The 72,089-nt window shown below is 48.3% G+C and overlaps 1 pseudogene; it reads left to right on the top strand.

Annotated features, from left to right (window-relative positions):
• Positions 1-41,182: 41,182 nt before the first annotated feature.
• Positions 41,183-42,018, top strand: LOC142588560 (uncharacterized; annotated as a pseudogene).
• Positions 42,019-72,089: the final 30,071 nt, after the last annotated feature.

The following is a 72,089-nucleotide window of genomic DNA, read 5'->3' as shown; positions in this document are numbered from 1 at the left end:
GCCAAGTATAATGAATGGCATGCAGGACAGAAGCTATCCCATGGGTATTTCTCTCGTCAAGACGGAGCCCGCACGTGGTTTGTAAATCGCGAGGGAATCTGGCCAAGCTGGGATGAGTTGCGCCGCCAGTTCCTCCATACGTTCGCGAGCAGCGAAAGGCGAGACCACGCGCAGCGTCTTCTCGAATCACGGATTCAAAAGCCCAATGAAACTGTGGCCATGTTCGCTGAGGACATGGCTCGTCTTTGTCGTCGTGCAGACCCCGATATGACTGAGGCAAAAAAACTCAGCCCCTTCAAGCGCGGTGTAAAGGAGCAGCTGTTTGCCGGTCTTGTGCGGAACCCGCCGACAAGCGTCGATGAATTTATTAAGGAATCGACAGCCATAGAGCGCGCGTTACACCTACGCAGCCACCAGTATGATCACCTGGCCAGCACTGGACCGGCAAGCGCCGCAGCAGTGACGGTCACAGACGACGGTTCCTTGCGTCGACTAATACGCGAAATTGTTCAGGAAGAAATTAAGAAGCTCACTGCCACGCCAAATGAATTCACAGCTGCGTCGGTGGCTTAAGTTGTGCGCCAAGAAATAAAGCAAGCGTTTGCAGGGTTTGCGGCCCCCGAGCCAAATCCCCAGACGTGGCAGCTCAGCTACGCAGATGTTGTCCGTCGACCGCCACCTCCGATGCCGACGCCGCAGTATCACCAGCAGTCAGCACCGACATCACCTTGGTACCATAGGGAACAACCGACGTGGACCACCGCTTCGCAGAACCGACATTTGGCACACAGCTGACTACAGGCACTTGTGCTTCCACTGTGGAGAAGTGGGCCACATCTGCCGTCATTGCCCTTATCGCGTCGAAGGGTACCAAGCGTTCCCGTCCCCGTCTTCTCGTCGTGCTTGTGACGGCAGTCGAGCGAACATCGACACAAATGCAACAAGCTGGCAAGCCGATTCACCCCGTTACCGGTCGCACTCCCCTTCTCCGGGACGTCGTATTCCAGCTGCAAGACGCAGTTCCACCGACGTGGCCCGAGGGCGATCTCCCAGCCCACGCCGGGGGAACTGAAGGCCGCGAACTCAGGGGGGAAGGATGCCACACGTCGAAGTGTCGAAAATCCCCCACTGCCGTCGAACAAGAAGCCGATACAGCCGGATAATTTGACGACAGACGACATTGTTAGCGCCGATGTTACTGTATCAATTGACGGCCACGATGTGACGGCGCTAGTAGACACTGGCGCGGACTTTTCAATCGTAACTGAAGAACTGGCGGACAGACTTCGCAAAGTGAAAATGGAATGGTCAGGGTCGCACATTAGAGGTGCTGGAGGCCAGCTACTGACACCGACTGGCAAGTGTACTGCCAGGGTCAACATAAGGGATTCTTCATTCGTCGCAAATTTTGTAATTTTCCCCGACTGCTGCAAAGATGTAATCTTAGGTATGGACTTCTTACGTGAGTACGGCGCCGTCATCAACCTACCAGAAGGTATACTAACCTTTCCTGGGGACGAAAGTGCTGAACTACAACGCAAGTCTTTGCGCATCATAGACGACGTGACCGTACCACCGTTATCTTGCCGTCTTGTTTCCATCAGGTGCGACAAAGAGTACGATGGGGAAGGTAATGCCGAGCAGATAATTGCGCCTTTGCTCACTGAAGGTATTGCCACGCCTTGTCAAAGTAATGCATGGGGAATAGAACTACTGCTGACAAATTTCAGCAAGCAACGACAACACACTGCAAAAGGAGCAGCAGTCGGTTACCTCGACAAGATTGCGGAATTCGGCGAATGCTTTTCACAACAAGGAGAGCAACATGCTGCGGCACCGTTACCTGCTCTTGACGTGAGCGCGAGCTTATCACAGCGGAAAGGCAGCGCCCTGTGGACCTGCTTCACCAGTTTCGTGATTGCTTCTCGTCGACATCCAGAGTTGGTCAGACACCACTGACGAAGCACCGGATTATCACGGAGGAGACAGCGAGACCAATCCGACAAAACCCGTACCGTGTAGCACCAAAAGAACGCGAAGTGATCATAGAGCAAGTGAAGAAAATGCGCGACGACGGCATTATCCAACGATCAAAAAGCCCGTGGGCATCGCCGGTAGTGATGGTGAAAAAGACGACAGTCTACGTTTTTGTATCGACTACCGTAAGCTGAACCGGGTGACAAAGATAGACGTCTACCCATTACCGTGTATCGACGATTCCCTCGACAGGCTGAGGCATGCCCGCTACTTCTCGTCGATGGACCTCAAAAGTGGCTACTGGCATATCGAGGTTGACGAGAGAGACAGAGAAAAGACTGCTTTCGTAATGCCTGATGGGCTTTACGAATTCAAGGTCCTGCCTTTCGGTTTATGCTCAGCTCCAGCAACTTTTCAGCGACTCATGAATATGATTCTGTCAGGCCTGAAGCGGCAGACATGCCTAGTATACCTCGACGACGTCATAGTTTTCTCGGAAACGTTCGAGGAACACCTCAGACGGTTGCTGGCGGTTTTACAGACGATCCGATCCACCGGCTTCACAATGAAAGCAGAAAAGTGTCACTTTGGTTTCGAGGAACTCCAGTTCTTAGGTCATGTTGTGAGTCATCAAGGCGTCCGCCCTGACCCCGACTAGACCACGGCCGTCGCAAAGTTTTTAACGCAACGGATAAGAAGGCAGTAAGGCGTTTCCTTGGTCCCTGCTCGTATTACTGAAGATTTATAGCCAATTTTTCACATATAGCTTCACCGTTAACGTGCCTTAGAAGAGAAGACGTTGCCTTCGTATAGGGCGAAGAGCAAGCAGCGTTTAATTATTTCCGACAGTGCCTGCAAACACGTCCTGCACTTGCTCACTTTGACGAGGACGCTCCTACCATGAGTCATACGGACGCTAGCAACGTAGGTATAGGCGCTGTGCTCATGCAATGGCAAGACTCAGCCAAGAAAGTCATTGCATACGCGAGCAGGGCACTCCCACGTGCTGAGTCTAATTAATCAACCACAGAAAAGGAATGCATTGCGGTGATGTGGGCCATTGTAAAATTTCGCCCGTATCTCTATGGTCGTTCCTTCTGTGTTGTCAGCGATCATCACTCACTTTGCTGGCTGACGAACTTGAGGGATCCGTCCGGTCGACTAGCGCGTTGGAGCCTAAGGCTTCAAAAATTAGATATGACAGTGGTGTACAAGTCCGGACGAAAGCACTCCAACGCCGACTGCCTTTCAAGGTCACCGATTGAGCGGGAAGTCAGAGAAGATGACGAAGACATGGCTTTTATAGGTGTTTTAGACACGGCCACGATTGATCGTCAGCAGCAGGAAGATAACGAACTGATTAAGCTTATTGAATTTTTAGAAGGCCGGATTACAAGCGCGCCCAAAGCATTTGCAAGGAGATTGCCATAATTCTGCTCCGTAATGATCTTCTTTACAAGAACTTCTCTGCAAGCGGAAGCAGCCGCCTACTTGTCGTCCCAACGTGCCTCCATGATGAGGTCTTGCAAGCTTGCCACGATGAACCGACATCTGGCCACCTCAGCTACACGCGAACACTGGCCCGAGTCAAAGAAAAATATTATGGGCCAAGGCTTGCCACCTTTGTGAAACATTACGTGCGCACGTGCCCCGATTGTCAGCGACGCTAGCCACCACGTACGAAACCAGCTGGGCTACTACAACCAGTCCAAGTGCCCACAACCCCATTTGCCCAAATTGGGATGGACCTTCTCGGACCATTGCCGACTTCCAATACCGGCAACAAGTGGGTAATAGTTGCCACCGATTACCTGACATGCTATGCAGAAACCAAGGCCCTTCGAAGTGGCACCGCAGTCGAAGCAGCGCGATTATTTATTGAAAATGTGGTTCTGAGGCACGGTGCACCAGCGGTGATAACGGACAGAGGGACTGCTTTTACGGCTACACTTCTAAAGACAGTGCTTAGCCTCAGCGGCACGGCTCACCGTAAGACCACAGCCTATCACCCGCAAATGAACGGCCTAACAGAACTCTTGAACAAGATTATCGCCGACATGCTAAGTATGCAGGTGGACGTGGAGCACGAAAATTCTTTTGACGTTCTACCGTACATCACATTCGCTTACAACACTGCTCAACAGGAAACAAAGCGAAAGACACCATTTAGCCTTCCTCATAACCGTGAAGTGACGACGATGCTCGACGCGATGTTGCCACATGACTGCGGTGATATAGGCACGGATGCTGAAGCTTTCGCTCAACGTGCTGAAGAAGCGAGACCACTCGCCCGCATCAGAATCGCCCGACAACAGGACTACGACGCTCGACGCTACAATCTACGGCGCCGCTACATCACATATCAACCAGGCGACAAAGTGTGGGTTTGGAGTCCCTTCAGTCGGCGAGGGCTTTCAGAAAAGCTACTCAGGCGGTACTTTGGTCCGTACAAGGTTTTACGACGCCTCAGCGACCTGAACTATGAGGTTATCCCTGACAGTCCTGCTTCCTCAAGGGCGAGGCAGCGTCCACGAGAAGTTGTGCACATTGCGCCCATGAAGCCCTGTTGTTCAGAATGAAGTGCCCACATCTCGTCTGACACATCTTCCTGCCGCTAGGTGAGCATCGGGACGATGCTCTTACTGGAGGGAGGCCAATGCCACATCCAGTACGGGGCATGTAGATGAAGACGAAGATGTCGCGCACTGCGGAAGAAGTCCCTGCGCGATCGTCTTTCAGTTGGCCTTGTTATGATTGGGGGTTCAATCCCATCGCTCGTGATCCGTTGTCAAGATTGGAGTCCGGCATGGATTAGAAGGTAGCTGGCCTATGCCGTTGTCCAACTTATCCACGCTAAGGACGTTGATGAAGAGAAGGACTGCTTCTCATCGAGAACGAGAAATATGGGTTTATTTACAGTATTTATATCAGTCTAACATGACTGCTTGAGAAAGTACATCAGTCTAACATGACTGCTTGAGAGAGAGTGTCCTGAACAGCCGCGAAACAGCCGTTTTTAAACGCTCGGTCCTGCCCAGATACCCAGGTGACGGAAACGGCCGTCCAAGCACCGTAGGCGAGTTGACCAGGCACCGTAGGGGAGACGAAGCACCGTAGGGAAGACGACCCGGCACCGTAGGGGCATTTATTCCCCGAACTGCAGCGCGCCCACCGGCCGCCCATTGTCTGGCGTCTTGGTCGGCGCGTGGGAAGGGGTGTCAGTAGACGTTCCCGCGGCTCAGTAACAATAGTTGGTCCGCCGAGCCCGTTTAGTTACAAAGGCGACTTCGTCAAACTTGGCTCCAGCGACGGAGAGTCGAGGACGCACGTATTGTTCACACACAGTCGACTTAGTCACGCCGTGGCTAGAGGTGTGCGGTGACGCTCCCGGAAAGTTGCCTCCACAGTCGCAACTGGTTGGCAAAACTTGCACTGCAGCTGGCCGTTCTTAACAGTCTGCAAGTAAAGTGTCCTGCCCTTTTTATCAGTTCCTGCTGCTTGTGAATCGTGGCAATATTCTATTCACGAGCATTGTAGCTCATTTGAATACTAATTCTGTGATTACATCCTCCCAACACGGATTTCGTAAGAGGTTTTCTTGAACTACACAGTTGTTAGAATTCACAAATGATATTGCTTCTGCTTTGGATAAACGGCTTTCAGTTGAATGTATCTTCCTTGATTTCAGAAAGGCTTTTGACACGGTACCCCAATCATTGCTCATAGAAAAAATGCGTGAATATAAAATTTACCCGATGGTTGTCTCATGGGTTAAAGAATATTTTACCCTGCGCCGTCAGGTCGTGGTTGTAAATGGGGTTCAGTCGCGCCCGCAAGAAGTCACATACGGTGTACCCCAGAGCTCCGTCTTGGGGCCTTTATCTTTTTTATTGTATATAAATGATATTGGCGAAGGTCCGACATCGCAGCTAAGCCTGTTTGCAGATGACTGCGTGTTATATAGGGTGACTAGCAGCATGGATGATGTCAGTATGATTCAGCAAGACCTTAATCTAATTAGTGATAGGTGCACTAAGTGGCGCATGCAGATAAACCTAACCAAACAGTCAACATGGCATTCACTCGAAAGAAGAACTCTAAAAATGTCTCTTACACCTTGAATAACAATTTAATAGCTAAAATAACACAGTTTAAATACCTGGGCGTTTGGTACACCCCCTAATTATTATGGCAGAAACAGGTTAACTATGTAACCGCTAAGGCAGGGAAAATGCTAGGTTTTCTTCGTAGGAACTCCAGAGCATTCAGCACGTCTACACGAGAGCTGCCATACAAAACGTACGTAAGGTCCGTCCTTAAGCACAGCTGTGTAGTGTGGGACTCTCCGACGGCACGTGACATTGATAAACTTGAGAGAGTACAGAATCTAGGTGTGCGGTACGTGTCAGGTCGATACAAAGTTAATTTCAGCGTTACGAGTGCTAAGGAAGAGTTTAAATGGGATATCTTGGAGGTGCAACGCCGAAGGCTGCGACCGAAGCTTTTCCATGCCATTATACTACGGTACAATTGGTATAGAAAGGGACAAATATATAATGCCGCCTCATTACCGATCACAACGCGTGGACCATGCGCTAACGGTACGAGAAGTTCCATGCAAGACAGAACTGCATAAGAATTCATTTTTTCCCAGAACTATGCAAGAATGGAATAGGTTACCTGCCGGTGCCGTCAACGTCGTATCAAATGATGTATTTTTTGTCCTGTTGAAGTGACTCAACTACCCGTTTCTTTTACCTTTTGGTTAAATTGCCCATGTATAACTTATCGTGTTTTGAAACTTCTGTAACTTTTGTATAACTTTTGTTGTTCCATTTTTCCTCCCACATCGGGTAAAAAAAACTTGTTATGAACGTTTTTATGAACCTTCCCCCACTGTAATGCCTTTTGGCGCCTGTGGGTACTCAATAAATAAATAAACAAATTAATTATTTGGCTATTAGCGTTCTATGCGACTACGCCGTGAATATCTTTGTCCCTTTATGTGGCTTGCTTTACCGCTCCGGACACGCAGTGTTTTTTTTTTTTGGGTGCGCTGGTTTACTCAGTGTGGACGCGGATGGTAGCAATTTGTTCGTGAGAGGTCGCGGGCATCGGTTGTCTTCATCGAGAAGAATAGCAATGGTGCGCGCTTTGGAACCATTTTTTATGCGTAGGAATAGTGTCCAGCCGGTAACTATCCGAAATTATTGTTGACTGGTACAACATTGCGCAGCTACACAGCTCTCGACGATTACCACCAGTGCACATAGAAAGGAGCTTGATAATGCAACCGTTTGAAGCAGTGATATGACTGGCACATTGCGCATGCCCACGTTTAGTCTCAATTTTATTGTGTGCGCTGTTACCGCCAAGCTAAATCTACCGCTAAGTAGGTTGAGCTTACCATTGAGGTGAATACGTCATTGGGGGCCTCGATAATGAAGTTGGACTACAATGAACACACGGATGGAACGTCCTGTTGTGTGTACTTATGTTGTTTGCGCCTTTAAATAATTAAATTGATAAGTGCCCAGACAACGCACTGACGTCGTCAGTACGTCCCCGCAAGGACATTGCAACGTCCCGAGGACATGCTCTAGTGTTCCTTGCAGAGGTCTTGATGTCCGGCCTCGTGACGTCCTCAGAACATCCTCAGGTAGTCCACAAGGATTTTTCGATGTTGTTTCGAGGACTTATTATCAGCATTCTCACACTAGGCTTGTTTGAATGCTGAATTTTCACGTTCAATAACCTCGTTTAGCTTTTAACAGAACAGAACACTAAGGCATGCTTATGGGCCACATATAGTTTTTTTTTATTTTTATTTATTTATTTCGGACAAGAATACATAGTGTCCGCGGGGAGAGGCTAAAGGAGACTAAGATGTCTCCTGACGTCCAGAAGTCGATCATTAATGAATGGAATGCCTTGGTAGCCACAGCTTGCTGGTTAATATACAATGCTAATTTTTATATATTAAACAGCCAATGCCGACAGGGCATTACGTGACAAAAGTAGCACAAACTCTTGCCTTGATCAGCTAGTTTTCAGCACATATACACAGTAAGGTTTGGTGCTGCTTAATTGCCTGACGTGTGGTTGTAAATTGAATCGGCCACTTCATCTATCGCCCGAAACTCCATGTTGAACGTGGCATGAGCACAGTGCCCAGATAATGTCAATTCTGCCTTTTGAATCATGGATGAAATTCGGGCTGCACGAAAATGTAATTTTTTGCACCAACGAAAATGAATCTACCTGGTTATAAAAAGTATCTGTAGCAGGCAATGCACTCGGGTAATGGTCATGGCACCTGTTAAACCAAACACAAATATAACCAGTTTCCCAATGACTAGACTTTATTATGAAAGACTGTGGTGGCACTTGCCAAAGCCAACATTTCTTCAACGAAGTGGCGTTTCCTGACTAGAATATTATGAGTGACTGTACTGGTCCTTGCCAGGCCAGCAATATTTCTTGAACAAAGTGATTCCTCTTGAAATTGGGCTCTGTACTTGAACTTTGAAGCATTTAATCAAAGAAATCTGACTGCACATCCAGTGAGCCTAGAAGAAAATCATATACTGTGATGATGAGCACTAATGACAATGGTTCTCCAAGAACATAAATATTGCAAGTACAGCAAAGTGCAACTTCTCCAACAGGCCGCCCATGCAGCTATGTGGGGTGCCAGAGAGCATCCAAATTGTCATACGGGGATCAAACCCATAAGCACGAAAACACTCGCCTTTAAATGTTAAGTATTCATGTAGGATAATAATGTTTTGAGTATTTTTCACGATAGTCTAAATACAAAACTCGCCTTCAGATGTGGCAGCCTCGGCCTGCTGTTTTCGCAGATTTTCGCCAGAGTGGCGCAGCCACACCTTTATTACACTCTCGACATCACTTCTTTTTGATGTACGAAAATTTGCATTACAGACCCTGAAAGATGCATTGGAGATTACTTATGCAACATTGTATATATACAAGCTCAAAGCAAAAATTAACAGTATCCAGAAATAACAAGAAATTACATATTAGCCATCTTAGCTTATCCAAGTACAATTGTACTTGGCCAGCTGGTTTAACACTCCTCAGCTTGACATTTACGAAGTATGTAAACCCATGCAAGTTTAACTTTGGAAAGCGAGAAAGGAAATGGTTCGACCAAGTTTCTTTTTACTGACAATATAAACATTCAGGCACCCAATCCCTTACTTGTGATTGTGTCAGCCACTTGCAATGCAGAAAAACTATTCTTTCCTTTTTTGCTAGACCAACTGTACTGCACAGCCACTTCTTGGCTTAGCAAAATTCCCAAAATGCGCCGTGTTGCGGGTCCTATGCTGCTGCCGCCAATACCATGAAATTTCTGCATCTGTAAAACATGGGTAGAGAGGGGGGGGGGTGCTTGTTGGTGAATCATCAGGAATACTTTTGACGTAGCGCTAAATGTAACATGGACACTAGGAGGCACATAAAAATATAACACACAGCGCTACTAGCAATAACCTATTCTCAAAACCAGTCCGCTTATATCCAAAAAAAAAGTTGGGACTTAGCGCTCGTCCTGTCTGCTTCCAGTCTCTGGCCGTGTCACTTCGTGCTACAATCCAAGATCATGCCGCTTATATACTATCAGTGCCAAGCAGACATAGATCACGTGGAAGCACTCAGACATGCACTATGAAAGTCGCACTATCGAACCATATTCATGACCCACGATAACCTGCCAGGAGAAATTGTCACCGCTTATGCAGGAACTTCTTGGAATACAACGCTATTGATACCTTGCCAATGCAAAATTCTCTATGTACGTCAATATTCTCAGCCTCAGCGATCAATCTGGCCAACAATCATCATGTTTTCGCCATCATTGTTGCTCGATATAAAGAAGACATCCCCTTATTGATTCTTGAGGCAGAGAATATCGCCGTACTTGGTGAATTTTGCATTAACAAGCCATCAATAGTGTTATCTCCCAAGGAGTTAGCTTTCTTGCGTAAGCAATGAGAATTTCGATAGTGCGACTTTCATAGCGCATGTCTCAGTACTTCCACGGGATTTATGTCTGTTTGACGCTGATGATATAGACCGTTTTTTCATGGGCGCCACCATGGATGGATGGATGGCAGGATGGATGGATGTTATGAGCGTCCCCTTTGGAACGGGGCGGTGGGTTGCGCTACCAAGCTCTTCCTGTTATACTGCCTAATGTCCTATCTAGGTTAAACAATTAAAAAAAGAAAAAAGAAACACTATGAACTACCACGCCCAAATTTTCTTATTTTCTTTCTTATTATTTTCTTTTCGTTTCTCTACTCTTCTCCCAACAATCCTCCAATCGCCTCTTACTAATGCCTGTTGCGGACATGTTTATTTTTTCACTGCTCCCCCTGAACCCAAGGGCTTCAAGGAGGCCAGTGGTGCCTAAATCGACCGCTGGGTAGACGTCTTCACATTCTAATAAAATATGGAAGGATGGATGGATGTTATGAGCGTCCCCTTTGGAACGAGGCGGTGGGTTGCGCCACCAAGTTCTTCCTGTTATACTGCCTAATGTCCTATCTAGGTTAAACAACGGGCCGGACGGCAACCATCGGAATAGGCCAGACTCGATCGGATACGATCGACGTGCCGAACAAAGGAACACCGCAAGGGGTGATAATCTCCCCGATTCTCTTCAACGTCGCGATGCTAGCGCTGACCAAAGAGCTGCGGAAGATCCCCGACCTAGGTTACGCCCTGTACGCAGACGACATCACGCTCTGGGCCACCAAGGGCTCCCTAGCGCGAAAAGAGGCGACCCTTCAAGAGGCCGCGACGGCCGTAGATAGATTTGCAGCAGCGAGCGGGATGCGTTGCGCGCCCGAGAAGTCCGAGGTGATCCGGGTGCACGGAGGAGGAATCTACAAGTCCCCCGGCCCTATTGACCTCTGTCTTCAGGGCCAGAAGATCACGGAAGGTAATAAGACTAGGATTCTAGGTTTTGGGATCCAGAGCAACCTGAAAGCCTCCCACAGCATCCAAACCCTAAGGTCTCGCGGATTATAAAACGAATTACAAGAAGCCGCAAGGGCATGCGAGAAGAGGACACGCGTCACCTCATCCAGGCTCTGGTAATCAGCAGAATAACGTATAGCATGCTGTATCGCTATCACTCGCTAAACAAACGCGACCAAGAACAAGTCGATGCCATCATCAGAGGCGCGTACAAAACGGCCCTGGGTCTCCCTGTCACTACCTCAAACGAGAAGTTAGCGGCCCTCGGGATCCACAACACCTTCGCTGAGCTGTCGGACGCGGTTATGGCTTCGCAAAATGCCAGACTACAGAACACGGCGGTGGGCAGAGCCATCCTCCACCGGACCGGAACGGCTACGGAGCTCCGTGCCCTCGATGGGAAACGATCACTCCCGCCTGAGGTCAGAGGCAAGATCAAGGCAAACCCGATACCGAAGCACATGAGTCATGAACTCCATGAAGGACGACACAAGGCTCGCGTCGACAGGCAGCGTCGACAATTCAAGGGGGACCCGTACGTAACGTACGTGGACGTGGCGGCGTACCCTGTAGGGGGCCTCTTCGCGGTAGCCGCCGTGAACGGGAGAGACAACTGCTTCACCCTCGCGGCCTCCGTAAGGGCAGAGACCCAAGCTGCGGCTGAGACCATAGCCGCGGCGCTGGTAATAAAGCAAGAAGACAGGGTAGGCAGGGAAGTCCATCTCGTTACCGACTCGCAACAGGCCTGCCGTAACTTTACCAACGGACGAACACCGCTGCTGGCGGCTCAGATTCTAGGCCCAAGGCTGGAAGAATACCATCAGATCACGTGGACGCCAGGCCACGCAGGTTTGGAGGGGAACGAAAGGGTGAACGCCCTAGCTCGAGCGCTAATCAACCGAGCGGAGCAAGACCAATCGTCTCATCAATCCCCACCATTTACCTTCATGCCCCTGCCGTCCAATTAGTGCGACCGACTCGAGATCCAGCGACTCAACCGCAGGATTTATCCTCCGCCTCAAAGAAAGCTCAGCACTGAAGATTCCGTAGCTCTTCGACTTATTCAGACCAACACATTTCCAAACCTATACAGATACAGTAAAATGCTCCCACATACATATCGCGGCATCTGCCCTTGGTGCGGCGAAACACGCGCTACACTCTTTCACATATCGTGAGGGTGCGGGGGCAAACCTCAACACTTAAAGACGCCTAGCACGTCATTTGAGCGGTGGGAGGGTGGGAGGTACATTTGACAGGCGGTACCCTGGCGGGACAATTAAGAAGCTCTCGTCCAGCAAGTACGTAGAGCAGCCATGGTCTGTGGACTCCTGGAATGAGGACACCAGCCACTCGACCTCAAGGGCAACCACCTCGATGGTCCGAATAAATGTTTTCTCTCTCTCTCCTCGATGTTGACCCTCCGCAGTGCGTCACCACCGCGGTGCAAAGCGCACCTTTCTGGTTCCGGGCCACCCCGGGGCAAGGTGATCGAGGACGCTATAAGTTTGTATAGGTGTTCTGTGGCTGGGCTCTATGGGGCTTTTGCATTGCCCAGGGGGCGCTGCAAAAATGGTGCTAAAAAGCGCCTTCTGTCCTCAACTGGGCAGTACAAAGTCTGCTTCGGAAAGCACGTTTACATTATGGAACCACCACTTTCGGTTTTGCTGTACCATGGCTTGCAGCGAATATCGGGCGCCGAAGATTTTTTCATGGGTGGCACGCTGCGTAACGGCAAGAAATTATGCAACGCTGAATACGTGTACGCCGTTCAAAAAATAAGCGACGAAGTTTCAGAGCGGTGTCAATCGCAAGTGAAGCGAGTCGCGTACGAAGTTGAATTTCAGGTAAGGTTTGCACGCTGCTAGATTCAGGCGCACAAACGCGAGGAAATGCTTGCTATAAATTAATTCACAGCAGCGATTAGCAGACATCATGTGTACGGAACTGCTCGAGCGCCCGACAGTACGCGCCGCGACGGCAACGTTCTTTCAGCATGGTGCGATGTACGAACTGCGCATGCTCGAGCGCACGATGGTACGCGCCGCGACGGCAGCGGTCTTTCGACATGCCGCGAAACGGCGGGCCTCCTCACGACCTACTGTATAAGGGGAGACCTGCGCGTGCGGCGCTGCGCCAGCGCCGCTGATTTGCTTTTGCTTGTGTCGCTTTTTTTAGTTTTCCAAACCGCCGCCGCGAACAGTGGCGCTAGTGCTCACCCCCACCTAAAGCCCCTTGATAATTTGAAAGTAGCGACACTCTCCTCCTCACGGCGCTTTCCTCCTCGATTCTCCTCGCCCGCCGGCTGCGCACGGCACGCTATTCCTCCTGGGCTCCCGCGGACGGGCCGCAGGATTCTATGGAGGCGTGTTATGTTGGGCCAGTTGCGCGCCCCAGCGGGGTTGAAAATTTTGAGAGATTCTAATAACAGCATCGATAATGCTGGAGGCAACGTTTATGAGGAGGTTGGTTTTTTCTTAAAGCCATATGAACGGGGTATACTGATTTAAAGGGAGCTTTGAGGCGAGTTCTATACTCCAGACAATTTTTCTGCCACATGATCAGATGCTTTACTTCGTGCGTCTGGTCTAGTATTGCTTGTGACACATCCCTTTGTGTGTGGCTTATTAAGCGAAAGCCTTAGACCTCTGTTTCAAGGTCACATTGTGAGCTACAGAAAATATCACGTGACCGAAGAAAGGCGGGAAGCGAACCAAAGCATGTGCAGCCGCGTATAAGAGATGATAAATGATTACCAAAGTAATGATTGATTACTGATTGGATTGTTGTTCATGCACCCTAATCCACCCCAATCGGTCTTAATACCCTTTCATCAACACTTCACCTTAATCCGCCTTAATTCTCCTCCACGCACCTAAATCTTTATTCATGCATCTTAATCCTTCGTAATGCACTCTAATCCACCTTAATCTTCTTTAATACACTCTAATCAACCTAATCCTCCCTAATCCACCTTATGTCAACCACTAATGATTCATTAATTAACTTGGGTAATCATTCTCTCATACAGGGGGGGACATGCTTTGGGTCCCCTTTGGCCTTCCTTGGGTCACGTGATACGTCCAGTTTAGAACGCGACCTTGAAACATAAAGATCTAAAGGCTTTCGCCTTAAAACTTAAAAGAAAGCTCAATTTTGACTAGTGAACGCTCATCACCTACAATACTACGGGGATACTTGCCACTAATTTTTTCAGGGCGCAAAGCAGAATCAATAATACTGCGCTTCCGACTGAATAACAACAGTTAGCGACGTGCGAAGTAATGGAGCCACCCCAGAATATTAAGCATACTGAGGACAACCGCAACAAAAACGCTGGTGAGCAGGCCGGAAGAATGATAAAAAAATGCTGCATTATGGGATGCTTTGCTACGAGCTATAAGAAAGACTCCTTAGCTCGCAAACAACGCTGTTCTTTGTCAGAACAAAGTTGCTTCGGCCAATGTCATGCAGCCACTGCTTCCTACGCAAGCCGTTACGCTTTCGTTGTGGTATTATAAAAACGGCATAACCATCTTCAGGCTTCTTGCTGCAGTTATATGCGCAACAGCCCGGCATAGCGCTAGCACATAAGCCAGAAACACTGCGCACAACGTTCGCTACGCCGAGCTAAAGCACCGAGCCAGCCGTGCTCAGGAGGAAAATGGCGCGAACGAAAAAGAAAAACACAAGCAAAACCCAAGAACCACGCGTTTCCAAGGGCAACGGCAGGGAGACCAATCGTCGTGCAGAAAAACGGGGGCAAAACTGGTTCCCGTGGGGGGGACACGCAAGGGGCGAGGAGGAGGCGAGGAGGTCGCGCGGCGGCGGCAGAGTTCAAAGAGTGGCGGTACTTTCAAATTATCAAGGGACTTTACCCCCACCTACCCCAACCCCGTGGCCGGCCGCACGCACGGGCAGCAAGCATTTTCAGCGAGAGCACGGAAGGACGTACGCAAACGCACGCGCGCGAAACAATCGATTAGCTGAGTGCTTGGCGATCTGTTGGTGTCGCTAGATCTTGATTACCAGATTCTATTTCAGTGACGCTGTGATTCTCAGCCCCGTGGGCGCCGGCTTTCGCGTTTGCGGCTTCTTCATGCACGATGGTTTACTTCTGCATATCGTTGTGAAAGTCAAGCGGCCGAGCTTCAAGAGGAATTTCATTTCATGAGTTCCCCGTGACCGATATTAGAAACCAATGGTTATAGTTATGCTTTATGAGCCTATGATTATTCTTACGGTTTAGCTTATGGTTATGCTTTATGATTTAGCCTATGGATACGCTTGCGGTTTAACTTATGGATATGCTTATGGTTTAAGTTAGGGATATGGCTTACGGTTTAGCTTATGCTTTATGATTTAGCCTATGGTTTCACTTATGGATATGCTTTGGTAAGCTTATGGTTATGCTATACGTGTGCCTTGTGTAGTGATGCAAATTGCTTATGAATGATATATACCATAAGTTATGCAGGATTATTAATCTTTATTCATCGTTGTTGGGCACGTTGTCTTGCGATTTCTGTACAGCAATAAACACAGCTCTCTGTATCGGTAGTGTCACTCTCTTCTCCTTCCATGTTGAATGCGCATGCCTGTTCTCTGGCAAGCGGTTATATAGTCGGCCTCCGCGATAAACACGCGCTTGCGGCGAATGTCAAACGACGACGCATAGCGCGCGGCAGTGGCCACCTGCGCCGACTCCGAACACGCTTACGGAGCCAATTCCGACATACGCCGGCTCGCGCGAAGCGTGGTGTCGACTAACGTAGCGAAGCTTTTCGTTTCAAAAGCCCAACTCCAGAAAAGTGCTTAAAGTGTAGTGACTATCTGTGTGATGGCACAATAAAGCGCCCTTGGAATTTTTCAAGCTAGACTTTCGTTATCATTTGGTAAAGTGGCGTAAATAAATACGTCAATAACAGCACATTTTTACGATTGTGGCGGCAAGGCTGTACCATGTATTGAACTGTTATTTTGCTGTCGACAGGCTGTCCGGTTGCGCACGCACTCAAGGCTACCGATCCGGCTATCAGGGAACACGCATCGACAAGTGTTGGCTGCCTGGTTCACCGATTCTTGCATCAAGATACCAAAGGACCAACATCGGCTTCGTTCCCTGTCGCCCTACGTCGCTCCCATCGCCTTGGTCACCTGATCTCGGCAGCCCAATCAAGTCTGACTACCGTCTACAAAAGGACTGCCCTCGCTGACTCCCATCGCAGTCGGCGGCAAGGCTGTACCATGTATTGAACTGTTATTTTGCTGTCGACAGGTGAGTTCAAACGACCACCTACCCACGTTCGTTTTTCTATTTTGCTCTCTGCCGCCGACTGCACCACAATGCCTGATTGTACTGCTTGTGCTGAGCCATTGCCGCGAGACGATAAGTTTCTGACGTGCTCTGTTTGTAATGAAGCTTTCCACCTGGGTAAAAACTGCTCGACGGTCACTGAATCAACCTTTTCGAAAATGTCTGCAGCAAAACGGGGATCTTGGGTATGCCTTGCATGCAAGACGCAAGCCGTCAAGCAACCTGCAATGGGCAATAAATCGGATGAAGTACTAGAACAGCAACTTTTGACTGTAAACGATAAACTGGACCGGCTGACGACTACAGTCGAAATGTTGGCTAGTCGAGTGGAAGAACTACTGACCTTCAAAGCTATCGGAGAAAAAACTGCAGAAACTGTTCTGCTGATACAGGGGTCGCTCGATTCCCTTGCTGTTAAATATGAATCGGTGTCATCCACTGTAACTGCGAACCAGATAGCAGTCGGCGAGCTTGGCACGCAAGTAGATACACTCTCCTCTAAGATTGTTGCCCAGGCTGAGCTGCTTGAGAAGGTTGGCTCTGAACTTAGCGAATTAGAGCAATACAGCCGGCGCTGCAATTTTGAGATTCATGGCCTGCAATATAACGCCAACGAGGATTTGCCTTCCTTCTTGTCAGGACTGGCGGCGAAGCTAAAGATTTCCGATTTCAAACTGGCCGATGTTTCTGCCGTTCACAGACTTCCCGCACGCAGCAATGCCATTCCTGTAGTCCTTGTGCAAATGCACACTGTTTCAGCCAAACAGCAATGGCTCTCTGCACGAGGAATTCTGCGTGAACTTGCTCAAGATAGTACCTTTCCGCGGCTTTACTTCAACGATAATCTTTCGCGTGCCCAACGGGAGCTGTATCGGCTGGCAAGGCAGAAGGGCAAAGAAACAAAATTTAAATTCGTTTGGACCAAAAACGGCAGGATACTGGCTAAGAGGGATGAAGATGCACCTATTCTGTATATCAATAAGGCATCTGATCTCGAGAGTATTGCATGAACATGAACAAAGTTGCCTTCAAGACATGTACTAATCTAAACGAGGTTCTTAGTTTCTTTCCAAATCCTAATTGTTGCGCCTTCCGTGCTGTTCACGTCAACATTCGCAGTATTAGAAAACATTGGGACCATTTTCAGGCCTTAATTACTCCTTTGAACTCCTATTTCGATGTGATCGTGCTTACCGAGATTAACATTCCGTCCGACTGCATCAATCAGTATCAGATTATTGGATACCAAGTTTTTTCATACACTAGGCCAATTAAAAGGGGAGGAGGCGTGGCAGTTTTCATCCGGGACACATGGGCGACAACTGAGCTGACTTTCTCGTTTTCCCAAGCTGAAATTGTGGCAGTGCGTCTTTGCGCACCTTCCTTGTCACTAATTCTGCTTGCGGTTTATCGCCCACCGTGTTGCAACGGTCGTATATTCCTGGATGAACTTGATGTTGCCCTGGCCTCGATGTCGTCAATGGACCATGTTTGCCTAATTGGGGATGTCAACATAGATACGCTACGCCCTTCAGCAACGACAGTTGGCAATTATTTGGACGTCATTTCCAAATGGGGCTTGCAAAACACGATCTGTGAACCTACACGCGAAGAATTCCTTGCTGGTCATCTTGTCACATCTTGCATAGATCATATAAATATACGTGCACATAACTTAAGTGTCAAATCTGCCGTTATAACAACGAAACTCGCTGATCATTACATGGTCTGCTGCTCTCTAACAGATGACACTACCAACTTGGTCGCTCCAAACGAAATCAAACAAATCTCAATTGTTGACCCCTTGGCTTTCGAAAAATTTGTAATAAATCACGACTGGCATAACTTTTTGATGACTGTTCCTCCAGGCGACGCCTATCACAACTTTGTAACACTGTTCACCGATTTCCGGCTTGCAGCTACACGGGTCTGTAAAATAAAACAACGTAAATTGGACAAAAAATGGATGTCGACAGAAATACTCGCGGCAATACAGGCAAAAGACTTGTTATGGGTTCAAACAAAGAGAAGTCCTAATTGTACTGTTTTGCGGCTTCGGTTCAAAGAGCTTCGAAATAAGGTCAATGCTATGATACGTCTTGCAAAACGTAATAACTTACGAGCGAAATTCACGGACGCTCGTTGTGACAGCAGGAAAACATGGTCCCTAATTAACAATCTTAGAGGTGGTGATATAAACGCTAATCGCCATGTTGATCTGATGTCTCGTTTTTCTTCAAATGGTACTGCCACCGCTAATGATTTTAACTCGTTTTTTTCAAAGGTGTCTGGTGTAGCGAGACCTCATCCAGATATTTGCACATTGCAGACTAGTATTTCAGAATCCGCCCTTCTTCCCATGTTTTCGGAACATGACCTCAAATCAATCCTTTTCAGTCTAAAACCAAATAAGTCTCCAGGAATTGATGGCATTTCAATATTAGAGCTGCGCAGAACTTTCGAAGCAATAAAAGATGTGCTACTACTCATTTTAAACAATATTACCACTGGTATCATTCCCGATAATCTGAAAAATGCGCTGGTCATTCCTCTTTTTAAAAGTGGCGCACGTAACAATATCGAAAACTACCGGCCTATTTCAATCCTTTCATGCATTGGGCAGATATTGGAAAGACATCTGCTCACGACAATGAGCAGCTTTTTAAGCAATCGTGGCGTGTTATCTCCTAGCCAGTATGGTTTTGTGAAGAATCGGGGTACGCAGTTGCTGCTTGAAGATTTTTCCGATACACTAAACTCTGCGTTTGAACACAATCAGATTGCTTGTGCATTGTTTCTAGACGTCCGCAAAGCGTTTGACAGCGTCTGCCATAGTATACTGCTAACCAAACTTTCTTTGCTAGGCTTTCGGGGTGCGTTTTTGCGGCTTCTGAAAGACTTCTTATCTCATAGGCACCAACTTGTGTCTATTGGAAAATTTCGTAGCAACCTGACCAAAATTAAAGCTGGCGTCCCCCAAGGTTCAATTTTAAGTCCGTTATTATTTAATTTATATTTTAACGATTTGTCTAATGTTGTGAACGTCAAATTATATCAGTATGCTGATGACACTGTCCTTGTTTCACACGCTCGAAGTTACACTGACGCCATCTCTTCTTTACAAATGGCAACAACAAAAGTGATGGACTGGTTTCAGAATAATGTAGTCCATATCAATGCGTCCAAAACTCAACTAATCTGTTTCCACAACCCTGTCAAGCAAGTTACCCTATCGTCCCCATTATATTTGCACACATCACATTGCAATCACTGTTCGTGTGCCCCAGTGCAATACGCTTGTTCAATTAAATACCTTGGCGTGTTTTTTGACAGTGATTTATCCTGGAACTCTCATTTCGCATATATTTGTCAAAAACTTCGCGCAGTGTCTTGTGTTTTGTATAATATAAAATTTTACATGCCATTCTCTGTCCGAAAGCTTGTAGCACATGCCTTATGCTACAGTGTGATCCGGTACGGGATATCTACATATGGTCATGGCGCTCAACATTTGGTAAACCGGGTCAACTCCGTCCTTCGTGGCATTCTGAAGCATGTTGCTTATGATGTCTCCCCCAAATCTGATGTGTTCAAAACTTTGTCCTTACCTGATTTCAATTCTTTGCTGCTAGAAACTGTTGTCTTAAAGCATTTTTGGATAAGTCAGTATAAAATTCCTTATGTGCCTGTTCGTTCCCTGAGACCAAAGAATCCTTACGTTACACCCCGCTGTAAGACGAGATATGGTCGAAGACTCCGTAACTATTATGTCCCAGCAATGTTTAATTTACTCCCTCAAAGCATACAAGATGTGAAAACGAAATATGGTCTTAGAAAGGCTCTTAGACACTTTAATGCGTGATGGGAAGCCTGTCATTTGTGTTTTTTTTTTCTCACTGTTGTCTAATGTGTTTCTGATGGCTCTGTCGCTGTCTGCCAGGCACTGCCGTTCAAGCCCACTGTGGCTTTGGCAGGCCCGATTTCTTCCACTGTAATGATTCTCAAGTCATCAATAAAGTATTATTATTATTATTATTAATTAAAACCACTCACGTTCTGTCGCGCTCTCAGCGGCACGTCACTTCAGTGAACGTGCCGAATGCAGCAAAGGAACGCGTGGGCCCTGCAAAGCGGTACGTAGTGCGTTCATTGCGTCCGGCTCGGGACTAGCGAAACCTACGGGAGAATGAAGTGCGGGCGCGCTCAGACCTCGGCTAGCGCGGAAAGTGCGCAGCAGACCTTATTGGCACCACAGCACTAACCAACATTTTAGTAGACAACGAGGGAAAAGAAAAGCTCTAAGGGATTACACTATTTCAATCCTAGCAGCCGCGCGGCCGCGCCTTCAAAGTAGTTTAAAATTTCATTGCACTGCACAGCGAAGATACCAAATATTTGGGGCGTGTATCGCATGTATCGACGCGGATTTTTCTAGCCGCACCCTGTCAATAATGTGAAATGCCGAGTTTACTGCAGCTCCTCTGCGAATTTTCACCGTCATCGCCGTACTCCTAAAGGCAGGGCCGGAGCGTTTCGGGCGTTGGTGTGAGGGTGAGCACTGGCGGCCTCTACCGGCACGCTTGGTCCCTACTCAATGATCACGTGGTATTTCTTCGGCCGCGCGCTGCCGTAGGCGACCACGGGATGCGCAGGTCGCCCTTTATACAGTAGGTCGTGGGCCTGCATGTCGCTAGACAAGTATACACACACTTCAGTTTCACAGCTCCGCTCGGGAGATGGCCGAAGTGGTGGTCACGCGAACTAGCGGCGCTGCGATCGCATCTTTTGTCACTTTTTGTTTCGTTTCTGATAGAAGGTGCTCCATTTCTGGTAGATTTCCGGTTTCCATTTTGAGTAGTTATTTCACAGTTCTTAATTTTGAGCGTCTTTGTGAAAATTGGTCATATCTGAGCTAGGTATTGTAAATGCGTTTCTGGTAATGAAGTTGAAACTTGAGTTCTGCTTTCACTTCTGGTTTCATGTTGGTTGCGCTGCTGCATCGTCTGCCGTTATCCTTCTCCGTTTTGCAGGTGTTGTGTGATGTGTCGTGATTTGCTCTTTTGAAAAGCTTCTTGAAGAAGCGTTTCCGCGTCTCATGACAGCAAGAAGTTCCCTATGCCGTGCTGTTTTGCCCCCGGCTGCACCATCGGCCTGAGACACGATGCCGCTGGTCATCATTTTTTCGCACCGCCGCATGCTACACCGAAAAGACAAACGTTTCACAAACAAATCAAAAGTGTGTGAACGCCACTTTGAGGACGACGACATTTTGAAATACTACAAGCATGTTGTGGGTAACAAAGAAATATTGATTCCTCGTGGGAAATGATATGCTTGTTCTCGGCCCACTTCTTCGGCTCTTTCCTGGGCTGCCTGAGCACATCTCAAAGCCAAAAAATGTGAAGCGAAAGCGTCGTCCACCAAAAGAACGAGCGCAAGTGCCGGCAAGTACATCGGGTGAAGCTTGTAGTGACAGCGCTTCAACTTCAAACTTGCTGTTGGGCTTGGAAGAAGGAACTTGAGAAATATGCGCTACACACTTGGTGCTCAACGAGCTCCCGAATGTGACACTGCCTTCTGCGCTCTGGAAGTTCGACATTGTTGAGGACGACGCAACACAGAAGCGATGCGGAGTATTTTATATGAGGCAACTGGTAGCCGGGCATCTGCGAGTAATGAAAACTGTTGTGCTTGAAGAGGATGGTACTTGCTGCATAAACGGCTGCAGCAAAATTCGCAAGAGGCTATTTCGAGCTGCGACTAGCATTGCAAGTGCGGAAAGAATCCTGAGAGAAGCGGACAGCTTGAACTTATTATGTGCGGGCGTGAAAGCACGCCAGCGTGACACGGCGACATCAGATAATATGCACCATGCACAAGCAGTGCAATGTACTTACAAAGCAACTAGTCTGCGCGCGTTGTCTCCGTCTACAGAGGAAACTTCGACTGAGCATTAAGGCTCCGAGCGCAACGCTCAAGCGATATCAGAAACTACGCAATGTGAAGAAGAGGCTGCTTAGGGCGGCTGCTGCGCATCAAAAGCAAAAGAATGAAATTTTGGCTTTCTGAAATGCCCGATAACAGAATCGAGGAAGCGTTGGCCGAACTTCCTTGCATTTATGACATCGTTTAAACAGTTGAAAGCAATGTCTCCGTGTGGCGCGCGGTACAATGCGGACTGGCTTCTGAATTGTTTATTGCTGAGGATAACGAGCCCTCGAGCATACAAGCTTCTATCTGACATGAATATGCTGTCCTTGCCCTCCCTGAGCCGTCTCACACAAAGTCTGAAAGGAATACCATGCAAGTATGGTTTCAATCTTCTCTGTATGGAAGCTATTGGAAAACAGCTGGGCAACAGAGCAGATGGGAAGAAATTCGGCACACTGATTTTGGATGAAATTAAGTTACGCCAGGCGTACAATTTCAACAAGTCAACTTTCAAACTTGATGGTTTTGTTGACTACGGTGGTATTTCAAATGAAGGAACTGACCAACTTGCAGATCATGCGCTCGTGCTGATGTTCGTACCACTTCTGGATAGCTGGGTGCAACCGATTGGCACCTTTGCCATGAAAGGTGCTGCGCCTGGCAGGATTTTAGCATAGCTGGTGTTGCCAGCAGTAATGCAATTGCATAAACATGGCGTTATGGTGATCGCCGTAGTCAGTGACGGGGCCAGGAACAATCGCTCGATGTGGCAGCAGGTGGGAATCAGCGACAGCGTAACCTCACCTTCTCACAAGATTGCACATCCGTGCCTGCCTTAGCGCGCGTACCTTTATTTCCTGTATGATGTGCCCCATGCCATGAAGTGTGTACGCAACCGTTTGCTCAAGCACAAATATGGACAGGTGAGCTAGCGTAGTTTATTTCATATATAACTTGTGCTGATTGGCGTCGATAACTCGCTGACAGAGCAGGTACAAGCAGCCAGAAAGAGGGCAAAATTGCTTTGAGCAAAAGTAGCTCAAAATTACTTTTTTGTGCACAAAGTAAATAAAAAGTGTTACTGTGTTTGTTGTTTGTTTTGTTCGTCAAACAGAAAATGAATGAAGCTTTGACATAAATATGTTAATATAGTATTTAACCTCGTCCGTGTCACTGCTCACAGATCACTTCTAACTCATTTTCCCGTCCCATAATATCCTGCTGTTAACAGCGCAAAATGTTGACGAGACGAGACAAGACGACACCACAAGCGCTGCGGTGTCTTCTTGTCTCGTCTCTCGTATACATTTTGCGCTGTTAACAGAAGGATGGAAAACCAACAAGCCCAAGCTGCTATTCTACCATAATATCCGCGGACGACTACAAAAAATACATGTGTCAATTAAATTTATTAGGCGAAGAAGCGTTGACGAGGGTGGATCAATTCACCACAGCGTTGTCTCAAGCGACTGCTGGGCGTGATGCGTTAATGTCCCTACGTCTGCACAGGCGCTCGCCGTCTTTAATTAATACACATCTTAAGAATAAGCAGCAAAATACAAAGCCCCTGCTGAAGGGAGCACCGTGGCGCTTTTTAGGGAGAAAGTTGGTTGAAAAGCGGAATCGCAGTGCACGACCGCTCATTTGCGGTGTAGTTGCAGCCTCTAAAGACTATCTAGACATGTCAGTCAAAGGTCCTTGGCATAAAACATTGTTCGGGCAGCCAAAACACAGTCGTCAAAGAGCGAACGGCACAGGCCAGTTGGGGAAAACGACCCACCGCAGAGATGACATCGCAGGAGTAGACGATGCGCGCTGCGTGAGATGTACGTCACTACAGCGCCGATAGTGCACAGACACCGTGAAATGCCCGTTACTTACGCGCGGCAGGTTTGTCGCATAACTCAGACTGCGTATCTAAACTACATTTACCGACGAATAAGGGCCTACAGGCCTGTTGGTGCAAACGACGTGTCGCAGCAGGAGCAGACGATGCATGGCGCATGACGAAAGACGCGACTGCAGCGCCGGTAGTTTCAGTGACACCCGTTGCGGCCACGTCGGCCAATGGGCTCGCATAGGGAGCTGCGAAACTGATGTCTAAGAACGTTGGCAGCCACTGTCCTACTGTCCTACCATGGGAATGATGGGAAGTACATGGATTTTTCTGATCTTCGTGCATGTGGATTCAGACGTTCTTGTGGCTTTGTATATTACGCTATATAAATCTTATTGTCGTATATTTCAGCGCACTCTATATTCTTCAAAGTGCAGAAGACGCCGGGAACGCGTGCAGTTGCTATTAATTGCAACTATTGAGCTTGCCTAGGTGGCCAAATCGAAACGCGCCAAGCGTCTCAAGGCACTGGCATGCCTGTTATAAATTCATAAGGGCGTTTCATTCGCTTGTCGATACATGCATCCGTGGCTTAATGGTTTCAATATCAGGCTTCTGTGTTAGAGTCCCTGTGTTCAATCCTGCCATGAAGCAATTTTAATGATGTTTATTTAATTATTTATTACGCAAAACAGTGTTGAAAATGACGAGTTTACAAAGTCACAAAGCCGTTTGAAGTCAAAAGGACTAAGTTTAGGCAAATCCATGTACTTCGCATAGTTCCTATGATGGTACAACCGCTCCCGTTGCAGCTCCCATGGGCACTAGCGCCAGAGTTCCCTCGAGTAATTTTTGCAGAAAACTCTATGCGAAAGACCGAATTTTAGAACGCAGATAATCAAGCAAGCTTCAAGACAGGCGAAGCAGTCAGCATGGCGCGAAGTTTCGCTTACCCAGCGCGACGAATACTGCAGCTATCCAGCGCGCCCGACGCTCCGCTTCGTGAGGCCTTGAAGGAAAACGGTTGAATCTGATGTTGGGATTCAGGCCTTCTTGTTTATGGCAGCCCACGGCGCAGAAGTAACGACGGTGACGCTTTTTCGAGGCTGAGCTAGGTCTCTCCAGATCGGCGTCGCCGATTCCTTCTGCTTCGAGCATTACGTCCCATGGAGAGTCCGTTTTCTATAGGCTGTGGCTAGCTCGCTGAGCGGTCGGCGTGGTCTGTGAGAAGTGACGAGCTTTTTCGCACTCGCAACAGGGCAGAAAAAAGTGCGAATCGACGCAAAACTCGGGCTAGAAACATGCTTCGCCACAGCCAGGACTCAATACTACCCAAGCTGGTACTACCCAGATAACGTTTCGCGCGCCGCCACTAGGTGCCGCTACTATACCTGAAACTCCAGTGCAAGACGCCCATGGGAGTGTCCGCGCTTGTTGTGTCAGCCATAGAGTTTCCTACAAAAATTACTTTTTGTAGGAAACTCTATGGTGTCAGCTACGAAGTTCTATTTTTCGCCATCGTTGCCTCTGTTGCCGAAGTGTCGCCTAGCGACAATGATGAGGACAACCCGGAAAGTGACAGCACCGGGGATTCAGGCCCGACAGTGGCAGAAGCTGCGCGTTACGTCAGCCTCATGAATGCAATCGCCGCGACGAGAACAGCACCCCGCAATGAAACACGTGCCCCGCGACTTAAGCAACGCTACTGCACCCGTGCACGGAGAATATGCAACCCCAAAGAGGAATATGCCATGCATGTGTTTGTCAAGAAGAGGGAGCAGGCTGAAAAGCTGGCTCGCAGCTTCAGTAAGTTCGAGGCCGCTGTCGTCGCTGATCAAACGAAAATAACACTTTTGACGCGCGAAGTGAATAAACGCTGCGTGTTTTTTTTTCTGTCATCGCACTCTCTATGAGTACCGTTTTTGACAGGTTAGTGGGCGACCTCACACTATTTCGGTTAAGCAATACAGTAAAACCTCTTTAAACCGTACCGGCTTAAACAGTAGTTTCGTTTTAAAGGGGTGGAGACATCAAAATTTTCGTTCATGCGTTTGTTGATTCAAACGTTGCGTCATGCTTCAGGGAGCACGATACACACAGCGGGATTCATATATAGCCGATAAATGATTTAATAATAGCATTATTATACCGAGCGATTTCGGTTTCTGGACTCCGGGGGGGGGGGATGCTATGACGTCACAGAGGAGGAAACGCAACATGGCTTGGTCACGTGGGCCACAAAAACTAGTGACGTAAAACTATGCTGCGTCGTCTGCTCGCGCATACGCGTTATCTGCCAGCAGAGGTCAACAACTGGCGATTCGAAGTGCATGTCGCGATTATTATAATTATTGCGAAGAGCGACAACAACGGTAAGAAAATATTAGGGCTTGTGAGAGTCGGTGATTCAATCTGACGCGCCGTAAGCTTTAGCTTTGAAGTGAACCGGAAAACGCCTAGCGACGATATCGGCAGCGCCGAACGATCAGAGGTGGTGAAGCTGCCGTCGGTGCCAGAGTGACCACTCCTCGGTCGCTGATTGGCCGCTTCGCCGTACGGCTGCCGCACAAATGGGTCCCGGGCCCGTCCTCTCTACGGCAAGGAAATCTAGCTGTTCGCGAGCAAAACCGCCGTCGCACGGGGGCCCGCGAACGGCAAACGGCGTGCGGCGAGTTTCCGTGCCGGTAACGTGGACGGGCCCTCACATTGAGAAAGGCCAAGCGAACGAGAGACCGCTCCGAGCTGCCGAACTATACGATTATGCAGGAGAGAAGCGGGCAACACGAACGCCGCATATCCTGGTCCCTTTCGGAGTCGGCCGGCTGAAGTCGTGACTGGATGTTGGAGCATAGGCTTGTACTATCTTTAATCTATACCTCTTATTACGTTTGATTACGACTATAGCTACCCTCTCATTAAGGCTGTAGAATTCGTCAATGTTGCCCGCTATGTCCTTATGGATTAGGAATTCAACCCGTATTGCTTCTTATCTGGGAGGACATGTCCGTTTTTAGCAATGTATAAGCCTCACCAGTTCTCACGGAGGAAGGAAACTAAGGAGAGGCCCTGATGTCACTCTTTGTGAAGCGAAAGCCAAGCCGGAACTTGGCGTTGCTCATGGCGTTGCTCCGCCTATCGGGCCAGCTCACCTCTCTTGTTTACATTTCTCGCGAAACCACGCCGCGCTGCGCGCAACCGCGCTGCTCGGATCCGCGCGCTCCGCAGCAATACTAAACAATCGTTAGCACGTTAGCAAGATTCCGCCAAAGAGGGCAAAATTTCCCGCGGATATTCCTTCGTCCGTTGCCATTGCCGTGGCGCTGTACGTTGCGTACAGCGTTGCATGCGCGTTCATTTCACGAACTTTAGTTCCTCCTGTCCCACCTGGCCACAGCAACATCCGGTAGAGGACGGTCCAGATAACGCAGCGCAACAAAACACGGAGACCAACGCAAACCTTCCCGCACGGCGCCTTTGCCATGGTACGATACCTACAGAGCAACACGTGTGAGCGCACAAAAAGCCGCCATTGCGGCCCGAAAGGCGGGGCCACTACAGCAAAGAAATAAAAAAAACAGCAAAACAAAGGAGAACCTACTACGTCATTTCCTCTACACTTTTCTCCCAGCGCGCGGAAGGGGTAGGGCCTCTCCTCAGTTTCCTTCCTCCATGCCAGTTCTAATCTCACTAAGGCTGATAATGATGCTCATGGGACTGCACAATTGGTGGAAAGCCCACATGCTATACTGGAATGCAGAACAAGCTGTTTCTTCAGTCACATTGCATTCAAGTGATTTCATAGCTGAACGTCTTATGATCAAAGCGACTTCCCACTGGACTGGTATCCAGTGTTCGTGAAGTGTCTGTTTGCGTCTTATTTTAGAAAACTGTTGGCTTTATTAGTTCTCCTGGTAATTGCTTTTTTTGCACATGCAGAAGTGAGAATGGCCGCTCTGGCCACAATGTAAACATTTTACATATTCTTTTTCTTTATATTTTAATATATAGCAGGAAAGGAAAAAAAGAGCCGATTGTAGCCTTATGGTTGGAGCTTTGGGCTCATGTTAATGAGGGCTGAGAATCGATCCCACCACAGCCAAAGAATGCTTCACATTTAAAAGAGCACCTGCATGTGTTCCTGCTGTAGCGCTGTAGGCTGCTTCATAGCTCATGGAACAAATAGAATCCATCATTTAACCTGAAGCCCAGCAGGCACAATGCTCTAAATGAGAAAAGGAGGCACCAAACGCAGCAGTTTATTTATTTATTTATTTAAAAATACCTTACAGGCCTCAAAGTGAGGCATTGAGTAAGGGGGGCAGTACATAGAACCGTATCTGTTTACAAAGTACAACCGCAAGTGCAACCGAGATGAAAAAAGAATTTTTAGTTCACGATTCACTAGGGAAAAGAAGAAAACATATTATAATAACAAGGAATAAATCACACAGATTGTTTTCAGTGAAGTCGAGATCATAATTTAACAAGTCAGATAACAAGGTAAATTAACAAGATCAGAGTGTTAAACAGTAATAATGGAAAAAATGACAGAAAAGTTACGGACGCGATATTCGAACGTAACGGTAAACATAGCGACATAACGGTAATAATGCGACAATAAGCTGTAAAAGATAGTGCAAGCACAGAAAGCATTGTGCGAGGAACGTAAAACATCTCATTTCTTTAGTCATGCATTCAGTCAAGGCATCACGGAGTGAATCGTAATTGGACTGGCATGCAATGCCGTCCGGGAGCGAATTCCATATTCTGATAGCACGAGGAAGAGCAGAGTAATGGAATGCTTTTGTAGACCCGTTGTTATGACTTTGAGGTGGTCCCGTAGCGCTCGTCACCCGTTTCGTGACAGAGCGTTGGTAGCGAAGACTCCGAGTCAGGCGTCGGTGAGAATAACAAAAGGGACTTTATACACTATATACAGGTCATTATACAGGACATGAAGGGATCGGCACTGGGGCCGAGAGCTCACAGCAAACGCGACTGTTCTCGCACGGCGACGTCCGGCGAAAACGCGTGACACATCTCACTCCAGTCGAGAGCGGCACTCTGCTCCCGGTGGGTCGGCGGATCCGGTTTTCCAGGCGGCGCGCCGCGGCTTATAAGCCCCCAGAAACCATTGTCACTCAAACGGCCCAATACAAAGTGAGCACTCGACGGTCGTCGAAGAGGTCCAACCAGCGACCACGCTGGCCACCCCGTTCAAAGTTGGCGGGCGCGGTGACCTCCAGGGAAGGGGAGGTACGGCGCCGGGCTGTCTGGCACTTGGCGACACGTTTGAACATGTTGCCCGCCGATGCTTCTCCGGAGGACACCACTGCCTGACGGCTCAGCATCTTGACTTGTCACGGGAGAATTAGGGCGCTGTGCCTTTCGGCGCAGCCCCGGGTTTGTCCAAAGGGCGCTCGCAGGAAAATTCTCCATCTTGCAGATTCGGAATCCGGGCTTGTGGTAATGGCACAACAGCATCCTCGCCCTCAGATAAGGCGCCGGGAAGACGAGCTGCCTCCACGTGGCTCGGATGCCAGGCGCGCACGTTCGTCAGGCTCGTCCAAGTTTACGTCCAGTGTCGGGACGCCAGGTCACTTCACGTGCCCAGGTCCCACTCGCCAGGACAGGAGCTCGGCTTACCGCGTTGTCGCCAAGGCACCTCAACCAGCTCCGCTCGGGTCGTTCCTAAGCCCTTGCTTCTCGCCACTGGTCCCGGTTGGTCGTTCTGCAGCTTGCAAAACCGACCGGCAAAAGGCAACACCCAACACGAACAAGTGCCCTCTGTCTCCCGTCAAACACCAGACAAGGCTATAATCCAAATCAACCTAACTGAATTGCTATCCCCCTTTTTGCTCCCGCTGCAACAAGAGGCAGGTGTACGATCTAGTATACAAGGCTCAAACAACCCTTTTTTCAAATGAACAACACACCAAAAGATCAGGAACAATTAATAATCAGCAATAACAATGACAAATAGAATGGTCCCCTTGAAATCACTTGGACCGAAAACATACTACTGAGGAAGCCAATGAGGTCATTCATTTTTCCCCCGATCTCCCTGTGAACAGGACAGGTCGTCGCGAAGCAAGAGAAGGTAAGTAACGAGTAGGAACGAGTAGGCCACTGAAAGAAGCGAGGCCTAGAATGCACGACTTAGAGCGTCAGCGTTCGCGTTCAACCTTCCCTTCTTATAACGGACAACGAGGCTGTGCTGCTGGAGGGTCATGCTCCATCTCAGCAAACGGCCGCTTTTAGAGGACATGCTACTTAACCAAGTTAGAGGGCAATGGTCTGTTTCCACAACAAACTTAGAACCGGAGACATAACAAGCCAGCTTCTGAACGGCCCACACAACGCAGGCGCACTCTTTCTCAGAGGTACTGTATGCCTCTTCTCTACAACTTAGTTTGCGACTTAAATACAAAATTGGTCGTTCATGACCACTAGCATCTTCTTGGCATAGTACCGCTCCCATGCCGCGATCACTCGCGTCGCACTGAATGATGAAACCTTTCGAAAAGTCTGGTGCCGTCAGAACCGGCTTATGGCTTAATGCTCGCTTCAGCATTTGGAACGCATTTTCTTTCTTTGAGTCCCACGTCACCTTAACGGGCTCCGACTTCCGAAGTGCGTCGGTTAGCGGGCTGGCAAGGTCAGAGTAGTCTCTCACATAGTGTTGGTAATATCCAGCTAAACCTAAAAAGGCCCGTATATCCGTCTTCGTGGTTGGCCGGGGATAGTTCAAAATAGCAGCTACCTTGATGTCGGACGGTCTACGCCGGCCGCGCCCCACCACATGGCCCAAATAAGTCACTTCACCGCAACCTAGGTGACATTTAGCTGGTTTCACAGTAAGACCTGTCTCTTTCAACCGGATCAACACGACTCGCAAGTGCTCCAGATGTGATTCCCAAGTGTCCGAAAATATGGCAACATCATCGAGGTACGGCAATGCGAACTCGCCTAAACCATGAAGCACTCTGTCCATCAGGCTAGAGAAGCAATACGGCGCGTTTTTGAGGCCGAAGCTCAACATGAGTGGCCGGAACGTTCCAAGCGGGGAAACGAAGGCGGCATAGCGGCTAGCTCGTTCCGTAAGGGGTACTTGCCAATAGCCTCGCACGAGATCCAGGGTAGATATATAATTTGCCTTCGACACTGTCTCTACCCTTTCTTCCAGGTTCGGTATCGGATATGTCTGATCTCGAGTTATCGCGTTCAGACGCCGATAATCGACACATGGCCTAGGATCTTTTCCTGGAGCCTGGACTAGTATCAAGGGCGACGTGTAGTCGCTCTCACTTGGTACTATAACCCCCAAGTCACGCATGCGCTGAATCTCCTCAGCCATGATTTTTTTCTGCACGGGCGAACAACGGTACGGTTTACTGCGGATCGGTTGATCAGAGGTTAACTCGATGTCATGCTCTAGGACCGTTGTTCTTCCGGGACGGTTCGAAAAAACCTCTCTAAACTCTGAAATGATTCCCTTTAAGTCCTCCTTTTGGGCGGCACTTAGACGCGCTTCCAACGTCAGCTGTTCCACCATTAGCTCTAAACCACATACCTTCATATCAGCCGTCGTCAGGATTTCGGCCCCTTCCTCATCGTCAGCATTTATCGTCATGCTTATAATCGCGCGACGCTGAATGTAGGGTTTCATCAAGTTACTGTGGTAAATTTTGTTGTGCCGTTTCCCTAATTTAACTTCGTAGTTGGTATCGGAAAGCTTAGTTACAACCTTTGCGGGCCCCTCCCAATGAACCTCGAGCTTGTTTTTTTTTTTTGACGGTCGCAGCAACATCACTTGGCTACCTTCTTCGAAGGTGCGTTTTTTTGCTGACTTGTCGTAGTATTCCTTTGACAAGGTTTTCGCCGCCTTCATGTGGCTCTCTACAATATCTTTGGTTTTCCCGAGCCTCTGGAGGAGGTCAAGGACGTACGATACTACATTTGGGTCGTCGTCACTGCCTTCCCAAGACTCTCGCAGCATGCGCAACGGAGTTCTTAGGCTCCGGCCATATACAAGCTCCGCGGGGTTAAAGCCGGTGCTCTCATGGGGAGCCGATCTCAAGGCGAACATAGCGGCGGGAATGCAGGCCTCCCAGTCACAGTGACGCTCAAAGCACAGGGCTCTCAATATTCGCTTCAGCACCGAGTGCATACGCTCTACTGGGTTAGATTGCGGGTGATGGATGGAACTGTGCACTACCTTAATGCCGCATCTTTCCAAAAAAGTAGAAGTTAGGCAGCTGGTGAAGACGCTGCCATTGTCGCACTGAATCTCGGAAGGAAACCCGACGCGTGCGAATATTGAGAGCAGAGCGTCCACGACCTGGGAGGAATTTAGCTCCTTAAGAGGTACTGCCTCGGGGAACTTGGTCGCGACACACAGGGCGGTCAGAACATACCTACAACCGTTCGTTGATTCTGGCAGAGGGCCTACAATATCGATTACTAGTAGCCGAAAAGGTTCGGATATGACTGGCACCAACTTCATCGGTGCCTTCCACTTGTCAGTGGATTTGCCGATTCTCTGGCAGGTGTCGCAAGAGCGCACGAATTGTTCGACATCCTTCCAACAATACGGCCAATAAAACTCCTGAGCCATTCTAGCCTTGGTCTTTTTCAAGCCTAGATGCCCTGCCCACGCGTTTTCGTGCGCGAGTTCCAGTAACTGTCGGCGATATTTCCGAGGAATCAGAAGCTGTTCATATTTGCGACCCTGCTTATCCGTGTAGCGGCGGTACAATAAGCCAGACTCCTCGTAAAATGAAACCCTCTTTTTTTTCACTCCCAGTTTGACGCTCTTCATCAGATCGGCTATTGAAGAGTCTTCCTTTTGCTCGCGAATCAGAGTTTCTCTTTCGACTGCAGCTAGCTCCTGCCAGCTGGCGGAAACCGGAGCGAGTATGGAGCCTGCGTCGCCTAACTGCGGCGTCGTGTCCATATCGCGGCTAGCACGGGACGCGTCACTCCCAGTCACTTCCAGGACACGCTCGACCAGGCTAGCCTCCGCGCTCTGCCTCTCCCGTGCCTGCTCGCCACTCAAGTTACCTTGATCAGTCCGTGTGCCGCACCTCTGTTCGCTCACCGACTCAAAGTCAAGTTCCCTCGACAGCTGGCGCGCTTTGGATCGCGTGAGGGCCATGTACGCCACGTCGGCAAAGAATGATTTGCCCTGATCCTTCAGCAGCTGTTCCGAGCTATTTGAGAAGAGGTAGGGAAAGTGCTCCGGGAGGGCGGCAGACACAGCGGCTTCTGTGTTCAGTTTCCCAAACTCTCCTTCAATGATAACCGTTGCGATCGGTAAACAGACACTCTCCTCCTCGGCCACTTGCCGTATCCAAGCGCACTCTCCCGTAAGATCACTCGAGGAGACGAAAGACGGGTGAACAACGTCCATAGTTGCTGCAGAGTCCCGAAGTGCTCGGCACTTCTTGCCGTTTACCTTAATTTCCCGCATATATGGCTCCAAGAGTCGTATGTTTTTGTTAGTTTCCCGTATTGTTGCAAAAGCAATTTTCTCTGGGCAGCTCGCAGCGATGTGCCCTTGCTTTTTGCAATTGTAGCAAGTTAACGGCTTCCGTTTTTCAAAAGAACGCGTCGTATCGTATCGCTGCTTGGGACCATCGTTAGCATTCGGAGACGTATTCTGTCCTTCCCTTACAGTTTCTTTGGTAAGGGACTCGTCTTTCCGAAACTCGCGACGCGTGATTTGCTTCCGTTCATCGGGCTTCCCGGAAAACCCATCTCTCCTATCTGCTTTTTCTACGCGCACTGCCTTGCTGTGCAAGCTGCGGCGGGTGTAATACTCTTCCGCTAACTCTGCTGCCTTGTTTAGCTTAACCTCCTTTAGCCTATCTTGCAGCCAGAGCCTGACATCCTCATCAATGCAACGGTAGAACTGCTCCAACGCGATGCATTCGACGATTTTGTCGCGGTCGTCGTAAACCTCTTCGCCCTTCAGCCATTCCACCAGATCGGCTTTTAGACGAAACGCGAAGTCAACATTCGACTCCTTGCCCTTTTTTGCATACCGGAACCTCTGCCGGAAAGCTTCGGGCGACAATTTGTACTTCCGCAGTAGCGCTTCCTTCACATCACTGTAGCTCTCAAACGCCTCTTTCGATAAGCAAGTTATTACGTCTGATGCCTCCCCAGGAAGCAAGGCTAACAGATTCTGTGCCCAGAGGGATCGCTCAATGCTATTCCGTTCGCACACGTGCTCAAATTTCACGAGGTATTTGGCCATATCCTCTCCGACGACAAAGGGTGGAAGTTGATCGCGTATTCTTGGAACGGTAGAAGTGAGACTAGGCGCCGGCGAGCTGTTTCGAGTCTCCAACTCTTTCATTTTAAGCTCGTGCTCGCGACGTTCCCTTTCTGCCTGCAACTCCCGACGTTCCTTTTCTGCCTGCCACTCCCGACGTTCCTTTTCTTTCCTTTCCTCTTCGCAACGTTCCTTCTCCTCCCTTTCCCGACGTTCATTGATACCCGCCAAGGCCTCTGCGGCTTCCTCAGCCGTTACGTCCCCAGTCCTCATGACCTCAAGGATCGCATTCTTTCTTTTGGTTGAGCCCAACTCAATGCCCAACTCCTCACAAATTTCGAGAAGTTCCTTCACCTTGTACTTCTCCATCGTTCACACTGTCCTCCTGCTGTTTACCCTTCTTGAATATACCTGCCGTACGCTACTATAATGCTACTAGTAAGACATATGCAAGTATTTCACACACTGCCCTGTTTACCCCCTCAGCATCCCCTGGTTTTCAAAACACTCTTACTAGGCTTGAAACACACAAGGTTATCACAATGCAACACCAAATCCTTCCCTAAGCTACTATAACCTGTGTCAGAGAAAGTCTGGTGTTTGAGGTAAACTTCAGGCACTCACCGCGCCGAGGTAGCTGATGCCGGTCAATCCCGTAGCTGCCATCCACTGTTATGACTTTGAGGTGGTCCCGTAGCGCTCGTCACCCGTTTCGTGACAGAGCGTTGGTAGCGAAGACTCCGAGTCAGGCGTTGGTGAGAATAACAAAAGGGACTTTATACACTATATACAGGTCATTATACAGGACATGAAGGGATCGGCACTGGGGCCGAGAGCTCACAGCAAACGCGACTGTTCTCGCACGGCGACGTCCGGCGAAAACGCGTGACACATCTCACTCCAGTCGAGAGCGGCACTCTGCTCCCGGTGGGTCGGCGGATCCGGTTTTCCAGGCGGCGCGCCGCGGCTTATAAGCCCCCAGAAACCACTGTCACTCAAACGGCCCAATACAAAGTGAGCACTCGACGGTCGTCGAAGAGGTCCAACCAGCGACCACGCTGGCCACCCCGTTCAAAGTTGGCGGGCGCGGTGACCTCCAGGGAAGGGGAGGTACGGCGCCGGGCTGTCTGGCACTTGGCGACACGTTTGAACATGTTGCCCGCCGATGCTTCTCCGGAGGACACCACTGCCTGACGGCTCAGCATCTTGACTTGTCAAGGGAGAATTAGGGCGCTGTGCCTTTCGGCGCAGCCCCGGGTTTGTCCAAAGGGCGCTCGCAGGAAAATTCTCCATCTTGCAGATTCGGAATCCGGGCTTGTGGTAATGGCACAACACCGTAAAGGCGGGCAAAGCTGAAATGATTATGAAGCCTATGTGACGTGGGGTAGGGTCGTTTCAAGCATGCGGGTGTTCGAGTGGAGTGAAGGAATTTGTGAAACAGTAATAAAAGGGCAATGTCTCGGCGAGTGTTCAAGGGTTGTAATGAAAGCTTAACTTTTATTTGTGTTACACTAGACTGGGTAGCTGTAATCGTTTATGATGAAGCGGCTTGCTCTGTTCTGGATCCATTATAGCGTTTCAATGAGGTATTTCTGGTGAGGGGACCAAATGGGAGATGCACACTCGAGCTTGGGACGAACGAGAGTTATGTCAGCTATTATAGCTTGCGAAGATTTGAAGGAACATTTCTTAAGTTGCGTCGCAAGTACCCCAACGATTGAGAGGCATTAGCTGAAATGGACGTGATATGCCCCGTCCAAGAAAGATTCGATGTGAATAGAACTCCTAGATACTTATGTTGTGTAGCTGTTGTAACAGTGTAATTGTTAATATGGTAGGGATACAATGAGGTTGCCGACTTGCGGGTAAATGACATTACTTTGCATTTTGTGGTATTTAAAGTCATTAGCCATTTATTGCACCAGCTAATGATTTGTTGAAGGTCTTGCTGATGAACGAGATGATCATCTGAGTTTTTAATTGGGCGATAAATTATACAGTCATCGGCGAATATTCTGATGGTGGAGGACAAATTTTGAGGTAAGTCGTTAATAAATATTAGAAAAAGCAAGGGACCGAGGACGCTACCCTGTGGAACACCAGAAGAAACGTCTGTTACGGAGGAGGAGTAGTTATTTGCAATGGTAAACTGCTGACGATTAGGCAGGAAATGTCGGAGCCATGACAAGGCATTTAGACAGTCCAATTTAAGTGCGGAGAGTTTTGATATTAGGCGACAATGTGCGACACAGTCGAATGCCTTCGAAAAATCAAGGAACAAGCAATCCATTTTTAAGTTATAATTTAAGTTAGTGTGTAGGTCTGTTGTAAATTCATATAAATGTGTCTCGCACGAGAGGACCGTCCTAAAGCCATGCTGATTATGAAAAAGAAATTTGTTAGTCTCAAGATGTCTGTAAATCTGCGAAGCGATAATGTGTTCAAGCAACTTGCAGCGAATGCATGCCAATGAAATGGGACGATAATTCTCACAGGAGTTCCTGTTGCCATCTTTAAATACGGGTATAACTTTCGCCATCTTCCAATCTGCGGGAAGTTGGCGAGTTGCAAGTGACTGTCTGAATATGTGAAAAAGAATTTTGCTTGATATTTCTACCGTATTCTTTCAAATCTTTTAGTTTATACCATCTATGTCACATGAAGAAGACATCTTAAGGTTATTTATGAGAAAAGAGAGGCCCTCCAAAGTGAATTAAATAGGTTCCATGTATTGGTAGCTTAATTCTGAAACCAAAGGTGTACTTGAAGTGTTCTCCTGTGCAAATACAAAGCTGAAGAATGAATTAAAGACCTCCGAACATTCGCTGGCTGGAATAGGAATATTGCTGCTGTTTTGTAATGACAATTCATGTGATTCGTTGTTAGGCTTTATTATTTTCCAAAACTTGGCAGAATTGTTCTTAAGCAGCTTAGGAAGATCATTAAAAAATATTTATCTTTAGCTTCCCCTAGAGCTGAGCAGTACGATTTCAGGTACGTTTTGCAATTCTGCCACGATGCTGATGTGCGATCTCGCTTAGCGATATTATACAAGCGTTTTTTCTTGTTTCTCATGCGCTGAAGCTTTTTAGTAAACCAAGGGTGCAACTTATCGTTAGTTATATTAACGAGTGGAACATACTTGTCTACTAATGCGCATAGTGTATTTTTAAACATGAGCCAGTTTTCTTCAACAGATCTATCGTAAAATGACGGCCACATTGTGTTTTCGAAGAAAGTTTCAAATTCTGAGATTATTGTTTTATAATTGCCTTTACTGTAATCACGAATTTGTTTTCTCGTTCTACCCGTAACCGGTGGCGTTGTGTTTATTGTTATTTGGAGCAAATTGTGGTCGCTGAAACCATCCAAATATTCTATGTGACCTATTGTTTCAGGTGTTGTACTAAGAATGAGATCTAAAACATTGGCACCACGTGTAGGTTTCGTGACAGCTTGAAAGAGATTAAAGTCTAAAGACAAGTTGATGAATTCAGACGATATATGACAAGGAGATGATAAATTCGTCCAATTGATTAGTAGATAATTGAAATCCCCAAGAAGATGAATTAAATCAGCCGGGAAGAGTTCCAAGGCTTTGTTGATTGTATCGCGCAGAACATTGATGAAAGAATTGTTAGAATCTGGTGCACGGTAACAATTACCTATTAGTAGAGGGTTTTAGAATTTGGGGCCCCACAGAGTTTTGCGGGTGTTAGCGTAGGGGCACGCAGGAGTGAAGAGTTTTAGAATAGGGTTTTACGTTTGCGGATAGCGTCTTGTGCTGACGGCGTCACTACGGCGTCAAAGAAAAACTATTAGAAATAATCAAATAAAATATGCCATTTTATAATAGGAAAAGCAATTTTGACTTGCACGTATTCGCGTTTAATTACAATTTAAAGGTTATTCTGTAAGCTGCAAACAATTAGTTGCGCTTAGTTTTGAGCAAACCAACTTTACGTGCCTTCACCAGCTTAGCCGTGTTAGGCCCACCAGCCATAAAATCCACAATCGAAATCGGAATCAGCGGCATCTAATGAATAAATTTTCATAACACACGCTAGTTGAGATAAAGCGATAACAGCAGTCACTTCTCCTAGCTTGCGAACTTCACGCGTTACCACGAATCGAACCCAGTTTGGTGCTAGGTTGGAGCCGTCGCTATGGTGTTCTAGAAGGGGGTAGTGGGCTCAGGAGCCGGAGCGCCCTGTGCATTGCAGCGAGGCGGCGAGTGTGGACGGGACGCGGATTTCGGTGGCGGCGCTGTAGTCGCGTGGGCTGGCTCCCTCCGCTGCTTCGCCATAGAATAATGTGCTTCGCGCGCTTCTTCGTGCGGGCTTGATTCGCGACGTTGACTGTTTTTTGGTGTTTCAACCTACCGTTCGAGTCTGTTTCGCGCGCAGTCGGCCGAACACGTGAGCAGTAGGAAGGTCGAAACGTCAACGGCAGCGATCCTGCTTCGCTCCCGGCTGTGAAACAGGATGTAAGTGGAAAAAAGGAAAGCAGCCGTCGTTCACCGCGCCGAAAGATGAATAAACACAGCGAATTCGGGAAGGCAACTTGCACCGCCAAGACAAAAAACTCGACGAAACATGTGCGGTTTGTGTGCGAAACACGCTAAAAGAGTAGGTGGATTTTTAAGCTATTCAACTGCAGATGGCCTAAGGGTTACGATATCTATAGCACGCTATCACTGCTGGATTATCTTGTCAGCCAGGGATTTAGGTATGTTATGACATACAGGTTAAGCCAGGATTCGCTGGAAAACTTTTTCGGTATAGTCAGGCAATCATGTGGGTCTAATGTCCACCCAACACCAACGCAGTTTCTAATTGTCGTTAATTGCCTATCCTTTTATAACCTTGCGAAAATAGTACGCTCAGGCAATGCTGACCTTAATAGAGCTAGTGGAGAAATGAGTTCTCTCCTGAGTGCGCAAGATGCTCCAGCTCAATAAGCCAGGGCTGCTGCAATCGACCATCTCATTGAGGAAGGAAACCTTCAGCCGAGCGCATGCTTCGTAGTATTCCTGCTGAGCACAGAGAGTTGGTGGAGCAGAAGAGCGACGACCGTCTAATACATTACATGGCAGGATATGTTGCTCGAAAGTTTCTGAAGTGTTATGACTGCATGTCTTGCAAGGCCTTTCTTATGGAAACCCCCAATACGGAAAGCAGAAACTCTGAGTTCACTGTGACATGCGACAAGGGAGGGTTGTTATATCCTTCGCTGGAGCTTTTCAGGGCAGTGAAGAAGTTGGAGGACATCTTCACTGTGTTCTTCAGCCGAGAGAAACTCTGCAGTGACAGCATAGTGGATGTAATGTTGCTAGTGAAGGAGAACTTCGGCTATGCCTTAGGCTGCAGCCAGCACTAAGATACGCTCACAACAGAGTTGACGAAGTTCTATGTGCTGACCAGGCTGCACTTCTATGTAAAATGGATCAACCAATCGAGACAGGAACGGCGTAAAAAGAAATTGCACGCGAAGATAAGCCGTTCCTCATAGTGCCTCTCTCGTAGCAGCCATGCACTTTGAGAAAGGAGTAGCTGCCCATCTTTTGTACCAATAAAGAGTTGTTTGTGGCTACCACGAGTTCTCTTTATTTTGCTGTGTTACGAAATTTCGCTATCCCTGGTAACCACTACGACCGCATAATAGTGGCATCACCATAGGATTAACTCCCTAGCTTTCAGTGGATATATGCTTTCGTAAACAAAATCGCAGTTAAAGGAATAAAACCTCATCATATCTGGCCTCTGTTCCGAATGTGTTAGTACACGCGCCGCAATTGTTTGGCTCACTTCAACTTGTGAATGCAATTGGGTCCTGACCTTATAAAAAGTGTTAATGGCAAATGAATTAAGCAAATTACCCATTCACATATTTGCCTCTTCTACGGTGTTCGCGAGCTTTTAGTTTAGAAATCAGTCGCATCGTTGTGCGGCCGTTAGTCTGCACTCCTTGGGTCGGCTTTATTTTCACGCAAGCTTGAAGAACGTCCGTCTTTCCACCTTTCTCTGCGCCTTGTCTTAATTTCAGATGAAGTTTTCAGAAAACATGCTACGGAGCTGCGCGCTTTCTTTTTTCGGCATGACACGAAGCGCACACGACTTTCTCTACATTGAAAATACTCAGTTTCGCGTTCCGTACAGCCCATGCTCTAGTGGCGCCATCTGGCGGCATCGACGTGAGATGCCACACCCGCGGGCTCTCCCTGACCCCGCTACCCCCTTCTAGTTCACTGTACCGTCGCTTCGATGGGTGCCACCATGTTTGCTGACGCAAAGCTTTTGGGGCCGCTATTTGGGCTCCCTCTAAATCGGCGAAATAGCGTTCCCAACGCAAAACCCAAACGCAGTTTGTGTCTTGCGCATGCGCAGTGGCTTCGATGCTATTTCTTTGGGGCCCCAAAACGTTTGGGGCCCCTATTCAAAAACTCTCTAGTATCCTAGAAGATGAGATCGTGCAGGCCACCCAAACAATCTCGAGATAAGAATTAGTGTTGACTAAAAATGACGTAATGGTTTTCTTTACACCAATCAAGACACCGCCTCCTCTTTTAATAGAGCGGTCACACCTGTAGTGTATATTAACAGCATTTAGCCAAATCTGAGTACTGGGTTGGCAACCTGGAATAAAACATGGGGGCTTGAGCAATGAGTGCGTATCACCGTGTCACTCCAATCTAATCAATCAAACATCATCCCGGTCTACGCAAACACTAAAATGGTGACAGAAGTGTTACTTGGTCTCATGCGAGTGCCAAACCAACAGTCAATCCGTCGTACCGTCCCTCAGCAGCAAGCGGCAACCGGCAATCGCACCCATGGCACACGCGCTTCCTCCCTGCTCAAGTTTCGACCTTCGCGCCACAGACGCCAACAATACTGCTCACGAATGGACCAAGTGGATAGAAAGGTTTGAGAACTTTCTTTTAGCGTGTGACATCATGGCAGATGCGCGCAAGAAAGCTCTCCTCCTGCACTACGTCGGCGAGGAAGTCTACGAATATTTCGCTTCCTCCCCGACAGCCCTACACAAGCTGCAACAGCTACAAGCACGACGCAGACCACGCCGAGCCCATCGACGCCAGAATACGATGCCGCACGAGCGAAACTGAGTGCATACTTCGCCCAGCGAGTGCACTCCACCTTTGCGATCTACAAATTTCGCCAAGCCCAGAAAAACGTTGGTGAGCCACTGGACGCATTCTACGCGCGCCTCCGGCAGCTCTGTTGCCACTGTAACTTCGAGAACGTCGACGCTGAAGTCCAGAACCAAATAATCCTCGCCACAACGTCGTCTCGCCTTCGCAAATATGCAATGCTTCATTCTCTCACTTTACCAGGCTTACTTAAACAAGGAACAATGCTCGAGTATGTCCAAAGGGATGTATGCGAAATCGAAAAGAACGTCGATAGCAATGTGCCGGTGCTCGCAGTGCACAAGAAGGACAGCCCCATGGCCAACACCAAAGAAACAGTCGACAGATGCCACGACAAATCTATGCACCGCAACGACCTCGTGTCTCATCAGCAGATTGACGAAACTGCGGTGGCAAGTGGCCTCACCAAGGCGGACGATCAAGTTGTGCTGCATGAGGCAAGGCATGTAACAAGGTTGGTCACTTTGCACGATTCTGTCGTTCAACGAGACAAATAGTACACGCAGTGGACTGTGACAATGGTTCAAACAGGAATAGGACAGTCTGCAGTAAGAAGAGTTCTAGTACCAAAGAATGTGCTGCCACCCGTGACATCAGTTCAAGCAGTGACGAGTATGTTTTCGTTGCCATGACCTCACCTCAGGCAGGCCCATCCCCAAAAGTTATTGTCACTTTCAACAATGTGATGGTCACTTTCATAATCGACACAGGTGCAACAGTGTCGATTGTTGGTGAAAATGACTTTAAGAGCTATCGCCTAATGGTGAAACTCCAGGAAACATCCGTCAGAGTGTTCCCATACAAACAAACATCTCCTCTTGAACTTCTAGGCAAAGTCTCTGTCACAATGAGATACAAAGATAATTAACTGCATTGAAGAAGAAATATTTGTCATTCGAGGAAACTGTACACCACTCTTAAGCTTCACAGCAGCTCCCAACCTGGGGCTTGTCCAGATCACATACCAAGTTAATGAGTATCAAGGTGACAAGTCAATCGTGGAAGCATTCCCCAAGTTGTTTAGTGGAGTTGGAAAACTCAAAAACCGCCACATTCATATTTTGTGGACGACACTGTCCCACTTGTTGCACAACCACACAGGCGTATTCCGTTTGCCTTACGTGACGCCACAGAGAAAGAACTTGAACGCCTTCTGTCAGAAGACATCATTGAGCCAGCCATAGGACCTACACCGTGGGTGTCCCCTGTGGTTATTCTGCCTAAACCGCATCAGCCTGATGAAATTCGAATCTGCATTGACATGTGTGTTGTCAACATTGCCATTCAACGTGAACGACATTTGTGCCCAACAGTGGATGACATCATTGTTGCCTTAAATGGAGCAACAATGTTCTCCAATCTTAACTTAAGGAATGGATATCATCAGTTGGAACTTGACCCTTCCTCAAGGCAACTCACCACGTTCTCAAAACATGTTGGGTTGTTTCGCTACAAACGACTGAACTTCGGCATCAGCAGCGCAGCAGAAATCTTTCAGAGCACCATACGCCAAGTGCTCAACGGCATCCCCAATGTCCTGAATGTTAGTGATGTTATTCTTGTTTTTGGGCAAACAAAACAGGAGCACGACTTGTCCTTGGAAGCCATTCTGCAGCGACTCCAAGAAGCTGGATTGACACTGAATGAAAAGAAGTGTCACTTTCATCAACGTGAACTGAACTTCTTTGAACTTAATTTTTCAGCTGATGGCGTTCGCCCTGATCCTAAGAAGATAGCAGCCTTCCTACAGATTAAAACACCGGAATCACCACAAGAAGTGAAGAGCCTGCTAGGAATGGTCAACTATTCAGGCAGATTTCTGAGAAATCTTGCTGACCTCACACAGCCTTTACGTGAACTGACACTGAAGAATGTTGTCTGGGAGTGGACAGAACGACAGCAGAATGCTCTTGAGAGCCTAAAGCAAGCCATGTCCGAAGCCTCCACCCTTGCTTACTTTGACCCATCCAAACCGACAGAATTGGTGGTAGATGCAAGTCCACATGGACTGGGTGCGATCCTTACACAGCGTGACAGTGAAGACATTGCAGTGATAGCTTATGCAAGTAGAGCGCTTACACCAGTTGAAAGTCGCTACTCCCAAATTGAACGTGAGATTCTCGCAGCTGTATGGGCCATGGAGCACTTCCGTCTTTACCTTTGTGGAGTCAACTTCCTTTTGCTGACTGATCACAAGCCTTTAGTGAGCATACTGGGAAACCCAAGATCATCACCATCTGCCCGCATTGAGCGCCTTGCTCTACGCATTCAACAGTACAAGTTTGTTGTACAACACACTGCAGGAAGTAGTAACCCTTCCGATTACCTTTCCAGACATCCAGTTCCTGAAACGAGAATGTGTGCCCGCATCAACAAAGTACCTAATGAGTATGTAAACTTTATCCAGCGCCACAACATCCCAAAGGCCTTCTCGGTTCAAGAAGTCGCTGATGCAACGAAAGCAGACCAGCAGCTACAGTCACTTATCAGTGCTATCCAGCACCCCATACTCACCAGCTGGGTCTCAGATGAACTGAAGCCATTTGCATCTATAAAAACAGAACTAACAACAACGCCCGAGGGCATCGTCCTTCGAGGAACACGCCTAGTTCTTCCCGCTACTCTGCAGAAACAAGCAGTGCTGCTTGCCCACAAGGGCCATCAAGGGATTGTGAAAACAAAACAAATGTTAAGAGAAAAAGTGTGGTTCCCAGGCATGGATAAGCTCGTGCACACTTTGATTAAAAGCTGCCTACCATGTCAAGCAGGTGTTCCCCAAGCAAAGCAAGAACCACTTGCCATGACGGAACTACCCAGTGGTCCCTGGGAAGAAGTATCAGTCGACTTTTGTGGTCCCTTCCCAGACGGAAAGTACGCTATGGTGGTGTTAGATGACTTCTCACGATACCCAGTGGTACAAGTCATACACTCCACAAGTGCAAACAATGTGCTTCCCTCCCTACGACAAGTGTTTTGCCAGTTTGGAATCCCTGCACAGGTAAAAAGTGACAATGGGCCACCATTCCAAGGCAAAGAGTTTGCTGCATTCACAAAAGAATTTGGATTTCGGCATCATCTGATCACACCTTTGTGGACTCAAGCTAATGGCGAAGCTGAGCGTTCATGAGAACATTGAAAAAGCATGTTCACACTGGTCAGCTTTAGAACACAGATTGGAAAGTAGAGCTCGACACTTTCCTGATGTCATACAGGTCTTCAAAACACTTGACTACAGGAAGATCACCGTATGAACTGCTGCCTGGCAGACCCACGAGAAATCTTCTCCCTTGCTTTGTTGAAGCTGGTTCGGAAACGGAAGACGTAACAAAGTTGAAACAACTGTGCTCGAGAAAAGGGCATACAACAAACAACACGCTGATGCACCAAGGCACGCTCAACCACATCGCTTCTGTGTCGGTCAACGAGTCTTGTGCAAGCAAGACAGGCACGACAAGTTCACTTCGTACTATGATCCAGACCCCTATACCATTGTCAGCGTTCATGGATTACAAATCAAGGCATCGAGAGGAAATAGAGTAATAATGCGCAACTATAGTTTTTTTCAAAGATGCCTCTGGCCTTAAACAAGCACCAGCCAAAACATCATTTGACTGTGATGACATCATATATCCTCTACCTACCTCAGTGCCAGATCCTGCACCACCTGCATTGCACCAGAGTTCTCCGAGAGAGCACTACCCAAAGAGAAACAGAAAGCCTCCACGCCATCTTTCTGATTTCGCAACCTGACATTGTGGCTGTTTGTTCGTAGGAGACATTCACGACTTTTCGACAGTGAACTGTTTTCCGTTTATGGTTTCCCTAATCACATTGTGTCCGCATTCATTTCATTTTCCCCAAGGAGGGTAATGTAGTGTCTATTAACAGCATTTAGCCAAATGTGAGTACTCGGTTGGCAACCTGGAATAAAGCATGGGAGCTTGAGCAATGAGTACGTATCCCCGTGTCACTCCAATCTAATCAATCAGACCGCATCCGGTCTACGCGAACACTACAACACCTATATATGTCATACATGCTTGAAGATGAAAGGATTTCATCATTCGTTATTGCGGAATGTAGCCATGTCTCTGTGAAATCGATAATGTGCAATTTACTGTTTTCCAAGAAGGAAGAGATGAGATCGCGCTTTGATAATATGCCTCGTATGTCGGCATACGATAATGATAGCGAGGGTGAAGGGGTTAGCTTTAGTACTTGGTGACTCTGTGCGCATGCTCCCAACCGTAGCTATCTATTCAGCGGGACAACTGCACTTGCAGAACCATCGTAGATAAAAGTTCATGAATCAATACGCAGCTTGTCCACTGAAAGCTTGAAAGCTTTATTCTGGGTTTTCGCAAATTCAATTAACTTTTGTCTAGCACGTCGAGTTTCCGGTGAAAAATCTTCGCGAATGGAATATGACGTTCCCTTCAGTTTGTGTGCCGAAGAGAGAAAGCGATCTTTGTCTTTAAAGACGGTCAGCTTGGCTATGATTGGTCTCCGCTTGTCCTCGCTATATCTTCCCAACCGATGCACTCGCTCAAATTGTTGTTCACTTATTTTGATGCCAAGCTCATCCGCACAGAAGTCAATTATTTTTTGCTCCTACTTTGTCCAATCTTCTCTAGCGTTATCTTCCAAACCAAAGAAAAGCAGATTCAACGTCGCAGCCTATTCTCGGAGTCGTTACAGCGTGCCTTAATAACCGCCACCTGCTCAGACACCACGCGTACAGCGTCGGAATCTGTCCCAGCTTTAAATGTGCAATTTAACTCCATTGCTTTTTCCAAAGACACAATCTTGTCACTTAAAATTATAATTTTGTTGTCAGATTCCACATGCTTCTCTCTGGTAAACTTCAAATCAGCTATCAGGGAAGCTTGACCCTCTTCAAGCCGGCGGATAGCATCTATAGCCTGGGCAAGTGAATCTGCTTCACCTTTTGTCATAAGGCCAGGATTAGATTCTATATCTTCCGAAAGCAATAGTAAAATAGCAGACAAGGTACGAAATTTGCAAGTAAACAGAGTCATCAAAAACTTCAAATTTTCAATAGACTGTGGTGGGCACGACACCGCCAACAAAGAGCAATTACTTCTAAAACAACAACAAATTGGTTCATATCGTTCATTGCTTTCTTTTTTGGCACTTGCAGCAAAGTAATGCATTACTGAATCAAACAGATAGCTGATGACAGCATAATTCCAGTGAATTCAAACAGGACTTAATTGTTGCACAAGCACTGTAACGTTATTGATGCCGAGCCATGTTATTTAAATGTTGATGTAAAACTTTAAAATAACAGAAGAGAGGCTAAATATATCTTTGCATTCTTCGCTACACATTTATTTAGAAAGCTGCCGAGTATGCATGGAAAGAAGCCAGAGAGAAATTGTTTGAGGTGCATTACAAAATTATCATAAAAGGCTCATCTCTGAGCTTCCTGTCCAAAAAGCAGTTTAAGATCTGACGTTTTCTGCTTACACGTTACGCTGAACTTATTTTATTTCTACTCGCGTTTTCTAAATAAGGTTCTAAACAAAAAAGCAGTTGTGTGTGAATAGTGAATTTAACTGAGCGCTTTTATATTGAAGTGCTTCGGGCCTCCAAAATCATCCGTTGTACAGGTCACTTCGTTGTAAAGGTAGCACACCACAAACCTCACAATAGAACCGCGACAGAATTATTCCTTCATTATACGGGTAACATCGTTGTATAAGCATTTGTTATAGAGGTGCTTGACTGTGTTAAATTTTGAATCAAATCCAGGAAAGAAAGGTGAATACCGAATCAATTATCAGAAAATTTAATGCAGTTAAAGGACACTAAAAGTTAATGTTAAGTCAACGTGGACTGTTGAAATACTATTCCAAAAACCTCGAAACGCTTGTTTCATGCGAAGAAGAGACTTTTTTAAAGAAAAAATGCGCTCTGAAGCGTCTGCGTACCTCTAGCGCAGTTCAAATCGCCCGACCTCCGATCAAGGAATGGGGAAGTCATGGTCTCACAGTGGCGTTGGGCCGACGGTGAGTAAAATGGCCCCCGCAGACGGCGCTACGGCTTTTCTGCGCAAAACGCAAAAGCGCATCCAAAAACAGAGCCAAAACATAGCCGACAGCAGTGTGAAAGCGGAACTATGGTGGCTAGCGGAAGGGAAAGCGCGCGTGATGAACTGGTTCTTTATTTTATGACGCCAAATTTGACGCTCGTTGCAATGGACGACCCTGACAACGACACATTGGCTCGCGATGCTGGGCTCGATTTCAGCTATTTAAGCACTGATGAACGTGACCTGCCGCTGAGGGCTCGCGCTGCCGGCGTCGTTGCGTACTACTACGACGGCAACTGTATGTCATGGCTGTACATATTCGCACATTTGTAGCTTTTCCTTCATGAAAACCAAATGCCGCACTCATCGCCCCGGAATCGACCTGCAGTTCTTGCGTGCTGGAGAATGCAGGCAAGACCGACGGAACAGCGCTACGGGAAAGCATTGCTTTAAAAGGCACTCCTCACGACTTCAGTAAGTCGGCGTTGAACTCGTAATCCTCTGGACGAAAGTGCAGCGAGTACACTATGCGATTTTTCGGCTCTTTGCCAACGCGCTGTGGCAGAGGTACGGCACTTAACCATTTCGAACAGATAGGTTCACTCGGTGTCACACAGTGATAAGTAACGTTGGATTCGCCGCTGCAAGTGCCCTTGGCCAACTTCCGCGGACCGTTCACGCATCCCACGACGTCACATGGACGTGGCATTCTCTCGATGCAGAAAGGAACGTACCGACAAGCCCGCTACACTAGAACAGTGGACGCAAGAACTAAAGGAGGACGCCCGCAACGCGACCAAAGAAATAGAAACAGATGTCCAGACAATCGCGATAGACGCTAAGCTCGCTCACATGCTGGAAGCGAAAAGATCCATACTGCAGAGATGGCGTACCCAGAGACTCAATAGAAGACTTACGAAAAAGATTGCATTACTGAACAAGGACACTGAGCACCACTGTGTGGTACTCTCCAACCAACAATGGGGCGAAGTATGTGCAAGGGCCGATGGCAGCATGGCATCTGGAAAAACTTGAAACCTACTCAAACACCTTCTTAACAAAGGTCAAGCCAGGAGCTCCCAGACCAAGGCGGCTGACAAGATAGCGAAACGTGAACTCAAAAACTCCAACGAGCAGGAATTTATGGCAAGACTTGCCTAAAGATACATGTGCCACTCTCGAGCAGCCACGAAAACGAGGCCGAGGCACCCGGTTCCCCGTACACGGGAGCGGACAACCCCGACCTCGATGAACCCTTCACCCTGAAAGAAATCAGGACCGTCCTTCAAAACCTGAATGGCACATCGGCCCCAGGTCCGGACGGTATTTGTAACAAGGCCCTTCGTAACTTAGACGAAGACTCCGTCCGGTTCCTAGCGGATCAAATCAATCAGGTCTGGGCTTCCGGCAGGGTCCCACCGGAATGGAAGAACGCCACCACGGTTCTCATTCCAAAGCCCAACAAGCCCTCGGGCGTCGAGAACCTCAGACCCATATCACTCACGTCGTGCGTGGGTAAGGCGGCGGAACACGCCATTCAGAACAGAATCTCCAGATTCCTCGAAAACAAGGGACTGTTACCACACACCCTCATCGGATTTAGACCCGGTCTATCAACTCAAGACACCATGATTTTAATCAAGCACCAAATAATTGATGACCCCATTAGAAACGCCAAGGCCATTCTTGGGTTGGATCTAGAGAAAGCGTTCGATAACCTCTCTCACCAATACATTGTGGACACCATTTCCGAACTCAACCTCGGAGCTAGATTCCACTCGTACGTCAAGTCATTCTTGGATAACAGGACGGTTACGCTCCGATTTGCCGACCTCTCCACGGAGACACTCTCGCTGGGGAGCAGGGGTGCCCCCCAAGGCTCGGTCATCTCCCCTATGCTTTTGAACCTTGCCATGGCGGGACTTGCTGAGAAACTAGTACAGATCCACGGGCTCGAGCACACCATATACGCAGATGACATCACCATGTGGGTGTCCAAAGGAACCCCGGGCATGGTGCAGCTAGGACATCTTGCAAGGAGCAGTGAACGCCATACAAGAATTTCTATTTCCCACAGGACTCAGATGCTCGCCTACCAAGTCGGAGCTGCTCGTACGCAGACCCACGCAGAAGGGCCGCAGGCCATACTCGTCAGACTTCGAGTATAATCAGGAAATTACCGTACGAACCACTTCGGGACACGCCATACCGTGCGTCGACAAACTCAGTCCTGGGTATGATCGTAGAGACTAAAAACGTCAATGCCTGTAGTGTTCAGAAGCTTATCACCAAAACCAACAACGCTATTGAGATCATCAGAAGAATTGCCAATAGACACAGGGGCCTCAAGGAACATAATCTCATCAAACTCATACTAGCGTTCGTCACATGTCACTTCGCATACGTTGCGGCAATGCTCAATTGGACACGATCCGAAAGAGACAGACTGAATTCCCAAATCAGAAAGGTCACCAAGCAAGCCCTCGGCTTTCCAACCAGCACCAGCAACGAAAAGCTGGGGTACCTGGGCATGCACAACACCATGGAAGAAAGTGCTGAAGCCCAGCAGCGCGCCCAGCTTGCTAGGCTTTCGACGACGCCTCCGGGGCGCACGATCCTAGAGAAGCTAGGCTTTGTTCAAGGAGACATAGAAAAAGACTTTTGCGCACCTCCCACGGGACGTCCGCGCCAAGATCACAGTCCGCCCTATACCCAGAAACGTACACCCCGAAAACAACAGGGGCAGACGACAAGCGAGAGGACAATTCCTTCTTAACCAAGCCCTGGCGAACCGTGATCGCTCAGCTTTTGTGGACGCGGCGGAATGCGCGGGAAACAAAGCTCTCGCAGTGGCGGTTGTGGACGGCCGCGGATCCGCAAGATATGCAGCCACGGTAATTGCAAGGAAGCCTGAACAGGCCGAACAGGTTGCGATCACTGTTGCGCTCACCGACGACAATCTTTGCCATATCTACAGCGACTCCATAGCCGCTATCAGAGCTTTCCAAAAGGGCACGGTCTGCGCACAGGCTCCCAGAATTGTTTCAAATAAAGATTAAGAATCACTTCATATACTGGTTCCCGGCACACTTAGGACCAAAGATCGGCGACGTCCCCAACCTTAACCAGGCGGCACACGAGGCTGCGCGCGCGCTTACAGAACGCGCGGCTTCACCCAACCACTCGGAGAATAAGGACGCGCCCACTACATACAATGAAATCACTAAATACTACTACCTACAACGCAGACAGTATAGCACGCCACACCGCATGCTCACTCGAGCTCAGGCGGTTACACTCAGAATGCTACAAACAGACACATACCCCACGCAAAACAGATTACACCATTACATGCCTGAGCTCTACGACAAGTCTTATTGCACCAATTGCAATACATCCCTTAACGTATATCATTTACTCTGGCCGTGCTCGCAAGCTCACATAAACTCCGAACCGGACAAGCGCAAGTTTGAAAAAGCAATCCGAAGCGAAGAACTCGCTCCCCAACTCTGGGCCGTCCAGCAGGTACACGACGCCGCCAGGAAACTCAACCTCCCGGTTCCGTCGTGGGAGACGCCCACTCCATGAGAGCCCAAAGCTCTCGTGGCCTGCAGGACCTGAATAAAGTTGATTTCCTTCCTTCCTTCTCGCTGCTTGTTCCAAATGCAAGTTTCGCGAGCAAGCAGAACCAGTGCTGCACGGCGCGATAATGAAACAACTGAAGCTCCAAAGCGCGCGCGGCCCAGAGTCGAGCGCCCAGAGTCGAGCGAAAACGAAACCTTTCGACCACCCATACTACTGAAGGGTAACGTCAAAATGTTATTTTTTTTCTTATAATTGAACAGAAATAGACAAGTAGCATTTTCTTCCGTCTTATAACCTAATGAAATGATATTTTTAATACGTGTAGTTCAGTACTAGTGACATATATTATGATGAGGAGTGCCTTCGTCATCGGGCTAGTACTGGAACGTCGCTGGGGGTCTCAAATCGTGTCATGCATTTACCTCAATTTCTCGGTTACTAAAGTCCTGTTCGCGATTATATTGACGCCTTAGACGTTCTAGAGCATGGCTTTATCACTTTAACTTAACTTAATACAATACTTTAGTGCCCCTTTAAATGCTTACGAATTTTGTGCAACAAGTGCTGCATATGCTCAGTCCGAGAGCCTATTGTCATAGTACCGCAAGAATGCTGCTGGCTATTGGAAACTTTGGTAACACCACAGAATAGCATGTCAGCCCTGATACAGCTAAGCTCGTATACGAAGGTCTGGAAAATACTTATAATGAAATGAATGTAAGAATACATGATTGATGGGTATTAATGGCACAAGAGCATAATTGACCAAAGAGCACCAAGTCTAGAATGTATGAATAAAATCAAGTGCTTTGTTCCCTCTGAAGATGAATAAAATAGTGAAGTTATGTTGCCCTGAATACCACATCGCATTTCAAGCATACTCTATTGACAGAAAGCTTTGCTTTCCCATTTTCCTCCAAGCTTTTGCCATCTTTGTTGCAAATGGATGCTGTAGGTCAGCTCTTTAAACACAATCTGTGTCGACTGTGGATCACGTGACTTGACATCACTCCGCAGCTTCCTACAGTCCTAGAAGGAACTCTGGCAATGCAATCGTTCAGCCACCACGGGAATGATGGGTAGTGCATGGATTCGTCTGATCTTTGTGCTCCGGGCTTCAGACGTTCTTTTGGCTTCATTTATTACATTTTATCTGGGCTTAAATTGAACTAAACTTCAAAGCAATTAATACCTATTTTTAATGTAGAAGGCAATAAGACTCTGCAAGCACACATTATCACTGCTAAGTGCGGTGATTTAGCTTATCCATACGTCTGTGGTGTAATGGTTTCAATATTGGGCTTGTGTGCAAGAAGCCTCAAGTTCAAATCCTGCCTTCAAACAATTTCAATAACATTTATTTTATTCCTAATGCAGTACTTTCTTAAAGACGGTCACTTTGCAAAATCACAACGTAATTTAAAGCCATAAAAGCGAAGTTTAGGCAAATCCACGTACTTATAACGCTGGTGACTAATAGTCACCAGTGTTTGGGCTAACCGTCAAAGCCAAGCACGAAATCTCAGCAATTGCATAGCAATTGCTATGAACAGGTGGATGACTGATTTCCCCATAATTACTTACTACTCTCCACCTTGCGTGTTTCCGCAGAACTATTGCGTTAAATTTGTGTTAATTGTATGAAAAAAATGTGCTTAAGATGTCATCCTGCCAGCAGCAACAATATGATTATGCACAAACTAGCATTACTCTTCAGGCACACCCCAGGCTGCTCGCACCATTATCTACAAAATTCGAAGGCCAATATACCAAAGGGGGTAGGTGTCAAATTTTTTTTTTGCTGAATATCTTCAGCAGAAAAAGAGAAAATTATTATATTCCACATACTCACATGAAACACTTAGCAATATTGTTACAAGCCATTCTCGCACATCGAAGAAGGCACCAGCAATGTGATGAAGACATTGAAGAAGCATTCATGTACTTATTTCTGTTGCATACAAACCTGCACTTGCTCATTTTAAGGTGCAAGTGCCGAATTCGCCATTGTAGAATAACAAATGGCACCGTGTACTGTTATGAGGAACATGGAATAGACATTCCAAGGCAGTGCGAAATATTCGTAATCCAGTACGGCAAGGAGTCCCTGTTGGTGTTGACAGAATTTGGCCAGTCAGAAGTCTAAGGCGCACAAAAAAACTACAAGCCCACAGTTCAATGTTTTTGCCAAACTATTCGAAACTTCAATCTGTGCAAGTCCACAGTGACCAAGCAAAGAAACAAATTTCTTGAATATGGAATGAAAAAGAAATGTTGCGACAATCGAGAAATGAATCCTTTGTACTTTCTGGTGGCATACGGATAGAGACAGTCGGTGAGCACTACATGCGACATACTTCTGAATCTTTACTTGAACTCATGGCAGTGCTGCAGTGCAAATTATTTTATGTCAGTTACAATACTGAGTTGGAAGGAAAACTTTGCAAATACTTCTTCAGAAGTTGTGGGGCTGCGCGACTCTCGCGCGTCCCCTGATGTTTTTCCCGCATAGCGCGTCTCCTGTAATCCAGCTTCGCCGCGTGGTCTGGCGCCCGCAGCGGTCGGAGTGGTTGAGGCGCAGTACGAGAGATGGCGCGAGTGTTGCGCTGCTACCGCCGCCGACAGGCGGGGTTACTTGGGCGCCGAATGACAAGGCGCTTGCTCTTTTTGATTCGGGACAGCAAGCAGTGCGGACGTGCCGTGCCGCGCGTGCGCCGATCCATGCTTCTTCGAGACCGTCTCGTGTAGCCGCCTTCGAACGCGCCACCGTTCGCGTGACCGTACGCGCGAACGACCAAGCGTTGGGATCCAGAATGGGGCGAACATATTCGCTCGCTATCCGGTCGCGGTGAGTCGGACTTCTAGATTTGTCGCGCGCCCATCGGCATGTTTTGTGGATAGCAACTCGGCTAGCAGGCATTGATCTATGAAAGGTGCAATAAATGCCCTTGTGATTGTTCGTACTACTGTGTTGTTCCTTTGTCCCAAGAGCATGGGTGTGAGAACCCCACAAAGTTCAAGCATCTGACCGGTAAGTAGTTTAGCATGGGTAGGGGAAAATATAAGCAATTTGACAAATACCAGAATTCCAAAAGAACTGGCACCCTGTATTGATTTTCAGCAGACAACTATTTTTGTAAAACCCTTTGTGCGCGCTAATACAACCTGAGGTAGCTTAAATCTAGGTCACATGGAATCGAAAAATATAGCGGCGAATGTAACACTGAAATTTTCTATCTCGTAAACTTGAGCGAAAACTTAAATTTGAAAAGGTCTGCTCGAAAGGAAAACTTTCACGGCCATAACGCAAGCGACTCGCGAGTCGTAAGCAAAAAAGGCGCACTGAAAACGCCAATAAGTCATAAAATAAGCTGCACGATGAATAGACACTTCGTCGATATTTGAAGCAGATAGTTAGTAGATATCAAGGAATGTGCAGTGGATGACAGCGAAACATGTGGTAACCGACTGACTGGCGAAAGTAAGGCACACAGAATAGGTTTTTTCCTGTATACACAAATAATGCAGCACGTATGGCGCAATTAAATCGCGCGCTATGCGCAGCAACCGCGCTCGATTGAAGTCGCCAACTCAGCGACGCGCCATGTAATTTCAGGACCACGAAAAACAAAGTATTCACCTTGTTCACCGGAGTCCAAGCCCACGACTGCACAAGTCAAACTGCGATAATGATAGTGATCTAAAGAAAGAAATGACGCTTGAATCAAATGGCGCCCGCATGAATATCGCGCACGTTTGAGCCCTTTCTACACGCACAAAAGCGCGCGCAGAACACCTTGCAGCCGACACCATGACGGCATCTACGTTTGAGAGTAGCGATTTCAAAAAGCAAAAACAAGCAACAATGTGACGTCACGCCCCGTGAAAAAGAGGTGTTTTCATAGAGGGTCTGTTTTATTCGCCTGCACAACTGTGAACCAGTTCACGGTGGTTCACGAGAAGTTCAGAAACTGTGCAGCTCAATTACGGAGGTGCAGGCCCAGCGAAACACTTAAAACGAATGCATAGGTGCAGACGCGTTGTAGGCGTTATGCTATGTCAGACTAATGTGCACGGAGTGCGTAAGTTTGGGAAGTCTTGAACTGCAGGTATGATCGGTTTCTGGGGCGTAAATACACGGCACCGTTGCGCAGACACATCAGACGTGCGTAAACGGGGTTTTACGGTGTTCGCGCCCGTGTGCTGCATCGTCTGCTGCGCAGCTGCTTCGCTCCTGTATGCCTGCACCAAGTCGGCACCGACAGTGGAGCGGGTGCAGCAAAATCATGAACCAGCCTTGCACCTTTCCTGCACCTTTTGAAACGAACGTCGCGGTTCTGCGGGCGCCATTGCTGCACCGCTGAAACGAGTGGCAGGGTGCAGCACCTCGCGAACTGGTTCAAGTAGTGCAGGCGAATCGAACGTAGAGTCACAGAACACGTATACAAATTTAGAGAAGGGAAATTGTACCTTCCACAGTGCAACGGAAATAAGCGTAGCGGTGGCGCCGTGAACTAAAGTATGCGACCACAGATGGCGCTGTACAACAGAAAACGACACTTCGGCGCGACGGTGTGAAATTCTTCGTGTGCTCGCGGACGCTCCTGTGCACGAGGCTTCAGCGACTTCGATCGTAGCTAAGTACTCTTTTATCTTTATTAGCTAGTGTTTTGAAGTGTTTTCTTTTGCATGGAGTAGGGGCACTAATTTTGAATTCTTGGTAGGAGTAGTAAACGTACCGGCTTTGTCTAGGTCTGGCGGCTCCCCCGTTAGGTCTAGGAGGTAGGAGGGACCTATTTGATAGGCTTATTTAATTCTTTCAGCTAGCTCTTCGGATTCTTACATAGAGTAGGGAGTGATAATTCTTTATTTTTGTTTGGGATAGCGGTCGAGGTCGGCTTTGCTTGAGTGATTTGGCGAACTTGCTCGTTGGGCCTAGGGACGTAGGCCTAGCGATGAAATCGAAGAACGGGAAGGCCGCGGGGGACGGGGAGCAAGTGCAGTGCGACAAGTGCTTGCGATGGTGCTTCCTCGACGAGACTAAATTCCAGAATTTAGCAGACGCGGAGGGGTCTAGCTTCACGTGCAGGTCGTGCGAGGGCGTCAGGGAAGCCGTCCAAAAACTGGAAGGGAATTGGGCGGCTAAGTTCGAAGAGCTTAAGACAAACCTGAGGGAGGAGCAGGAGAAGCGGGTAGCACAGCAGGCGAAAGTTGAAAATTTCGTCAAGGTGGAGGTGGCCCAGGCCGCGCAGTTAGCAAGGACTGTGGCCGAGCTTGAGGAAGAAAAAGCAAGGAGCGCCGAACTGAAAAACCGGCTCGACGCGCTTGAGACGCGGGCAGCGGAGAATGTCGGGTCAGGACACCAAAGCGGTGGCAAAGACTCGGAAAGTAGGGTAGACCCTACAGGCGAAGTGGGAGGCTGGGAGCCAAAGCAAGCGGTCGCCAGCTCGCCGCCGGTGAATCGGCGTAGCTATAGTGAAGCAGCGCAACACGCCCTGAGTGAGGCGACGCTGCAGCCACAAGAAGCTGGAAAGAGCGGCAGCTACCTTGAGGCCGCCACGCGGAAAAAGCAGGAGCCCAGGGGACAATGCCCTTTGTCTAGTCCGAATCACGCAGAAAAGGACACAGGGAAACAGAGAGAGGTAAGAGAGGTTGAAAGGGTGATTATCGCTGGCGACTTAAACATGGCTGGGTGCTCAAAAGCAATTGTGGAGAGGGTGAAAGGCGACAAAAGAGTGGCGGTAGGGACATTTCCAGGGCGGACACTGAGTTCTGTCATGGAGCGATCAAAAGAAAAGCTCACGGAAAATGCCCACGTGCGCAACCTTGTCGTAGTAGCAGGTGGGCTAAATGACGTCCTGAACAGGAAAGGACCAGGACTAGCCCACCGCTTGGCGAAAGGGGTGGACGACTTGCGCGAGCTATCCCCTCAGGTGCAGATCGTGGTGTGCAAGGTGCCGGAGGTGCCTGTGCGTGACAGTGTTGTGCCATTACCACAAGCCCGGATTCCGAATCTGCAAGATGCAGAATTTATCCTGCGAGCGCCCTTTGGACAAACCCGGGGCTGCGCCGAAAGGCACAGCGCCCTAATTCTCCCTTGACAAGTCAAGATGCTGAGCTGTCAGGCAGTGGTGTCCTCCGGAGAAGCATCGGCGGGCAACATGTTCAAACGTGTCGCCAAGTGCCAGACAGCCCGGCGCCGTACCTCCCCTTGCCTGGAGGTCACCGCGCCCGCCAACTTTGAACGGGGTGGCCAGCGCGGTCGCTGGTTGGACCTCTCGGACGACCGTCGAGTGCTCACTTTGTATTGGGCCGTTTGAGTGACAATGGTTTCTGGGGGCTTATAAGCCGCGGTGCGCTGCCTGGAAAACCGGATCCGCCGACCCACCGGGAGCAGAGTGCCGCTCTCGACTGGAGTGAGATGTGTCACGCGTTTTCGCCGGACGTCGCCGTGCGGGAACAGTCGCGTTTGCTGTGAGCTCTCGGCCCCAGTGCCGATCCCTTCATGTCCTGTATAATGACCTGTATATAGTGTATAAAGTCCCTTTTGTTATTCTCACCGACGCCTGACTCGGAGTCTTCGCTACCAACGCTCTGTCACGAAACGGGTGACGAGCGCTACGGGACCACCTCAAAGTCGTAACAACAGTCACGTACAAAGAGCCGTAATGGCAGCCAATGTCGCAATATGGAAAATGAGCCGAGAGAAGGGCTTCGAGGTTGTCGAAGTGAACATGGAAGTGAGAAGTTGTGGTGGTTTTAAACGAGATGGGACCCACTTCAATTACAGGCTAGCACGAGAAGTGGGCTGGCGACTTGGGGGTCGCGCTGTTGCTTTTTTAGGGGGCCCGCGGGCGCTCAGGAGGTCAGAGTAGGTAGTAGAGAGAGAGAGAGAGAGAGAGAGAGAAGGGAAGACGGAAAGGCAGGGAGGTTAACCAGACTGAGTCCAGTTTGCTACCCTACACGTGGGGAGGGGAATGGGGAGTGAAAGAGGGAGAGAGAGAGAACTTAGGTGTAGGATGTCTACAGTCGGGCACTCAAGTCTGTTGCCCTCAGGTAGCGACAAAGCGCTCGAACTGCTTTATGGGCCAATGAGCTGTGAGGCCAGGCTCCCAAGATCTTCGCTTCCGTAAATGGCCTGTCATCCAGTCTATTCAAGGCACACTGGAGAGTCGCACGTTGATTATCGAAGCGAGAACAGTGGCACAGAAGGTGACTGATGGTCTCTTCACACTTGCACTTAGCGCACATTGGTGAATCCGCCATTCCAATACGATAGCTGTAGGAGTTGGTGAATGCTACTCCTACCCACAGCCGACACAGCAGTGTTGCGTCAAGTCGTGGAAGGTTCGCTGGTAATGTAAGTTTCAGTGATGGGTCGAGGCTGTGTAAACGACACTTACAGTTCTGTGGTGTATGCCAGAAACCTAACGTGATTGTACGAGCGAGACTGCGAAGCTCTCTTGCAGCGTCGACTCTGGATAAAGGTATAAGGAGTGTCGGTGAGCCAGCCTGGGCACGTCGGGCAGCGTCATCGGCGAGGTGATTACCAACGATGCCACAATGTCCCGGCAGCCACTGAAATATGATATCATGTCCTCTTTCAGATGCACAATGGCAGGTTTCGTTGATTTGTGACACCAGCTGTTCATAATTGCCACGTCGTAAACTTCGCAAGCTCTGGAGGGCTGCTTTCGAGTCACAAAATATTGCCCATTTGTTGGGCGGTGCTTTTTCAATGTATTCGACAGCAGCGCGAAGGGCGGCCAGTTCAGAACCTGTAGATGTCGTTAGATGGGAAGTCTTAAACTTGATGACGACCGATTGAGATGGTAGAACAACGGCGCCTGTAGAATTTTCCGAGACGGAACCATCCGTGTAAACATGAATCCGGTTAGCGTATGAAGAATGCAGAAGTTCCAATGTGATCTGCTTGAGAGCCGCGGTGGTCAGGCTAGCTTTCTTCACTATTCCTGGAACAGCAATGTACACTGGAGGCTTCTTCAAGCACCACATAGGGGATGGCGTTCTTGTTGCGGGTGAGTGCCTCAAAGACAAAGAGTGCCGGTTAGCCGCAACTGATCTGGAAAACGCTGCCTTGGGTCTTTTCTCAGGCAAGCGAGCGAGATTGTGGTCAGGGACTCTGGATATATGGCGAACATGCACCCGGAGTGCGTCGATATCTATATAGGTCCTTATTGGGTGGTCGCTCGCGGTGGCAATTGTTGCCACGGTTGAAGCATTTCGAGGTAGCCCCAGACATGTTCGTAGGTCTTGGCCTTGAATGCTCTGTAGGACATGGATGTTAGTTTTGCTAGCATTGGACAGCACTGGTGTGCTGTATCGCAAGTATCCTAGGAAGAGCGTCCTGTATAGTTGAAGCATAGATGCCACGGATGTGCCCCACGTTTTACCGGCAAGAAACCTTAATATATGGGAGATAGAAGTAAGCCTCTTCTTCAAGTATGTGATGTGGGGGCTCCATGAAAGGTCTCTGTCTATAATAACGCCTAGGAATCGGTGAGTTTTTGCGTAGGAAATTGGTTGGTGGTCAATAGAAATGGGGTACCAGGTCATGGGCTTGTGGGTAAAGGCGACTAAGGCGCACTTCTCGGTCGAAATGCTGAGGCCTTGCGCACGCAGGTACTATGATGTTAGGGTCACTGCTTTTTGGAGCCGTGCACGCACCTGGAGACGTGCAACTGCCGAGGCCCATATGCATATGTCGTCAGCATATATGGAAAGGTTGACTGTATGTGGTAGAACGTCGGCAAGGCCAAGGATTGCAAGGTTGAACAAAGTGGGGCTAAGAACCCCACCCTGAGGGACGCCACGGTTAGTGTAATGGTCAGCAGTTCGGCCATCTGCACTGTGCAAAAAGAAGGATCTTTTGAATAGATAGCTCCGAATCCACCGAAACATGCATCCACCAATTCCATTATTTTCCAGGGCATCAAGGATGGCTTCATGCGTTACATTATCATAGGCGCTTTTCACGTCGAGGAATAGTGCAACCGATATACGCTTGTGGTGTTTTTCTTGTTGTACAGACGTGACTAGGTCGATGACGTTGTCAATAGAGGAACGGCCTCTTCTAAAGCCAGCCATGGCATCGGGGTATACGCTGTGGCGCTCAAGATATCATTCTAGGCGGCTGAGAATCATTCTTTCCATGACCTTCCCAACACAGCTGGGCAGCGCAATGGGTCGGTAGGATGCTAGGTCAAGTGGCGACTTTCCAGGCTTCAGGAGTGGTATCAAGCGGCTGGACTTCCACCGCTCAGGAACGACGCCATCATTCCATGACTGGTTATAACATTCCAGAAGTCTGCTTCGGCCATCTTCACCTAGGTGGCATAAAGCAGCGTAGGTAATGCCGTCTGGTCCTGGCGACGATGAGCGCCTGCATGAGGCCAGAGCAGCGTCCAATTCCTCAAGTGAGAAGGACACATTCAAGTCTGGGAAGCGTGTCGCAGGAACCTCACCCAGAATTTCGCTATTGATGGTGACCACACTGCCCGCAATCTTCACACAGAAGTCTTCGGCTATATCCACCTGTGAGCGGCCTTGATGGAGGGCTAGGGCTGAGAATGGGTGTTGTTGCTGTGGAAACGAGCCAAGGCCGCGCACCGTCCTCCATATGATAGACAGTGGCTTGCGGGGGTCAAGTGATTCGCAGAACGTCTTCCACCGTTGTGCCTCTAGACTGTCCATACGACGTTGGATTTTCTTCTGTATACGTCGAGCGACTCTAAGGTCATGAATTGACTTCGTGCGCCTGTATCGCCTCTCGGCTCTTCTGCGAATAGTTCGAAGTCGCTCAAGTTCCATGTCAAAATCCGTACGTTTTTTAGCGGATGTAAATGTGTACTTAGACGATTCCAGTACACTTGTAATAAGGTTCTCAATGGTGCCGGTAAATCCTTCTTTGCATGCCTCTTCCACCTTTGTCTTATACGTTGACCACCTTATATATGCTTGTCGGGAAGTACAAGAGGAGAAGCTTCCAAATCCAGTGATACTTAAGTAGGTGGGAATATGGTCACTACCATGAGTCTCGATGTCAGAGAACCATCGAACATTTTGACCAAGTTGCCGTGACACCAAGGTCAAGTCTAAGCAACTGCTATAGTTCGAACCACGCAAGGACGTCGGACTGCCATCGTTCATAATGCTGAGTTCATGGTCGGAAGCAAATTCCACAAGTTTCCGGCCCCTGGAATCTATTCTGGAGCTTCCCCAAGCCAAGTGATGAGCAATAAAGTCTCCCGTGATAATCCAGGGTCCAGTAGTCGCCGTCAGGATGTCTCGCAATCGGTCGCCGTCGAACCGACTATATGGGGATATGTAGGCGCCGATAAGGGTGAAGGCCACTTAATTCTTTGTAATGCGGAGACACACGTATTGGTTTCCATCATGAGGCTGCACCGAGTGGGGAATGTAAGTCAGTTCTGTACGGATGTAAACAATTAATTTGCTGGATTGCCCGCACGTCGACGCCATAAAGGCTTCGTATCCAGAGAGTCTTAGCGCTTTTGACACGTTCGGTTCACATATTACCACTACAGGAAATCGGTTCGTGAAAACGTATTGGCGGAAACATGAAATCCGTGATTTAAGTCCTCAGGCATTCCACTGGAAAATCGTCGCGCTACGCACTTCATCACGGAGTGAAGGCAGTGGAAGAGCCATTGTGCTTATGCAAGATTTGCAAGCACTGGGCTCAGGGCATCCAACACTTGCAGTGCGCTTCGAGCTGTTGGCGTATTCGAGTTGCCCACAAGCGTGCGAATCGTATTTATCAAAGACGTGAGCATTGTTGCAATTCGGCGGTCATGTTCTGTCAGCTCATCTGGGTGAGGGGTGAGGGGTGAGCATTGTGGTGCCTTTCCTTGTTGGGGTGTTTCCACAGGGCTTATCCTTGGCAGTGGTGGCCATTCTTCATCCACGGCATTCTTTTCAGATGCTCCGTTGTCTATACATGGTTTGGAAACATTCTGCACTGAGGTTGGTGCAGATTCAACAGCAAGAGGCTGTGTGGCACGCGTATTCTTTGTGCGGAGAGCAGAATTCCTTGAGGAGCGTCTGCGACGAGAACGACGTCGCCTGACGTCAGCAGCTCCTTCACGATGTGTCGACCGGTCCCTCACCATTTTCTTCAAGATGGAGAGTTCTCGCTTAACTCTAGGACATTCCTTTGATGAGGCATCGTGGGGCCCTTGACAGTTCGGACACTTATAAGTTTTTGCCTGGCAGTTGCCTACAGAGTGTTGTGCTGCACAGCGGGAACATATAGCAGACTTTCCACAGACGGCGCTCACGTGGCCGAATTTCTGACAGTTTCTCCACTGAAGCGGCTTGGGAATAAAGGGCCGGACAGCATGTCGAAAATGACCTACCTTCACATGCGATGGAAGGCAGTCACCTTTAAAGACAATTTTCACGCATCTGGAAGTTCCGAGACGGGCCACCTGTAGTATGTGGGTCCCATGATTGGCAGGCTTTATCAAAAGTGGTAAATCCTGGCCCGAGATGGCCGCATCAATGTCATATATGACGCCTGTAGTAGTTTCTTTTCCCATCGGGATGATGGTACGGACGTTCATGCCACCGAGAACAGTGACAGCTCGCAGAGAATCTAACGCCGACGCTTGGGCGACGTCTACCGCGACAATATTCTTCCGAGGGTTGACTCGTACGTCCTCAATGCCATTTGGCAACAGTCTCTCGAGTTCAACCGATGCAATTTGCCTGTTGAGGAACCTCATGTTGTCGGAGGGTATCACAGGTAAGAAAAGGATGGTGTACTTCGGCGAACTCTGCGGAGTCCTCATAGTAGATGTGTCCACAGAGGCCCTAAGCATCCGCCGCTTTGCTTTCTGACTCAGGACAGTCACGTAGTCGTCGTCGGAGCTGTCGTAGCTCTCGGTCGAGTCTATCAGGGTAGCCTCGCTGTCGCTGGAGAGGCTGTTCCGCTTCCTTGAGGTTGCCGACGCGGGCGTCGCTACATCAGGTGGGAGTGCGGGTGGTTCCACTTCCATTCCCGTCGGGCAGGGAACAGCGTTTCCCGGAAGAAGTGTTTGTTCTCCGTCACCAGAGTAGGTAGTAACGAAGAAGGTCCCCTAGGGGAACATCAGAAGAGCATCGCCATCGATAACAGAAAAAGGAGGAAAGCAAGAACAAGAGCTTGCTATGCAATAGGCTACATAAACATGCAGGGCGGAAGAAGAAAGGAAAAGTGGGCAGAGATTGAGGAGCAGTTACATAGAGAACAAATAGGGGTGTATGCGGTTACAGAAATGCACCTTAGAGACTCAGAAGAGCCGCCAGTTATTGAGAATTATGTATGGGAAGGGTGCAAGGGAACTAAGTCGGAAAGAAAGGGAGCGGGAGTCGGAATGCTTATCCATCAGGGAGCCAAATGGAAAAGAGTAAATTTACAATGTCAAGAGCGTCTTGGTTATCAGGTACAATGAGTGGGAAAGAAACTTGGCTGTGGACCGGAAATAATTGCACAGAGAAGAATAAAGAGTTAGTGGAATGCATAAGCGCTGATATTAACGGTTTCGGGAATGGTGCTGAGATTGTCCTATTAGGTGTCATGAATGCCCACATACAGGATTTATATGGCTATACCGACAATAACGGGAAGTGAATGCTAGACCTTTGCGAGCAACATAACCTCGTGATCGTGAATACAGGGCCTAAGTGTGAAGGACAGATCACGTGGGAAGTGGGAAACTGGCAATCGACCATTGATTACTGTCTGATGACAAAAGGAATTCATGATAAGTTGAGAGAAATGGTCATCGATGAGGAAGGGTTTAGCATCATAGGGAGTGACCATAAACGCACCATTTTGAAAATGGGATATGTAGTTTGGAAAGAGAGCAAGGAAAGCCCAATGGCCAGTTCAAATTTGAACGCTGAACAAATAGCAAATATAGTCACTAGAGTTGAGGAAGAACTTGGCAAGTGGCCAAGTAAGGAGTGGGAATATGGTGAGCTTCTAAGTTAATAACGACAGAAATACGGAAAGAGAAACAACATGTTCGTTGGAAAGGAAAAAAGAAACCGAAAAGCTGGTGGAACAAGGAGATACGAGAAGCGATCGCCGAACGACAGAAGGCATCTCGAGAGCACCGGCAGGCAAAGAAGGCGCAGTTGCCACATGATGAAGTAACCAGTAAATGGGAAATATACCGGGGAAAAAGTCTATGGTTCAAATACTTGTGCAAGCAAAATTAAAAGGTGAAAGTGAACGTTGGTGGTCAGAAATACGCGAGAAAAAGAAGGCCGCACCTAGAATATTTTGGAATCACATAATATTATTAGGCAGGAAGTCAACAACACTACAACAACATATCCTAGACGAAGATGAAAACAGACTGGAAGGAGAAGCGGCAATAAATTACATCCAAAAAGTAACAGCCGAATCTTTCCAAGGCAAGGACCAGGTTGTATTTGAAGAAAAAAAGAGCATGAAAGAGACCCAAGTGGAAAAGGAGCTGGTGCTAACAAATTTAGACTGGAAGAAAGCGGAAGAGAAAATTCCTAAGCGCACAGCCACAGGGTTAGAGGAGGTTCCCGTTGTTGTAGCGGGTGGCAGAGTGACGGAGACGATCCAAGAGCACGAACCGCACTGTTTTATTTCAGTGACAGCGAACTATATATATAGGCTGCTTGCCTATGACGTAACATAAGAAGAACGAATCATGTTTGACACGTGTGGCACAGCACTTCATATCACTTCTACCTTTCTTTTAAAACTGCAGTCTTTGCACGGGTCTTCGTTGTCGGGTAGACCTCCGTAAGACCGGCGGACTTGGGGGACAGAGAGCCTGTTCGGCTGTGAGGGACGTTGGAGGGGTTGTCGAAGGAACAGGCGCAGCGCCAGTTGCTTCTGGAGTGGCCAGGCTGCACTGGCCTTCTGGCGTGGACGTGGGCCGATTCTTGTTGTCCGAGCTGGGTTGAAGCGAGTCGGGAGCCTCCGATTTTGGGGTCACGGGTGACACAGGCACGCGACGGAAAACTTGGTCGAAGTGACGCCTGGCTTGGCCATCTAGAGTGTCGACCGTTACAAGGCGTGAACCCTCTGCTCTTCACGATGCCTGGACGCCAACGCTTCCCTTGGCCAAAGTTGCGCACCCACACCTGGTCGCCGGACTGGAATCTGGGAGGCTGCGAGTAACTTCGAGGTAGAGATGGGACGCAAGTATCCAAGCGCGAACGAATTTGGTAGTTCAGCAGCATCTCTGAAGGAGACTTGCCGCACGGTAGTGGGGTACGTCGATAGCCTAGGAGCACTCGCGCTAGTTTTGTTTCGAGATTGTTCACCATCGAGTGCTTAAGAAGGCCATCCTTTATTGTGCGGACCGCACGCTGTGCCAGACCATTAGATTGTGGGTGGTACGGCGCACTACGTAGCTGAGTTATGTTGTTGACAGTCATGAACTGGGAAAACTGCTGACTTGCAAACTGAGGCCCGTTATCTGATACTACTGTTTGCGGCAAAGCAAAACGCGCAAACAATTCTCTAAGCCGCGCGATTGTGACTTCTGTGGTCGCCGACTTGACGGGAAGTGCCTCAATCCATTTAGTATGCGAGTCGACGACTATAAACAGCATGCGTCCCTCTATCGGTCCGGCGTAATCAATGTGAAGCCTTGACCATTTGGTGCCCGTTTCTGGCCAACAGATAGGAACCTGTCGATGGGGCATTGGCTGAGCTTGTACACATGAGATGCACGAACGTGCAAGGCTTTCGATCTCACCATCCAATCCAGGCCACCAGAACAGCGTCCGAGCCAGTCTTTTCATCGCAGATGCACCCTGGTGTGACCGATGTAGCTCAGCGAGCATGGAGACTCGCGCTTTGCGGGGTACGACGATGCCATGACCCCAGTAGAGCAGGCCGTCTAAGCTTGACAGCTCCAGTCTTCGGCAAAAATAAGGTTGTAGGTGATTGTGACACGGTGACAAGCGTTTAGGCCATCCATTCAGTACAAAGTGCTGCACAACGCTAAGGTTTTCATCTCCGTTCGTCAGCGCCCGTATGGCATCTGCTGGCACGAACGAGCTGTCAAGGGTCTCTGAAGACAACACTTATTCTGGTAAGGTGCCCGATCGACAAACGTCTGTTATCGGCACGGGCAAGCGGCTGAGTGCGTCCGCGTTGGCGTTTTCCTTGCCGGCCTTGTACTCTATGCGGTAGCTATATTGGTTTAGAAACAGAGCCCATCTCTGAATACGTGCCGACGCCATTGGGGGCACAGGTCGATCTTCTCGTAGAAGTCCCACCAGTGGTTGGTGGTCCGTGACCAATACAAACTCGCGGCCCAGCAGGTAGTCTCGAAACTTTGTTACTCCGAATACCAGTGTGAGCGCTTCCTTCTCGAGCTGAGAATAATTCTTTTCGGCGTGTGTTAACGTGCGTGAACGGAAGGCAATGGGCTTATCCAATTTTCCAATTCGGTGCGAGATTACGGCACCTAAACCCGAAGGTGACGCATCGCATTCCAAGCGCACTGGTTGGTTGGGATCGAAATACGTCAGAACAGGCGAACTCGGAAGTGTTTGTGTAGCCTTGAGATACGAATTTTCCTGCGCCGTTCCCCGGTGCCATTTATGCTCTTTTTCAAGCACAAGATACAACGGGGCCAGCATCGTTGACATGTGTGGCAAGAACCGGTGATAATAAGTCAACAGACCAAAAACGAGCGCAGTTCACTCACATTCGTAGGCCGTGGCGAGTCGCGTATTGCTGCTAGGTTCTTCTCAAGCGGATGCAAGCCGTCTTTGTCAATGCGATGGCCCAGGTAGACGATTGAGTCTTTGCGAAAATGGCATTTTTCGGCCTTCAGCTTGATACCATTTTCTTGAAGCCTGCGCAAAACGTCCCGAAGCACTGAGCTATTATCGTCTTGACGTTCCGCTATCGATACATCATCCAAATACACCTGCACGGCTGGAAGGCCGGCCAGGACCGTTTCCATGCGCCGCTGAAAAATCGCGGGAGCCGAGGCAACTCCAAACGAAAGACGGTTATAGCAGAACAACCCCTTGTGAGTGTTTATCACGGCCAACTTCATCGCCTCCTCATCCAATGGGAGTTGGTTATATGCATCCTTAAGGTCCAGTGTTGTGAAAAATGATCCCCCACGTAGCGAAGCGAAAATGTCTTCAATGTTTGGTAAAGGGTACTTCTCAGTTATGCAGGCAGCATTGATTGTGGTTTTGAAATCGCCGCAGATGCGAAAGGACCCGTCTTTCTTCAGTACTGGTACGATTGGCGCCGCCCACTCAGAATGTGCTATGGGCGATAATATGCCTTGCTCTACTAAACGGTCCAGCTCAGTTTCCACTTTTTCACGAAGAGCGTAAGGAATTGACCGCGCCTTGTGGAACTTCGGTTGGGCGCCTTCTCGAATGTGGAATTTCACAGGTGGCCCCTGAATGTTTCCCAGTCCTGGCTCAAAAAGGGCAGGAAACTCGGTCCTGAGGCTGTCGGGATCTGCTGACGTCGATTGAACCGTAGTGAGAAACCCGGACGGCAAAAGCGAGAACGCTTGGATTAAGTCCCTTCCGCAAAGGCTGGGACCCGAGCAGCCTGTAACTATCAATGCCGCAGGTACAGTCTTCCCCGCAAAATGGGCTTCAAGGTGCAGTTCACCGACAATGGGTAGCTTGCCCAAGTAACAGCTGAGTGTGTGTTTGCATTTCGGTAAGCGTGGCCAACTCAGACGGTGCTTTAGATGCATCTCCTGCGGAATGATAGAAAACGGTGATCCCGTGTCAACAATCATGTTCAAGGGCACGCCACCCCAGCGGATAACTCTGCGGAAAGCCTGGAGCAAAGCTTTCTTTTCCCGTGATTCCTGCAATGTGAAGACTGATGAAATATCGCCTTCCTCCGTTTCGGATACAGCGCTCTCATAATGAACAGCGTTAGTGACGCCATCGCGCCTACGACCAGCCCGGAGCCCCGATTGGGAGTGGCATTTTCTTGCGAAATGACCAGTCTTCCGACAGCGAAAACACTGCTCCTTTTTGTGCGGACAGTCGCTTCCTTCATGACCGCCGATGCTCTGTAGACTCGATTACTTTCAGTACCCAGCAGGACTCCCAGCGCTACCGAGACGCCACTGTTCGTGGCGGGGGCTCCGCGGGGTGGTCACCCTCGTCGCCACTGTTGTAGCGGGTGACAGAGTGACGGAGACGATCCAAGAGCACGTACCGCACTGGTTTATTTCAGTGACAGCGAAATATATATATAGGCTGCTTGCCTATGATGTAACATAAGAAGAACGAATCATGTTTTACACGTGTGGCACAGCACTTCATATCACCCGTTAGGCTGATAAATGAACTGGGACCAAAAAGTAAGGAAGCTCTGGTGAAAGCAGTGGAAAAAACTTTAAAAGATAGACGAATACCACACAGTTGGCGACAAAGTAGAATGAATTTAATTTTAAAAGGTAAGGGGGACAAAGACAGAATTCACTCGTATAGACCGTTGACCATTACATCGGTAATATGCAGGCTAGCAATGCAGGCAATCAAATTAAAGCTTCAAGCATGGGCAGAGAATAACGAAATTTTGGGAGAGCTTCATAATGGCTTTAGAATAGGTAGTTCTTTGGATGATAACTTGTTTGTTCTTACTCAGTGTATTGAAATATCAAAAGCAGAAAGCAGACCGTTGTATGTGGCCTTTTTGGACATTACAGGAGCCCACGACAACGTAGACCGCAACATTTTGTGGGATATTCTGGAAGGGGAAGGCTTAGGTAACGATTGTCAACAGCTTTTGAGAGAGATTTGCCTAGAAAATACCGTTTGCGTTGAATGGGAAGGGATGAGGAGCGCGGAGAAAGTTCATATCAACAAGGGACTGAGGCAGGGGTGCCCTTTATCCCCGCTGCTGTTTATGATGTACATGGTGAGGATGGAGAGGGCGCTAGAAGGAAGTAATATCGGGTTTAATCTCTCATACAAACAGGCAGGTACAGTAATAGAGCAGCAACTCCCAGGTTTATTTTATGCGGACGACATTGTGTTGCTCGCTAACAAGCAAAGTGGTTTGCAACGTCTGGCAAATATCTGTGGACAGGAAGGCAACAATTTAGGTTTGAAATTTAGTGTTAGAAAATCAGGTGTTATGATATTCAATAAAAACAGTGAAGAGACAGTGGAGATACAGGGCCAAGAAACACCTAGGGTAACAGAATATAAATACCTTGGTATATGGATAAACGAAGGCAATGGATACATGGAAACACAGGAAAAAACCATAACAGTCAAGGGGAAGAGAAATGCAGCCATAATGAAGCACAGAGCGCTATGGGGATACAATAGGTACGAGGTCCTCCGAGGTATGTGGAAAGGGGTAATGGTTCCAGGACTAACTTTTGGAAATGCGGTTGTTTGCTTTAAATCAGGGGTACAATCAGGACTCGACGGGAACCAAAGGTCAGTGGGTCGCCTCGCATTGGGCGCTCACGGGAAGACTACAAATGAAGCTGTGCAGGGGGATATGGGCTGGACTAGTTTTGAAGTGAGGGAAGCTCGCAGTAAAATTGATTATGAAGAACGGCTGAGGAATATGGAAGAAAGTAAGTGGGCTGGGAGAGTGTTCAGGTATCTGTACAGGCAAAACATTGATTCACAGTGGAGGAAAAGAACTAGGAAGCTTACCAGCAACTATGCGGCCTGTGGGGTGGGCAACACAGCAACAAAGAAGGTCAAGCGGAAAGTCAGAGAGGCAGAATTAATTCATGGGTGGCGGCAATCGAAAAGAAACCTGCCATGAGTAACTACTTAAGAGGAAAGAACGAAATCGGCAGGGAAACATCTTATGATAACTCAAAGGGAAGCTCATTACTTTTCGAAGCGAGATCGGGATGACTTAGAACACACACCTATAAAGCGAGATATAAGAAGGAAGAAGAAGCATGTGCTTGCTGCGGTAAAGCTAGGGATACGACGGAGCATATTTTATTAGAATGTGAAGACGTCTACCCAGCGGTTGATTTAGGCACCACTGGCCTCCTTGAAGCCCTTGGGTTCAGCTGGAGCAGTGCTAAAGCAAACATGTCCGCTATAGGCATTAGTAAGAGGCGATTGGAGGATTGGTGGAAAAAAAGTAGGGAAACGACAAAAGACGGAGACGTACAAAAGCACAGTTCGCAATAGGGGATCAGAAAATTGGGACGTTGTAGTTCATAGGTTTTTTTTTACGTTGGTTAACCTAGGTAGGATATTAGGCAGCATAGTAGCAAGAGCTTGGTGGCGCAACCCACCGCCCCGTTCCAAAGGGGACGCTCATAACATCCATCCATCCATCCATCCGGAAACGGGGTTTTACGCAGTATGGCTGCAGGTGTTCTGTAGCTTTACTGGGTTTCTGGCTGCTGCGCCTCGATCGTGCTCCCGCCAGTTTGGTTGCTGTGTGGCAAACGTAGCGCCCACATATATAAATATATGTAGTGCTGAGTCATATCGAGTTAAGGCACACTCTGAACTGACTTTTAAGGGCATCCCGAGCGGTTTTTCGTTTATTACGCCGCCGTTACCCTGAGTTGTGCCGCCGCGCTTCAGCTGTTTCATTTCGTGTAGGGCAACTGACAGAATGAGGTTTCCAGGTGGCACGATGGCCTCGACTGGAATAAACGCACACGACACCAAAGATTGAGTAAGCCTGAAAATATTTTATTTGCATTTTACAAGTACAACAAAAAGCACACGTCTACGCATCCACACAAACGCGGTTACATAGTCAAGAACATAGTCAAGAAATGGCTCATTAATAAGGGTAGCACAAACGCACAAGAAAGACCTAAGCTACATAACGTACGGTCGGTTGCTAAGTATAATAATTTCCCTGCCACCGCATGTCACTTTTATACAGCATCCTTACAGCACTACCAGGCCGGGTAGTTTGGCGGAAAGAACGCAACAGCTTACGGCCGTCAGCTGCCTCTTCTTTACGGGTGTCATAATTATCCTAATCTCCGCATCAAGGTCGTGCAAGTCCGCATACAGGCATCTGTATCTGAACCATATGTGCCGGCTTAATACATGTGTAGTGAAATTGTGATAAACACGGCGTCTTATCAAACATGTATTGGTTTTGCAAATGCGCATTACAGCTGACGGAACGACATACTGTAAGTGAAGCACAAGAGAACAAGGACAAAAGGAGGATACAACCTTTAAAGAAGAAATGAAGAATTAGTAGGCGTACAGCAAACAAGCGATGACGGAGAACACACAATGATGCATCGGGTGTTCTGTGACATCGGTTTGCGTACTTACGGTGTTATGGAGATCAACGGCATAAAAACGCACCTTCAAGCGTACTCCCTCAACCTCCGCCGCATTCATCATGATAATCAACGCCTAAACAAAATGAGGCACTATTTTCTGCCAAGAGTAGACCTCTTTATAGCAAGTCTATGTAATGACTCGCAGACAAAACCAGCATGCTTTTCGACAACGTTTTACCGCCGTAGTATTCGTACGCCAACGGCCAGGAAACACATCGATACCAATAGGCTGTCGGCTGTCGGTGGTTATTCAAGTACAAAAACGTTGACGCTATGACTAAAAAGCAGCTTCAACAATAAAATTTCAAAAAATCAACTTCCTATTTGCCTGAGGTAAAAAAACATCCTTAGGCACCTCGATTGTTTATGTCAATGGTTTGTGTAAAGTAAAAAATTCAGCATGTTCAGCGCCCCAAGCAGGGAAAGCACAAATTAAAGTATGCGACAAAATTACAGTAGCTCCACTTGCGCGCTTACGCTGAAACGCGCCTCGATTGATTTTTCGCCCTCTGTGGCCATGATAACAAAGACGGCGCCGAATAAAACAACACACGAAGAAGGGGGACACGAGACAGCACGTAGGCGCACTAACAACTGAATG

This window comes from Dermacentor variabilis, chromosome 7 (genome assembly GCF_050947875.1).
Source record: "Dermacentor variabilis isolate Ectoservices chromosome 7, ASM5094787v1, whole genome shotgun sequence".
Taxonomy (NCBI): Eukaryota; Metazoa; Arthropoda; class Arachnida; order Ixodida; family Ixodidae; genus Dermacentor; species Dermacentor variabilis.
This window is presented reverse-complemented; position numbering and strand designations above follow the sequence as displayed.